General features: G+C 39.1%; 2 protein-coding genes across 2 annotated transcripts in view; one reads left to right on the top strand and one right to left on the bottom strand.

Annotated features, from left to right (window-relative positions):
- Positions 1-2,013: 2,013 nt before the first annotated feature.
- On the top strand, positions 2,014-33,127 carry SUMO1 (small ubiquitin-like modifier 1). Its single transcript, XM_006861977.1, has 5 exons — positions 2,014-2,140; positions 19,211-19,285; positions 21,499-21,576; positions 23,733-23,804; positions 33,059-33,127. The coding sequence occupies exons 1-5, from the start codon at positions 2,129-2,131 to the stop codon at positions 33,125-33,127; spliced, it is 306 nt and encodes a 101-aa protein (XP_006862039.1). The 5' UTR covers positions 2,014-2,128.
- Positions 33,128-46,005: 12,878 nt separating this feature from the next.
- The window catches only part of LOC102833384 (uncharacterized protein KIAA2012 homolog), a 218,089-nt gene continuing 204,602 nt past the window's right edge, over positions 46,006-59,492 (bottom strand). The window contains exons 21-22 of the mRNA XM_006862029.1: positions 50,484-50,703; positions 46,006-46,144 (exon numbers count right to left, since the gene is read on the bottom strand). Coding sequence (XP_006862091.1) covers positions 46,006-46,144; positions 50,484-50,703 — 359 coding nt within the window. The remainder of the gene's footprint in view (positions 46,145-50,483; positions 50,704-59,492) is intronic.

Below are 59,492 nucleotides of genomic sequence, written 5' to 3' on the forward strand. Positions count from 1 at the left end.
ACTAGTACCAAGCTGTTTTGACCACTGTAGCCACGTAATAAACTTTGAAATCAGGGAGTGAGAGGTTTCTAACCTTATTCTTCTTCTTAAGCAGTGCTTTGCTTATCCTGGGTCTTTTTCCTTTCCATATAAAGTTTGTAATTGTTTTTTCCATTTCTTTGAAGAATGTCATTGGAATCTGGGTTGGGATTGCATTATTTGTGTAAATTGCTTTGGGCAGTATTGACATTTTCATCTCAGTATTGACATTTTCACAATGTTAAGTCTTCCACTCCAGGAGCATGGTACATTCCTCTATTTCTATAGGTCTCTTTTGGTTTCTTGTAGTAGTGTTTTGCAGTTTTCTTTGTACAGGTCCTTTGGTTTTGTTTATTCCCATATATTTCATCCTTTGGGTGGCCACTGTAAATGGCATTGCTTTCCTAATGGTCTTTTTAGCACTGTCATGCTATAAGATAAGCACTGGACTACAAACCTCAGGTTGCTGGTTCAAACCACCAGCTGCTCCTGGGAAATCCTATACAGGGTCACTATGAGTCCGAATCAACTAGATGGAACTTAAAAACAACAACCAAAAGGTAGAGTCTTGGTGTGGCGCTTTAGGAAAATGCACTGGTCTGCTGCTAACTGAAGAGATTCAAAGCCAGCTGTCACTCCTTGGAAACCGTATAAAGGATCGTTTTGAGTGGGAAGCAACTCCATGGCACTTAACAATAAGCAAAAGGTGGGCAGTTGGAGATTACCAGGCGCTCTGCAGGAGAAAGTTGAAGCTTTCACCTCCCACAAAGATGTACAGTCTTGGCAAAACTTTCCAGAGTCCTGGTGTAGTGCTGCGGTCCTGGTGTGGTGCTGCAGGATAATGCATTGGACTGCAAGGTCGGTTTGAATTGCAAGGTCAGCAGTTCAAACTCACCAGCTGTACCTTGGAAATCCTTTACACAGTCACTTTGAGTTGGAACTGACTTCATGGTACTTAACAACGTGTCTGAACCGACCGCATGGCACTTAAGAACAACAAGGGAATCATATCATAGGATAAGCGCTGGACTGGTAAGCAAGGTTGAAGGTTCAAACCTACCTGCCAATCATCAGAGATCCTAGAGGGTCACTATGAGTTGGAACCTACTCAACAGCACTTAAAAACAAGGCTAATGATGGGAAGCATCTCTTCAAGTGTTTGTCAGTCTCCTGAATGTTCCCTTTTGGTGAAGTGTACTTTTGCCCAGTTTTTGATTGAATTGCTCGCTGCTTGTTGCATTTTACAGAATAAATTGTAAAGCGATAATTCTTTAACTTGGAACAATGGTATCCAAAGGTTGGAATTAGCCTCCTTGTCCATCTCGAACCGAAAACTTTCAAGGAGTGTCTTTTTCATTAGTAACTAACAAGGTTACATCTAATGGGATTGTTGTTGTTTGTTATGTTTTCCTTTTCTTTTTATAAAATCAAGGTCATTTGTTTGGCTAGAGATAAAAGTGTTGGCTTTAGGGCTGTTGTTGTTAAGCGCCATCGAGTCAATTCTGACACTTAGCGACACTGCACAGGGTTTCGAAGGAGCGTCTGGTGGGTTTGAACGGCCGACCTTGCTGTTTTAACGAAAACCTGGCCGTGAAGTGCTTATCTTACAAGGCCACACCAGGACGCACTATTATAAAGCCTTTGTGACAAGCGTGATTGTAGGAGACAAAAGAAGTTTCTGCTCTCCGCTCAGCCCGCAGAAACGCGCAAGGTGATCGAGGTGAAGCAGCCTGGATTGTCCGATCTGCTAAAACACCGGGGCCGGGAACTTTTCCGTTGAGGATGGGCTCGGGACTGAGGCGCTGGGCCATGTCCTCGGAAGCACTGGCGAGACTTGACTTCATTCACTCGTTGGACCACCGATAACAGCGCTCGCGGACCCTCCCGCCTCCGGGCTTAGTCCTGCGCCCGCTTTCCCGCCTCGCCATTCCGGCTTCACCATCCCTCCTCCCTGAGCGTAGCGGAAGTGACGAGAGGCGTTGCGGAAGTCCCTCCAGCCGTGGTGTTGTGCTGTGGGGGAAGACAGACGGATTTGTAAACCTTGGAGCGAGATTCTGCCTGGCCGAGGTCGCTGCAGTGCGGAGACCCCCGGGGTGAAGCCACCGCCACCATGTCTGACCAGGTACCGGGCCGGGAGCCGCCCCGCAGTGGTGGCGGGGCCCTAACCGGCCGGCCGGCCAGCTACTCGGCTGGAGCGGGGGATGGAGGCGCGGGGGAAGGGAACGCGGAATGGGGGAGGGGGCGGCCGTCTGGGACCCTGGCAGCGAGGGAAGGGAGCGGACGGGGCCCGGATCGGTCGGGGCCTGCTGCGGGCCGCTTGGAGCGCCCCGCCCCTCTCCGGGCTCGCCCATCGCCCCGGGTGCCTCGGCGCGTATGCTCGCCGCCTCTCTCACGCCGTCCCTCCTCTTTGGGGTCTGCCAGGTGTAGAGCTCAGCTTCTACCTCTCAGAGAGGGTCCCTGGGGAACCCGGCCGCCTCCCTCTCCTGAGGACTGATTGCAGATACAGAGCCTTAGGCCCCAGTTATGTAACGGGAGAGAATCCGTGACAGGGTGGCTCCGTGGCCCTGAAAAGCGTTGGGAGTCCACTTTTTGGATCCTGGTCTTTGGTTGGTCCCGAAGTGGATTCGGGGGTGGGGGTGAGGGCTGCTGGGAACCTAGAAAGGGCTGCCTTCTGTTCCGATGGTCACTGCTCAAGCCCGGCTGCCTCTTCTCTGGGAGTGTTTCTCCGTATGGGGTTCAGAGCTGTCGCCTCTTGGCTTGTACGTTCCCATTTCTTACTTGGGATTGGTTTAGCAACGCTACAGTTGTCACAGAGCCCTCAAAATAACCAAGAGGCAAAATAGAACAAAACCACAAGAGCAACTCCCCTCCCCCCTTCATTTGGGCATTAACCTGGCGATGACTGAGGGAAAGGATGGAAAAACTTGGTATTTGTGTAGAGCAGTTGCACAACATTTGCAGAGAGCTGTTATGACGATGTGTACATCTCAGTGTCATTATCTGGAATTTTCTTGGTATTTGGACTCAATCCCTCCTAAATTTCACCCCTTCCTTCACTCTTCTAGTTAACCATGATCATTCTGCCCCCTTAGAGATTTAAAGCCTAGGAAACCCTACACAGGGTCCCTATGAGTCGGAACCGACTCCACGGCTCATAACACCAAGAACATGAGTCGGATAATGTGTTGAGTGCCGCAAAGTCGGTTCTGACTCATAGCGGCCCAGTATAGGGTTGTGTAGGAGCAGCTGGTGGGGTTTGAACTGTTGACTTTCGGTTAGCAGTCCAGTGCTTATCTGACAGCACCACATCAGCGCTCCACCTAGTTTTTTAATTCACAAGGCTTTTGTTGGGTCTTCCGGTTTGTTTCCTCAGAGAACTTTGACTTTTTAAAAAGTAATTTTGTACCTTTTGTTTAATGAAGTTATAAAAGTTTTTCATTCATTTCTACAATGCACTTGAACTTTAAAATTTTAACACACATGTTCCTTTGGCTTTTTTACTAAGTTTTGTACCACTTGGTGGAGAGCAAGTGAGGCATTTGTGGATTTGTACTCTTGCACCAAATTTACATTTATCTTTTTAAAAATTGACCGTAATTTACATTAAGTTTGGATGGATCCCCTTGGTAATCTAGATGAATTCCCAAGTTGGTATGGGAATGGCATTATAAATATTTCCCTAGACAGTTGTTTACTTGGTTACCAGAGAGGAAAGAACAGGTGTTAAGTGCTTCATTTCATCTGCCTTTTACTCTGATGCTCAGAAGTGACTAGGAAGCATGTTGAAATTTTCTATAGTTGAGTCAAAGAGTACCATACAGAAAGAATTGTAAATGAAATTTTAGAATTTTTTGTTCCCATTTGAAGGTAGGTCATTTAAGAACAAGGAAAAACAAAGGGCCTGGAATACTAACAAGTGACTCTAGACTAGAGGGTCTTGAAATTCTTTTCCTGGGATTTGTGAGGACAAAACTATTTTTGTAACAATGATGGAACATTATTTGCCTTACATGGGTGTTCAGTGAAGTTTGTAGAAGTATGTTGTTGTTGTTAAGTGCCATTGAGTCAGTTCTGACCCAAAGTGACCCTGAACAGGGTTTCCGAGGCTGCAAATCTTTATGGGAGCAGAAAGCCTCATCTTTCTCCAGCGGAGCAGCTGGTAGTTTCGAACTGCTGACCTTGCGGTTCGCAGCCGGATTCGTAACCACTATGCTACCAGAGCTCCTTATAGGACCTATAATATAACAGATTGAAATACAGAAATAGATGTGAGAATCCAGCTGCTTCTGTTAAACCTGACAGTAAAGATATTTACAAAAGTGTAAAGCAATACCATGTTTCTCACTAATTTAGTGTAGAAAAATAGCTTTGAATAAAAATGTTAGTTGTTAAAATTGAATGGGTATATTGTTATTTTTAGATGAATTCATATTTTAAATTTTCTCAGTTTCAGTTTTAATACCTTAAATCTCAGTAGCTATAGCCAAGCTAGGAGTGGTGTGGCGCTGTGGGTTAATGCGCCAGACTGCACAGCTGTTTGAACTGCAAGGTTGGTGGTTCAAGCTCACCAGCTGCTCCTTGGAAATTTTTACAGGGTTGCTATGGGTCAGAATTGACTTGACGGCACTTTACAAAATAGACAAGCTAACATAACAGAAGCTTTGCTGTTGTTAAGTGCCTTCAAGTAGCTTTTTGGGGCTTTAAATAAATTTTTTAAGACTCTAAAAGAGTCCTGAGATCAGAAAGTTTGAAAACTGTTATTCTAGGCAATTTGACCAACATTATAGATAATATTCAGACCCAGTACAAGTATAGAGATACTGTAATTGATGAATAATTTCAGGTGAAAACACCATTAAATTTACACAAGATTACATTGCTGTGATCTCCACTGATTAATGCAAAATAGTTATTTTTGGAATTTGAATAAAACATCTTACATTTTTAACAATCCTAGCATTGTGGTGGATTTGTACACTGTTATTGAATAATCCTCTAAAACCAGTTTTAAACCTGAGGTCGGTGGATCCTAGGGGAGTTAAGGGCTGAAAAACCATTGAAATTGTATGGAGTGTTTTATAATATTTATGTATGTGTATTTTTTAGGGTAAAGGACCCATAGTTTTCATTAGGAGTACATGATCCCTCATAAAAGTGACCCTTTAAAGCCAATGACAGAAATATGAGTTTGATGTTCTTTTATATAGTCTGATATCACTTTAGCCTAATCTTACCTTGCATCAAAGTAAAGCACTCATAAAGAACTAGAAGCTTGATACCAAAATGGGGGTAAGGATAATTTGTACAAATATTTTCCCGCCATCCTTCCTTGTATTCAGGTTTAGATTGTGTTCTTTTCTGTACCCAAATCATCAAAAGCAGCTTGGACCGTATCTTTTCAGTTGAGGTCTGTCATTTGTAACAACTGGATTTGCTTCATGTTCCAACGATCTGTAATAACACAGCTCCCACATAAATTGATTGATTGAATTTCCATTTATTGTAGTCAAGAATTTGGAAACACTTGTAATTGTTTGTATTATCTGTTGCTACCTTATAACCAAAACTGATCAAACTACAGCCATTGAATGGATTCCGACTCATCTCTACTGTATAGCATAGAGGAGAACTGCCCAAAAGGGTTCCGAGGCTGTAAATCTTTTATTGTTAGGGTTAGTTTTTTTTTTTTTTTAACTTTTTATTGTGAATTGAGTGTTTTACAGAAAAGATCATCAGCTTTACATTGAACAAATTATACTCTGTTTCTTCTCAAAGATTACAGTCCCCTCCCTACAACAATAATTATCCTATTTTTTCCCTGTGGCTCCCCATTTACATCTTATATTTCACAAATTAACAGAGCTAAAATATTTAATGTACACATGGTGGTAGTGGTGGTAGGTGCTGTGGAGTTGGTTCCAACTAATAGAGATCCTGCATAGGGTTTCCTATGCTGTAACTCTTTACGGGAGCAGAAAGCCTCATTGTTCTCCTGTGGAACATCTGGTAGTTTTGAATTGCTCATCTTGAGGTTAGCAGCCTGACTTGTAACCACTGTGCTACCAGAGTTCCTTGATGTATACAAACAAAACAAAAATAGATATCATTTAAATGTTCAAAGAGCACCTTCTGAAACCAGCTTTTTGCCTGCAGGCATACACCTTACTCAGTCCATGGGCCTGGAGCCCGCAGTTGCTCTGTCTCTCCTTGCTACTGCCTCTGCTACTGTGGATGCTGTTGTCACTTTTCTAAGTAGAATTTCATGCTTCACCCATGCTCTTTCTTCTTAATGGTCCTGGGATCATAAAATCCTATCACCATCACCCCCCTCCCCTTCCATCCCCTTTTATCAGATCCATCTGGAAAAGAGGAAAACTATTCATTGGGGATTCTACCTTACCTTCCTCATTCTTAAACTAAACAAACTCATGAGAGTTTGTAAGCCAGCCACTTCATACCTTCATAGCCGCCCCCTTCCTTTGCTAATCTCTGTCTAAACTGCCTGCCCTTATCAACCCAGTACACTGAGAAAACAAGCTTGTTCCTTGATAAGAAGAATCCTTCTATTCTGGTTGGAATTTTGAGCAACTGCATCCATAAGCGAAAGTCCAGTTCATCAGATTGTAGCAATTCACACTTGCTCATAATATCAAACATCTTTCTTTTCACCTGGTCCAGTTCCGGTCAGTTAGCCCTCCAAGCTAGGTCAAATGGGTGCTAGCTGCAAGTCTGGGAGTTCATGCACACCTCCCTGCACTTTAAACCAGCTAGCTACTTCACTCTCAGCCCTAGCCCTCAGGGCTAGATTAGTGCACAGGGACTCAGGAGTTCATACATCTTCCTAGACTTCAGACCAGCCAACCCTTCCTCTTCTCTCTCTCATCTCAAGGTCAACAGATGTCAATGGAACATGGCCAAACTTGGTCCATGTCTTCATTGCTGCATTTTCCCCATTTCTGCTCACAAGTAGACCCAGGTGGTCACCAGCAAACATACAAGACTGCTTGTGAATTCCCTTTGAGTTTCAGTCCTAGAAGGGGGTTTTCCCTGATGGGCTAACTTTTTTTTTTTTTTGCCTTGATGCCTCCAAGCAAACAGCTTGCTTGATATTCAGATAGCCAAATAGTCTGGTTTTTTTTCTGCATGTCTTTCTTTCAATAAGAATCTCTGTTCCTCCAGCAGTTCTGGGTTCGTCTTCATGTCTTTTCAAGTGGGAATGTCCCAACTCAGAGGTTCTGGGTGGGGCTCCAGATTCCACCAAAGGCCCCGTACTCTACAAAGGCTTAACAAGAAGTTTGTTTTCCAACCCTGTAAATCTTTAGGGATGCAGACTCACATTTTTCTCCCCTGGAACACTGGTGAGTTTGACCTGTTGACCTTTTGGTTAGCAGTTGAGCATTTAGCCACTGTGTCACCTGGGCTCTGCTGCCTAACACCAACAAAAACATAACCCACTGCCTTTGAGTCGGTTCCAACTTATGGAGGCTCTATGTATACGACACAGTAGAACTACTCCATAGGATTTTGGAGGCTGTAAATTTTTGTGGAAGCAGACTGCCAATCTTTCCCCAACAGAGCTGCTGGTAGGTTCCAACCATTGACCTTTCAGTTACTAGCTCAGTGCTTACTTAAGTGCACCATCAGGGCTAATGCTACCTAACAAACAACCACCAAATTTAGTGTATTTAAAACAATAATAGTTTTCTATTTTGCTCATAAACCTGCAGTTTTTACAGGGCTCTCTAGATAGGACTCGTCTCTGCTCCTTGGAACCAGGGCTTCAGCTAGAAAAACACAAATGACAGGAGGCTAGAATAGCTGGTGGGGGGGCTCTTCCTGTAGTCTCAAGGTCTCCAAGTGGCCTTACTCTGTATTCTCTTCTGCATGGCATCTTTCTTCCAGATTTATGACAGTTTAGGCCAGGGAAAAAAGGGAGGGAGAGAGAGAGATCCAATAGAATTTAGTTGGAAACTGTATGACTTTTATGACTTAGTCTTTGGAAATCACTTCTGCATTTTGATGGTCAAGCAAATCACTAGTGCCAGCCCAGAATAAAGAAAAAGACACTTACAGAGTTTATTTCTCATAAGAGGAGTAACAGAGAATTTGCGGTTATTTTTAATCTACCACATTAATTATATTTCTTCTGTCAGGATAGCATTATTCTCTGTAGTGTTCTTTATAGCTCCCTGTTGTTGGTCACTCATCTTAGTAACGAACTGGTTTTCTATTAAAACTCATGTTATGTACCACTTCGAAACTACCAGCTGCTCTGCGGGAGAAAGATGAGGCTTTCTGCTCCCGTAAAGATTTACAGCCTCGGAAACCCTGTACAGGGTCGCTATGAGTCGGAACCGACTCCACGGCACGTAACAACAACAACATATAAAACAATGGAGTCCTTATGTGGCACTGTAGGATAATCACTGGACTGCTAACTACAAGATTGGCTGTTCAGACCCACTCCTTGGAAACTATACAGGGTCCCTCTGAGAACTGACTCGATGGCACTTAACAACAACAACTTAGTGATATGTACATGAAGCATTCCATTTCCTAGGAGATAAATGATGTGTACTATCCTCTCTCTGATACATAGATGAAATACTGTTAGTAGATGGTGCATATAGATTATAATAAAAATTTCCACAAAAGGTTTCACCTGAAAAACATTTAATCATATTTTGAAAACTGAATATGGTTGTCAAAAAGCAGTCATGAAGGTTAGTTTAATAGTTCAAAGTTTTAAATTAAAGCAGTTGTCAAATATGCTGTGACACCCTTTAGTTCCCATAGCACTTTGTTAGGTGGTCAAAGGCCATATAATCTCAGTTTCATTTAGTCTCTTTCTGACCAGTAAGCCTGTTGTTTTTTTTTTTTTGTTGTTGTTGTTAAACAATTTTGAGTTTCATTCCACATTTTCTCCCAGTCTTCTAATGTGATACCTTTGAGAGCAGTTGGTAGTGGTAGCTGGGCACTATTGAATTCTCCTGGTCTCAGAGCCATGGTGACTGATGTTCACATGTTCCATTGTTTCATTAGACTAGCTGATTCCACGCATCTTCAGTTTTTGTCACTCTTCTTTCTTCCACACATGGAGAAACCAGTAGTTAGTTGCACCTTCATGTGCTTTTTTTTTTTTCCATGTTTTATTGTGAATTATATGATATTTTACATGAGAGAACTTTAGTTTTACATTCATTCTACCGCATATCGTTTCATTGCCATGGTTCCAATCCCCTCCGTGCATCATCAACTGACCAAAGGGTATACCCTATAAACCCGCCCTCTATACTTCCCCCCACCCCCATTATTCAGCACACAGTCCCTCTCCCTCTCTGGATCCAAAGTCCCCAGCCGCTTCATCACTCCACGTCATCATCATCTCTGCCTCTATCTTGGGCCTTACTGCTTCTCTGGGTAGGGTCCCGCTCTCGGCTCTTCTCCATAGATGTTCCTAGAGACCTCTGCTCCTAGACTGGAGAGTTAATCACTCCCTTCCTTGCTACAAAACGTCTACCTTTACATTTCCGACCCTCACAATCTGTCCTGATAACAATCATTCACTATTTTATCACAAGAGACCCTTCTGCATTTCATTTCATCAGCTCCGCCTAGACAGATTGGATAGTACTCACTGGAGATTCTAACTTCCTCCATGCCCCCTAGCTCTAGGTTTCCTCGTAAGCCAGTCACTTCTTGCCTTTGTAGTCCGCACCCCCCCACCCCACCCCAATTTGGGTATCCAATGTCCAAGTTGCCCATCTCTGTCTACTCTGCGTGTGGAGGGGGTGGGAATGTTTCTTGCTGTATGGGTTTGTTCCCTCTTTTGGGTTACTGCATCCATAGGTGTAGGTCAAGTTCATCAAATTGTATCAGATCACTTTTTTTTTTTTCCTCTTCTTTCTTCTGGTTGAGTTCTGATCATCCATTCATCGGGGCCAGGTCACGTGGGTACCATCTGCAAGTGTGGGTGTTCTTGTGCGTGTGCCCTCTCTTCCTATCAGCTGGTAGCTTCACTTTCCACTCTAGTCCTCTCTGGCCACGCCACTGACTCTGGGCCCAGGAGTCCCCAGGTCTCCCCACACTGCTGGTCAACCAGGTCCCCATCTGGGACCACAGAAGCCCACCGAACATTGTAGGGCTTAGCTTGCCACTTCATTGCTGCTTTTACCCCACTTCCCCCTATCAGCGATGCGTGTGGTCACCAATCAGGGCACGTATTTCTCTTGAGTCTTAGTCTTGGAAGGGGGTTTGCATTAAGGGGACCTGACCACTTGCCTTGATGTTTCCTGGGCAAGCAATTTGTTTGTTCTTGTAGTAACAGTCCATCTGCCTCTATTGTTTTGTATTTTTCTTGTAGGGCTTTCTTTCAAGAAGTACTTCATGTGCTTTTAAGATCCCAGTTGCTACTAACCAAAATGGGATGTTGAACATTGTCTTTGTGTGGACTATGTATGCCAGTTGATCCTCGTGTCCCCTAAGACTATAGTCCTGAGCTCCCAAGCCCAGCAACTCATTGTCTTAAGATGTTTGGTAATATCCAAGAAGTTTTCCACATTTTGCCCCCTCTGTGCTCTGCCACATTCACAGATGTGTTCCCAGCAAAGTTACCTAGGTACAAATATCCTCTGGAAAACTCATTTATATTTGTGGGTATAATTCCACTCTCCCTCCCATACTGGCTCAGCCTGTGTATCTCTGTCAGTGTATCTACCGGTAGAACATTGTTGTTCCAGGGTTGTATATATAACACTATTTGCCTCTATCCCCTTTAACCCTTGCATTCTTTCCTGTGTCTTCATTTGTCTTCATCTTTCTTCTGCCAATATCCCTCTTCTTGTAAACTGCCCTCCCTTTTACCCAGGTAAAATGTGTCTACCCTCTAGCCTGTGGGATAAAAGCATTGGACTGCAAGATCAGTTTGAACCACAAGGCTGGTGGTTCAAATTTACCAGCAGCTTCTTGGAAACCCTATGCAGGGTCAGTATAAGTCAGAACTGACTCTACGGCCCTTAACAACAACAACCCTCTAGCCTCTCTGAGTTGGAATCAATTCATTGACACTTAAGAACAATAACCCCCAAGCCAGTGAATTACTCTCCCATCCCTCTCACTCCCGGTAACAACCAAATAATGTTTCTTTTAGCCTAAAAACATTTTATTGAGTTTTTACAATATTTATTGTTGTTAGTTCTGACTAATACAATATTTATCCTGTGTTTGTGTTATAAAAAGGTTACTTTCTGTCTGTCTGGAAGACAGACAAAAGGGTAGGAACAAAGTAAAAACTATTTATCAGTAAACAAAGTATGTCAATTTATAGCTCATGGGCTGATACTATGTCATATGTCTACAAAGGAAAGTTGGTAACATTTGTTTTTAGCTGGATACTTTTAGGTTTCTCTTTGAGGATCCCTGGTGGTGCTTTGGGATAAGCATTGGCTTGCTAACCACAAGGTTGGTGGTTTAAACCCACCAGCCTCTCTGCTCCCATAAAGATTTCGTCTCGGAAACCCTAAGTAGAGTTGTCGGGAGTTGGAATGGGCTGGATGGCAGTAGGTTTGGTTTGTGCTGTCTTTGTAAGGGAAAAGGAGAAAATGGGTATTGGATAGACAATTAACCATGTCTGGCACATCTCCAAGTCTGTCTGGATATAGTTCAGTTTGTTTTTGGCTTTGCATAGGTCCATAGTATAGACTCAAGGAGCTCTGGTAGCGTAGTGGTTAAGAATCGGGCTGCGAACCTTAAGGTCAGCGGTTCGAAACTACCAGCTGCTCTGCGGGAGAAAGATGAGGCTTTCTACTCCCGTAAAGATTTACACCCTCGGAAACCCTGTACAGGGTCACTATGGGTCGGAACCGACTCGACGGCACTTAACAACAACATAGTATAGACTCAGAGTGTAGTTTACATGATCGTTAAATTTTCAGTGATAATTTTGGGTTCCTGAGAAACTGTGCATATTTAGTGTTTTACCACAATTTTGGGGTTGAATGTAAATATACAGAAGGTCCAGTGTCTTAGAAGCATGTATGACTTAAGCCTTGGAATTATATCTATAAATCTGATCGATTGTATTCCAAGTCTTTAGTGTACAGTCTCACTCACTTTGAACATAAAGCAGCATGAAGATGGAATTGTACATGCATTTTTATGTATTTAGAACTGTGGTAAATACAATTAAGTGTAAGGGAGGTGACTTTATTGTAATTCTTGGTTTGTACCTTTTAATAATGAATGTAAGTGTTGTTGTTATTAAGTGCTGCAGAATTGGTTCTGACTCATAGTGACCTTGTACAGGGTTTCTGAGGAGCAGCTAGTAGGTTTGAACCACAGTTAGAAGTCCAGTGTGTATCCTCGTACCCAATTAATCATTGCTGAGCTTTTTACTTTAGGAAATAAAATTAAAGTGATACTTTTAAATGTATATATAATGAACTCTCATGTGCCCACCAACACCCTGCCTTTACCCCCTCATATTATTTTGAAGCTCATCTCAGACATTGTATGTATCATCATTTCATATATAAATATTTGAGTATGTATCTCTAAAACATAATAACTTTTAAACAGAACCATGATACTGTTAGTATACCTTAAAGCTTAACAAATTTGTCAATAGTATCAAATAAGAGTAAATGCATACTTTATCTGATTTTGGGTTTTCCCAGAATCCCTCCCTTCTCCATCCAGTACAAAATAACAATTCTTGTACAACTGAAGAGTCAGTGGCATATTAGGGGTAAAGTGTGAGTCTCTGACTACATGACTAAATGATCAACAAACTGATTGCTAGCATGTTGCTGAGCAGAGGTCTTTTCTTTTGACTTTGAAATGGTGCAGTAAAACCCTTTTCATGAATTTTATATATTTGTAAGTGTATAAATGTTATGTTTTCATATCTTCTCTAGTCTAGTTCTCATTCTAAATCCAGACATCATCTATTTTTAAGCTATTCCATCCATAGCTTGGAAAGTAGAGCTGATAGTGCCCGGTGTTTGCTAAATTCTATTACCAGTCTACATCTCTGGATGACACAGATCTGAAATTTAGTTGTTTCCAGTTTTCTTCTTCTATTCTGTACATATTTTCACTTTCTGCTCAGGGACTGTGCTCTCTTTCCAGCATAATTAATTAGCCCTCTCTGGGATTCTCTCATCTCTGACGACCTCCTGTCCCTGTCCCAGTCCCAGTGTTGAATGCTTTCACTGTTTTATAATCAGCGTACTGTACTGTCCTGGATTGGTTGCTTTTTATAGATAGGATGCAGAGAAAAGAAGGCATACAAAAGACTGAAATCTTTGGAGACAAATTGGCTTTTTTTTTGCCCAAGATCTTCTAATTTTCCAGGATAGTCAAAGAAAATAAGACACAGCACGTGAAAAGCTAGTATGAGACTATCAAGCAAGTGGTAATGATGATTGGGTATTCTAGTAGTTCAGAGTTGGGGGTGGATCACCAAGTTAGAGTAACTAGGAAAGTGGCAACTTATTATTGGAAATTTAAAATCTGAGTGTTCACCTGCTCTTTGAAATTGAAGTGAATTATCTTTTACTCTCAGTAGTTAATTTAAGAAGCTGAAAGGATCTTTGAGCTGTGTATCGCATACAGTAGAAATGTGAAGCATGGCTAAGAATTTGTGTTATGATATGGAAAATACCACTGTTAATTCAACCAACATTTAATAATGTCCTAGTATTTGCCTATCACTACAGAGTTGATGGAGTCCTACTGTGGCACTGTAGGATAAGCACTGGACTGCTAGCTTCGAGATCGGTAGTTCAGCCACACCAGCTGCTTTTCAGAAATCCTATGAGTTTCCACTATGAGTCAGAACCAACTCGAAGGCACCTAACACCACCAGCAATCAAGATTATATGAGGGTAAATTAAAAAAATATTGCTGCTAGAGTTCCAGTTCATATACCCATGGATTTATTCCAAACAAAATCTGTTTAAACATGTCTCTGGGATTGGTGGATGGCTACAGACAAGTTCTCTCAGTGATACTCCTGTCTTAGTCCTGTTAAACCCATCAAAAAAACCCACCCCCACTACCACTGAGTCAGTTCTGACTCATAGTGACCCTATATAGGGTTTCTGATGAGAGCAGACAATCTCATCTTTTTCCCACGGAGCAGTTGGTGGGTTTGAAGCCAGCCTTGCAGTAAGCAGTGCAGTGCTTAGCCTACCACATCACCCCAAAAAACCCACTGCCGTGGAGTCGATTCCTCCTATAGGGTTGCCAAGGTTGTAAATCCTTATGGGAACAGAAAGCGTCACCTTTATTCCATTGACATTGGGAGAATGTCATGTTTATCCTAGAGCCCCACCAGGGCTTCTTTCAGCCTGGTTTGAGTGCCTTCAAAAACAAGGGCCAGTAAGACAGTGGCTTTCTAGGGGTTCTCTCTGCCTCGCTTCAAGGCAGAGAGGTCAGCTTGGAAGGTTAGGATGACTTTTTTGGGGATTCCAAAGGGATAATTTCCCTTTTTTAAAAAAAGTTTTTATTGTGAATTATGTGACAGTTTACATGGGAGAACATTAGCTGTGCATTCATCCTATCTTATTTCATTTCATTGCAATGATTACAGTCTCCTGCACGCATCATCAAACAACCAAAGGCCTGCCCCCCGGCCATCAGCACGTAGCTCCTCTCCCTCCCTGAGTCTAAAGTCCCCAGCCGCTCCATCTCTCCACGTCATCATCTCTGCCTCCATCTCTGGTGTCACTGCTTCTGTGGATAGGATCCCACAGTTTGCTTTTCTCCCTTGATGGTTCCAGGGACCTCCATTCCGAGACTGCAAAATCAACTACTCCTTTCCTTTTGTTACAAAATGTCTGCCTTTACCTTTCCAACACTCATAGTCAGTCCTGATAGCAATTATTCACTTTTGAACCCCCAGAGTTATAATCCCATCTCCTTTCATCAGCCCCATCCAGACAGGTTGGAAACCATTCAGTGGAGATGCTACCTTCCCCATCACCCTCTGGAACTAGGTTAACTATTAGAAGCTTGTAAGCCAGTCACTTCTTAACTTTGTAGCCTCCCCATTTTGGGTAGCCAGTGTCCAAGTTGCCCATCCCTGTCGACCCTGTGTACTAAGGGGGTGGGAATGATCTTCGCTGTAAAGATTTGCTCCCTCCTTTGACCTACTGCATTAACAAGCATAGGTCAGGTTCATCAAATTGTAGCAGATGTCTCTTTTTTTCCTCCTTTTTCTTCCTCTAGTCAAGTTCCGATCGTCCAGCCACTGAAACCAGGTAAGGTGGGTACTATCTGCAAGTGTGGGTGTTCTTGTGCATCTCACCTCACTTCATATCAGCTGGGCACTTCATACTCTGCTCTGGTCCTTTGTGGCCATGTCCCTGTCCTTGGGCCCAGGAGTCTTGTCATACTGCTGGTTAACTAGGTCTCAATCCAGGTTAACAGGAGTCTATTGAATGTGGTCAGACCCAGCTCACAACTTCATCAGTTTCCCCCCCAATTCCCCTTATTGGTGACCAACCTGGTCAGCAGCAAGCCCACATGTCTGCTTGTGTATTACCCTTGAGTTCCAGTCTTGGAAGGGGGTTTGCCCTGAGGGGACCTGACCACTTGCCTTGATGGCTTCTGGGGGAATGACTTGTTTGTTCTTGTAGTAGTCGGTCAGACTGCCATTATTGCTTTTTATTTTTCCTGCTGGTCTTTCTTTCAAGAAGCATCCTTTGTTCTTCTAGCGGCTCCAGGCTGGTCTGCTTGTCCTCAAATGGAAATTTCCCACCTCAGAAGATTCTGGATGAGGTTCAGGCTTCCACCTATGGTCTTTTATGCAGTGCAAAGGCTCTGCAGGAATCCTCCTTCACTGGACAAGTTCTAGCCCCAGTTTAGGTATTCCAATCAGTTTATAAGCTGAAGACAGACTTAAAAGCTTTCTATGGTGATTTTTCTGGCTATTCCTTTCTTTCCCCCTTAAGTGTCTATTTTACAATAGTAGGTAAGGGAAACCAAGATTTAAAAGACAGCCAAGCATCTTAACATTATTTCCCTGCTTTTACCCATTCAAACCATGCCTCAATCCAAAGGGATAATTTTTGAATAAATTTTCTTGAAGGATTTAGGATGATCACAGGGGCTTATTAGAAACAACTTTTAATAAAATTGAAAGCTTCATTGTTTAAAAGGCCAGGAAAGTTGAGCCGAGGAATTATTTCCATTATGACGGTGCACCTGCTCATTCTTTGAGAGTAGCAAGTGCTGTACTCTGAGAATTTCATTGGGAAACCTTATCCCATCCACTTCACAGATTTGCCCTTGCCCTTTTAGACTTCTTTTTGTTCCCTGAACTCAGAGACCATTGAAAAGCAATGTCATTTGAATCCCTTGATGCACAGTGGCTCCATATATAAACACTGGACTGTGAACCATGAGGTTGAAGGTTTTAGACCACCAGCTTGCTCTGTGGGCTTTCTTCTCCTACAAAGATTTAAAGCCTTGGAAACCCTATACAGACTCACTGAGTCAGAAACCACTGAAACAGCAAGGATACCAAAACTGCCATTTTGATGGGATATCAATTGACAAGCACAGAATTCTTTGGGGAAGAATGGTTATTTTATTGTTAAGTGCTGTTGAATTGGTTCCGACCACTAGTGACCCTGTATAGGGTTTCTGAGGAGTGGCTGGTGACCTTGCGGTTCCAACTGACTTTGCAGTCCAGTGCACTAATCCACAGTTCCACACCAGGACTCGAAATCACTGCCAAGGCCTCTGCTGTTCCCAGCCATCACATTATTGTTGTTAAGTCCATAAAGTCTGTTCCGACTCATAGCTACCCTTGTATAGGGTTTCCAAGGAGCAATTGGTGGGTTTGGACCACTGACCCTGTGGTTTCCATTCCAGTGCTGATTCTACAGCAGCACGCTGTTGGTGGTGATTATGTTCTGTGGAGTCAGAACTGCCTCATAGCGACCCTGTACAGGGTTTCCAAGGTTGTAAATCTTTACAGGAGCAGAATGCCTTATCTTTCTCCCATGGAACAGCTGGTAGTTTCGAACACCTGACCTTAAGGTTCGCCGCCCGATTTGTAACCACTACACTACCAGAGGCACATTTGTTGTTGTTGTTAGGTGCCATCGAGTCAGTACCGACTCATAGCAACCTTACGCACAGCAGAACGAAACACTACCCGATCCTGGGCCAACCTCACTACTGTTGCCACACTTGAGTCTGTTGATGCTGCCACTTGGCCAATCCATCCAGTTGGGATCTTCCTCTTTTTCTCTGACCCACCAACTTACCAAACATGATATCCTTCTCCAGTGACTGGTCCCTCCTGACAATATATCCAAAATATGAGAGATGAGTTGGCCATCTTGGCCTCCAAGGAGCACTCTGGTTGTACTTCTTCCAAAACAGATCTGTTGATTCTTTTGACAGCCCATGACACTTTCAATATTGTCCTCCAACACCAGAACTCAAATGCATCAATTCTTCTGCGGTCTTCCTTATTCACTCTCCAGCTTTTGCATGCTTATGAGGTTATTGAAAATACCATGGTTTGAGTCAGGCGCACCTTAGTCCTCAAGCTGACATCTTTGTTCTTCAACACTTTAAAAAGGTCTTGTGCAGCAGTTTTGCCTAATGCAATACATCGTTTGATTTCTTGACTACTGCTTCTGTCCGTGTTGATAGTTGATCCAGGAAGAATGAAGTCCTTGACAACTTCAATCTTTTCTCCATTATTAAGAATGTTGTTTATTGGTCCAGTGGTGAGGATTTTTGTTTTCTTTACATTGAGATGTAAGCATACCGAAGGCTATGCTTTTTGATCTTCATCAATAAATATTTTAAGTCCTCTTCACTTTGAGCAAGCAAGGTTGCATCATCTGCATATCGCAGGTTGTTAATGAGTCTTCCTCCAATCCTGATGCCACATTTTTCTTCACAGAACCCAGCTTCTCGGATTATTTGCTCAGCATACAGGTGAAAGAATACAACCTTGTCACACACCTTTCTTAATTTTAAACCATTCAGTATTCACATGTTCTTTTCAAACAGCTGCCTCTTAGTCCAGGTACAGATTCCTCATGAGCACAATTAAGTGTTCTGGAATACTCATACTTTGCCATGTTGTCCATAGCTTGTCATGATCCACACAATAAAGCACAATAAAGTCAATAAACCACAGGTAAACATCTTTCTGATATTCTCTGTATTCAGCCAAGATCCATCGCACATCAGCAATGATATCCCTTGTTCCACGGCCTCTTCTGAATCTGGCTTGACCCTCTTGAAGTTCTCTGTCAATGTATGTTTGCAGCCATTTCTGTATTACCTTTAGTAAAACTTTACTTGCATGTGATATCAAGAGCTTGTCCGATGATTTCTAGATTCTAAGCATCTTTAATTGTTCATTCTTCTTCTTTCTTCTGTACATGGAGAGACCAATAGATGCATCTTAGGTGGCCTGTCATGAGCTTTTAAGATTGCTGTCACCACTCACCAGAGTAGGATGTAGACTATTGTCTTTGTGGACTATGTTATGCCGGGTGACTGTGGTTTCCCTGAGACTGTGGTCCAGAGCCCTCAGGCCAAGCAACTGTCTTAAGATATTTGATAATATGTAGGAAAATTTTCTCATTTTGCCCCGTGTATGCACCATCACAAAGTCCTGGTGCGGGTTAATGTACTGGACTACGAGGTCGGTTTGAACCACAAGGTTGGCGGTTCAAGCTTAACAGGTGTTCCTTGGAAACCCAATACAGGGTCACTATAAGTCAGAACTGAGTAGACGGCACTTAACAACAACAGTAACAAAAGCTCCACCACATTCATAGGTGTTTTTGCAGCAAACAGATATCCAGATATCCTCTGTCAAAAACCCTTATGTATTTGTGGGTGTACTCCCATTTTCCCTCCTGTACCCTTTCAGCCTTTATATCTGTTGTGTGGTAAAGATTGAAAATCATTTCTGCTTACATTTCTTGAAAAGAACCCCCTTTGCAGATTTCTCAAAACAAACAAACAAAAAACCCCCGGGTGTTTGGGGCAGTTAATTGATGTAGGCTTTCTTCTTCTAAATTAACTGGCTCTTTGTGTTATAACTGCTGTTTGTATTAGTTATATAATTTGTATCTTGAGGGAAAGTAATGAATATAAGTGAATAATTAAAAAAGCATGTAGGAATTTTAATTCTTAAACTTTCTTTCAGGAGGCGAAACCTTCAACTGAGGACTTGGGGGATAAGAAGGAAGGAGAATACATTAAACTCAAAGTCATTGGACAGGTGAGTTCCATTGTTTCTGTTTTTTGATGCGTTGAGTTAATTTTTTATATATGGTGTGGGTAGGGGATCCAACTTCATTCTTTTGCATGTGGTATTCAATTGTCTTAGCAAAGTTGGAAGACTTATTTCACTACTAAATTTTCTTGACATTCCTGTTACAAATCAGTTCTTAAAATGTGAAGGTTTATTGATTTATATCTGTATTCTTAATTCTGTTTTGTTTTTCACCTTATGCACCTGGACTATTTTTCTTTTTATGAATTATAGATTTCTACAGGTCCTTATATTTTCTTATTTTTCTTTTCTATTAATACATGTTTTGAGTATTTTCTTCAATCTCTTCCCTTGATACTATCATTTACTGTATAGATGTTTTGCATTTTTACTTAGTCAGGTTTATTAATCCTTTTATTTTAAATTTCTAGATGTAAAATATTTATAAAGTCAGAAAGAGTTCTGGTGGCTCATTGGCTGCTTACTGAAAGGTTGTTGGTTCTAACTCACCAAAGAAAGATATGGCATTTGGCTTCTGTGGATTACAGCCTTGAAAATTGTATGAGGGAGTTCTACTCTACCCAGTAGGGTTGCCGTGAGTTGGAATTGAAGGAGCCCTTGTTGGTGCAGTGGTTAATTATTTGACTGCTAACCAGAAGGCTGGCAGTTCAAATTTATCAGCTGCTCCAAGGAAGAAAAATGTGGCAGTCTGCTCCTGTAGAGATTTACAGCCTTGAAAATTTTATGAAGTAGTTCTACTTTGTTCTTTATGGTTAGTATAAATTAACCCATCATTGTTGACTCTGTTCTAATGCCAGGACTAGGGGGAAAGAATCTCTGTTATAAAAGAGACAATATTAAATTTAAAGAATATTAGCTCTTTAATTCCTTTGAACGTTATTTTAGTGTATGGTGTGAGATATGCTTTAGAAATTTTATCTGTTCATAAAATTATCTATGTGTAGAGAATTGGTGTTTCTTCATAGTTATAACAAAAGTTTTATAAGCATGTGCAAATGATATGTAATTATAAAGAATGACTTTGAAATTTTATTAAGTACCAATATTTTGCCTGATAGTTGGTGGATTATTTGCTTGTCTGGATAGAATAGAAGAAACTGTGGTTCCAAAATCAATTTTACTAGCTCACATTCTTACTCATTTTATTCAGCACGAGAAGCCAGAATCTGGAATGGTTTGTTATGTAGTAAAAGGTTGTTCAATCTACTGTTTATAGTATCTATTTTATTTATAAGTTTGGCCATCTTCAGTGACACTTCATTTTGGGGGTGAACATTTCATTTATTTTTAAATTGCTTTTACAGGTGTGTGATAATTCAGATTTATCCTCCTGTTATTTAAAAAACAGAATGGGTATCAAAATTGTGAACAAATGTATACTTTGAATTCAAGTCATACATATTTTTGCTTATACTGCTAATTTTAGCACCCAGGACATATTACCTTTATGTATGATTGTTGTTGTTAAGTGCTGTCGAGTTGGTTCCGACCCATAGCGACCCTGTGTAGGGTTTCCAAGGAGTGGCTGGTGCGTTTGAACTGCCGACCTTGCAGTTCTAGCCGGCTTTGCTATCTGTTGTTGTTGTTGTGAAGTGCCGTCGAGTCGGTTCCGACCCATAGCGACCCTGTACAGGGTTTCCGAGGGTGTAAATCCTTACGGGAGTAGAAAGCCTCATCTTTCTCCCGCGGAGCGGCTGGTAGTTTCGAACCGCTGACCTTAAGGTTCGCAGCCCGATTCATAACCACTACGCTACCAGAAAATATATTAATATATGTTAAAATAAATTTCTTTTGTAAATTTTGTAAAGCAATTTTAAGGATGATTTAATTTAGAGTTAATAAAACCTAGGCATACTAAAATGAGCTCTGGTAGCGTAGTGGTTAAGAATCGGGCTGCGAACCTTAAGGTCAGTGGTTCGAAACTACCAGCCGCTCCGCGGGAGAAAGATGAGGCTTTCTACTCCCGTAAGGATTTATACCCTCGGAAACCCTGTACAGGGTCGCTATGGGTCAGAACCGACTCGACGGCACTTCACAACAACAACAACAGGCATACTAAAAAGTACCTTTTTGTAAGAAAATATTACGGACAAGGTTTATAGTTCTGTTTAGACTGTATATGTAGTTAAATAATTTGGCTCAAGCAAAGCAGATAGTTTATATAAAGAAGAATACTCTTTTTTCTTTTGCCTCCTTAGGATAGCAGTGAGATACACTTTAAGGTGAAAATGACAACACATCTCAAGAAACTTAAAGAATCATACTGTCAAAGACAGGTTTGTATATTATGGTGTTAAATATAATGCTTTATTATTAGTTTTTCTTTTAAGGAAGGCTGTCAAAAGAAAAATTCCTTTGGGTATTTTCACTGTAGCAACTCAAGAAGAATGCTCTTATTTTTAATCATTCTTTTAACCCTTCTGTCCTCTAAAGTTCATTTTTAAAGATTGGATTTGTAAATATGTGGAACAGTTTGAAAAGTAACTCAGGTTTGTCAAGACAACTATATGAATGTTTCTGTCTGGATGGCTCACTAGTATATACAACAATAAAGACAATTTTTAGTGATCACTATGACATTTCCTTGTGCTTCTAATCTTACATGTTTCAGCAATATGTTGGACTTGGTGATCATAGTTTATTATCTTTATGCATATTACTGAAGGTTATTCCTGATTGAATTTTGTATTTTCACTATCAAGGGATTTCCTTTTTTCAGATCATATAGAAATCTAGTAAATTTATTGATACCAAATCCTAATGGATCTTGGCTTTCATAAACCAAATTATTAGATCAATAACTAATTTTTTTAAACTGCCATTTTAAACTTGGGCTCCGCCACTGACTTTGGGATCTTAAGCAAGTTACTTAAGCTCTATGAGTCTTGTTTTCCCCATCAGTAAAATGGGATTTTAGCTTTTATGTTAACTCACTGATATAAGGGGAACCTCTGGGTTAATGTGCTGGACTGCAAGGTCACTTTGAACCACAAGGTCTGCCATTCAAGCTTACCAGCCGCTCCTTGGAACCCTATACAGGGTCGCTATGAATCAGAACTGACTTGATGACACTTAAAAACAATATAGGATAATAGTCAAGAGTTAACTGTTTAGGAACCAGACAGGTTTGAGTTTAAATTCTTGACTATGTTCTTAAGATTTCCTATCTGTAAAATGAAGAATTGAAGATAAGGTATTGCCTACCTTTTAAGGTTGTTGTAATGAACAGTTCTGATTATATATGTAAAGTCTTTACTATAAGGTGGTGGGGGTTATGTGCTGTGGAGTCGGTTTCGACTCATAGTGACCCCGGTACAGGGTTTCTGAGGCTGTAAATCTTTACGGGAGCAGAAAGCCTCATCTTTCTCCCGCGGAACAACTGGTAGTTTTGAACTGCTGATCTTGCAGTTCACAGCCCAATTCATAACCACTGTGCTACCAGAGCTCCTTTTAATATAGGGAGGGGCTTGCAAATAGTTGGTACTCAATAAATAGCTGTTATGATAGCAATTTGCTGTCTGGTTTTGTGTTCCATGTAGCTAGTTGAAGCTTTTATATCTACTTTTTGTGCATTAAATTTTCTATTATTTCTTCTAAAGAAATTATGAGTATATATATGTTGTTGTTATGTGCCATGGAGTTGGTTCTGACTCATAGTGACCCTGTACAGGGTTTCCGAGGCTGTAAATCTTTATGGAAGCAGAAAGCCTCATCTTTCTCCTGCAGAACAGCTGGTAGTTTCGAACTGCTGACTGCGGTTCGCAGCCCGATTTGTAAATACTACGCTACCAGAGCTCCTTGAATATATATATGTTGCTAAGTGCCATCAAGTCAGTTCCAACTCTTAATGACCCTGTATAGGGTTTCCGAGGAGCAGTTGGTGAGGCTTTAACTGCCAACCTTGCAGTTCAAACTGACTTTGCAGTCCAGCACATTAACTTCATTCATAAATATATGTATATGCTTATACCTATTTACATATATAGGAGTCCTGGTGGGCTAATGCGCTGGACTGCGAAGTCGTTTGAACCACAAGGTCAGTGGTTCAAGCTCACCAGCCACTCCTTGGAAACCCTGTACAGGGTCGCTATGGGTCGGCACTGACTTGACAGCACTTAAGAACAACAAATACACACACACACATATATATATTGTTGTTGTTGTTGTTAAGTGCCGTGGAGTCGGTTCCGACTCATAGCGACCCTGTACAGGGTTTCCAAGGCTGTAAATCTTTACAGGAGCAGATTGCCTCATCTTTCTATATACGTATATATATATGAGAAATTTGAGGCATTTTGCTCCCGTGAAGATTTAAAGTCTCAGAAACCCTATACAGGATTGTTGTGAGTTACAACTAATTCCACGGCAGTTAGCAAGAATATATTTATATATATAAAATACATCTTTTTTGGTTTTGTTTTTGCTTTTTTAGGGAGTTCCAATGAATTCACTCAGGTTTCTCTTTGAAGGACAGAGAATTGCTGATAATCACACTCCAAAAGAAGTAAGTATAATTTCCTCTGTGAATCAAGAAAGTTTAAAAGTCTCAATTTACTTCACTTTAATATTAAAACTGCCCTTTTTTTAAGTTTTTTTCTGATTTAAGAAGTATTACATTTGGACAGAAAAACAGTAGGATGTGAGTACTGGAATTATGCCATATGGTGCATAGTACGTCTTTTATGGAAATGGACAAATGCTTCTCAAATTAGGCAGCTTTTTGGTGTACTTTCATAGTGATGGTGACCTTTATACTTCAATTTTGAATTTTGAGAATCTTTTAATAGTATTGTTATTGCTGTTGTTAAGTGTCATCAAATCGATTCCAAGCTCATAGTGACCTGGTATAGGATTAATAGTATCGCTTAATATAAATAAAATATATTTACTTTTGTAGTTTTTAAGTTTCTGTTTCTCTATTTCATTTCTTTACTGAATTGACTGTTTTCTTTGATTATGTATTTCCCCACTTAGAGGCATCTCAAAGTACTTCTTTAACGTGTATGTATGCTTGTTTAGATTTTGCCCATCCATATATTAAAATAGCATTTCTAGTTTTTCTGATAGTGGGAATGATATATGGTTATTATTAGCTTTTATTTTGAGAGATGTGGAAATAGTACAATATTCTCACGAATATCCTTTCTCAAGACTCACCAATAAGTAGCATTGTACTATATTTGCTTTATCCCGCTCTCTTTATACCGCACTCATACATACATATATGCGGGCTTCAAAAACTTTGTAGAAAAATTTCTTTATCTTTAGTTCAGTTTTTCCACAAACCTTTGAAGCCCATCGTTTATTATTATGGAATAATTTGAATGTAAGCTGCAGATTTCTTTTAGTATGTTATTTCTTAAAAATCAGAGTTCAGTTTTCAAATTCAGGAGATTTAACAGTGATAAAGTAGTGTTATCTAATACGTGGTCCTTAGGCAGATTGTGCCATTTGTCCCAGTAAGATCCTTTATAGTTTATTTATTTTTTTACCCAACCTAGGAATCTAATCCAGGAAGGATTATGCATTGTAAAGAGTACAGGCTTATTATTTTTTAGAACATCTTTAAGTTTGTGTGATATTTCCTCATGATTAAATAAATTCAAGTTTGTATTTTTGATAAGCATACTGCAAACACTCCTAGAAATAATAGGAGTGATCAAACTATATAAATGTCCTTTAGATACTAGCTAGTGGGAGTACTTTCAGCAACTCTGTCTATTCTTTTTGACGTATCACCATGTTTTTAAACTTATTTTGAAATAATTTTAAACTTACAGAAAACTTGAAAGAGTTGTACCAGAAATTCCTGTATACTCTTCACCAGTTAGGTGCTGTCAAGTCTGTTTTGACTCACAGTTAATCCTATGCTCAATAGAAGGAAACATCCTTACAGTTGTTATGTTTGAACTCAGGGGGTCTTCCTCTTTTTCACTGACTCCCTCCTGTCTTAATTCTTCTACAATCTTCCTTATTCATTGTTTAACTTTCACAGGCAGATGAGTTGATTGGAAATACCATGACTTGGGTCAGATGCACCCTAGTACTGACATCTCTGCTCTTTAATACTTGAAAAAGGTCTTTTGCAGCAGATTTGCCTTATGGAGTACGTCATTTCATTTCTTGACTGCTGCTTCCATGAGTGATGATAGTGGATCCAAGCAAAACGAAGTCTAACAACTTCAAACTTTTCTCCATTTATCATGATGTTATTGATTGTTCTATTCCTAAGGATTTTTGTTTTCTTTACGTTGAGGCGCAATCCATACTGAAAGCTGTGTTTTTTTATCTTCAATAAGTATTTCAAGTCCTCTTTGATTCCAGCAAACACGGTTGTGTCAGCTGCATATCACAGGTTGTTAATGAGTCTTTCTTGAATCCTGTGTATTTATCTGGTGAGGTCTACATGTATAGTTGCTTTTTATGTTGTTTAAAAGTATTTGCAGTGAATAAGTCATTGGTCCTGTAAAATTCCATCATGAGATATCTAACATTGCTTGTATTACTAAGGCCCTTTTTTCCAACTATTGATCTTTTCCTCTTTGTTTTCAGTCTTTGCATTCCAATCACCAGTTATTATCAATACATCTTGATTGCATGTTTAATTAATTTTAGGCTGAGGACGTTGGTAGAATTCTTCAATTTCATCATCACTGGCTTTAGTGGTTGGTGCATATATATGAATAATAGTGGTATTAACTTGTATTCCTTGTAGGTGTTTGGATATTATCCTATCACAAATAATATTGAACTTCAAGATTGAGCTTCAAATGTTCCTTTTGACAATGAATTCAATGTCATTCCTCTTATATTTGCGTTCAGCACTGTAATATACAGTATAATAACTGACAGTATTCTACTGTTATTCATAATGTTTTCATTTTCTGGTACTCTATTGGGCAATGTTCCCTTGCTAGTAGTCTAACTTTTTCAGTGACTAAACATTTAAAAGTAATCTGCTGCTTCTTAGTCTGTCTTAATCTGGAGGCTCCACTGAACCCTATCTACCATAGGTGTGTCAACACTTCTGGTTTTTAAAATATTGGTGGCATACCCCATCTCTGCATGATAAGGCTTTCAAGCAATGGACACATATTTTATCACAAGTTCCAAAGGGTGGTCTAAACAGAGCAATTGCAAATAAATAAGCAGTGATGACCAGGTGAAAAAAAAAAAGTCTGATCTGAAACTTCTATTTTTATATGGAGAAATTATAAAGACTTGAGCCTGCTAAGTCTGCCCACAAAGAAACCAGAAATTTGCCTTAGCCGTTTTGGACACCTGTGTGAAATCATGTTTGTTGACTGAAAAAAAGTGTGACAATAAAAGATAATTAGCTAAAACAACAACAACACAAAAAACAAACTGGTGGCATACCTACAGCAGGCACACCTTAGTCCTCGAATCTACAATTTTGTTCTTTTACACTTTAAAGGAAGGGGTCTTTTGCAGATTTGCCTAATGCAATAAACACAGCGTTTGATTTCTTGACTGCTCCTGCTGTGCGTGTTTATAGTGGATCCAAACACAATAAAACATGTGACAGTTTCAATCTTTTCTCTGTTTATCATGATGTTGTTTATTGGTCCAGTTGTGAGGGTTTTCGATTTCTCTGTATTGAGGTGCGATCTATACTGAAGGCTGTAGTCTTTTATCTTTATCGCTAAATATTTTATGTCCTATTTGCTTCTAGCAATCAGGGTTGTATCATCTGCTTATTATCACAGGTTGTTAATTAATCTTCCTCCAATCTTGATGCCAGGTTCTTCATATAATATAACTTGTCAGATTTGAAAGGAGTCCTGGTATGATGCTGTGGGTTAATGTGCTGGACTACAGGGTTTCTTTGAACTGCAAAGTTGGCAGTTCAAGCTCACCAGCTGCTCCATGGAAATCCTGTACAGGGTCGCTATGAGTCTGTACCAACTCGTCGGCACTAACCAACAACAACAATATAGATGGAATAAGTATGGTGAAAGGATACAACTGTGGCACATACCTTTTCTGTTGTTAAACCAGTCAGATCCCTTTTTCTGTTGAATGACTGCCTCTTGGTCTATGTATAGGCTCATAAACAAAATCAAGTGTTCTGGAATACTCATTCTTTGCAGCTACCATGACCTGGGTTAGGCATGTCTTACTCTTCAAAGTGACATCTTTGATCATCTTTGGTGCCATTAGTGTTTAATGCATCAAATCTGTTCTTGAGATGGCATCTAAATTCAGGTTGGATATACTTCACAGTGTTATCCATAGTTAGTTATGATCCACTCATTTGAATATCTTTGCACAGTCAATAAACAGCTTTCTGGTATTCTCTGCTTTCAGCCAAGATCCATCTGACACCATAAATGGTATGTCTAGTTCCATCCCCTTTCTAAATCTGGCTCAAATTCTTGACAAATCCTTATTGGTGTACTGCTGTAATTTTACTTGCTTGTGATATTAATGATACTGTTTAATGACTTCTACATTCCATTGGGTCACCTTTGTTTGGAATGGGCACAAATATGGATCCCAGATAGTTGTCTTCCAGAGTTCTTGGTATAAATGAATGCACACTTCCAGTACTTCATCATTTTGTTGAAAGATTTCTGTTTGTATTTTGTCAATTCCTGGAGCCTTGCTTTTTTGCAGTTTTGGAATTCTTCCATAGGTCCTTGATCAGATGCTACTTCTTGAAATGGTTGAGTATTAACTGATTCTTTTTGGTATAGCGTCTATGTGTAACCCATCGTCTTTTGATGCTTCCTACATCATTCAGTATTTTACTCCTAGAATCTTTCAGTATACAAATGGAGATTTGATTTTTTTCTTCAGTTCTTTCAACTTGGGAAATGTTGAGTGTGTTCTTCCCTTTTGGTTTTCCAACTCCAGGTCTTTGCACATTTCATTGTAATACTTGACTTTGTCTTCTTAAGCTGCCCTTTGAAATTTTCTGTCCTGCTCTCTTATCTCCTCATTTCTTTTGTTTTCTTTCACATCTCTGCTTTGGAGATCAAGTTTCAGTCTCTTCTTATATCTGTTTCCTTCTTTCCTGTTTTTTTAATGACCTTTTCCTTTTTTTCATAGATGATGTCCTTAATGTCATCCCACAACTCTTCTGTTCTGTGGTCATTAGTGTCTTATCCATCACATCTGTTCTTTAGATGGTTTCTGAATCTCTAAATTCAGGTGGGATTATGTTCAAGGTCTTATTTTGGATCTGTTTGACTTGTTTGAATTTTCTTCAGTTTCATCCTGAACTTTCATATAAGCAATTGATGGTCTGTTCCTGGCCTTGTTTTCCCTGTTGATATTGAGCTTCTCCATTGTCTCTTCCTACAGATGTGGTCAGTTTGATTCCTGTATAATCTGGTGAGGTCCATATGTATGTTGTTGAAAGGTATTTGCAATGAATTAGTCATTGATCTTACAAAATATTATTATGAGATCTTCCACATTGTTTCTATCACTAAGATCAATATTTTTCAACTATTGATCTTTCCTCTTTGTTTCCAACCTTTCCATTCCAGTCATCAGTAATTATCAATGCATCTTTATTGCATGTTTGATCAGTTTCTGACTGAAGGTAGAATTCTTTCATTTCTATACACTGGCTTCAGTTGGTTAGGGGCATAAATATAAGTAATAGTGCTATTAACCATTCATCGAAGGCGTTTGGTTATTAACTATAACATATAGCATTGTACATCAGTATGGATCGTATGGATCTTGAAATGTTCTTTTTGACAATGAGTGTGATGTCATTCCTCTTTAGTTTGTTATAACCTTCATAGTAAGCCATATGATTATTGGATTAAAAATGACCAATGTCAGTCCATTTCAGCTCACTAATGCCTATGATTCTTGGTGTGGTGCTGTAGGATCAGCACTGGATTACAAACCTCAAGGGCAGTAATTCAAACCCACCAGTTGCTCCTCAAAAACCTATATATACTGGGTTACTATGAGATGGAACCAATGTGATGGCACATAACAGCTACAACAACAACAAAGTCTGTGATAATCTGTTTTCATGTGTTCCATTTCATTTTTGATAACTTCCAATTACCTAGATTAACACTTGGAGCATTTCACATTTCATTTATTAATGGTTGTCTACAGCTGTTCCTTTTCATTTTGAGTTGTGTACCATCTGTAAATGAAGATCCCGGAAGCTTTTTTCATTCCACGTAACCAAGCTCAACTCTACTTTGTGGAGGCAGCTCGTCTCCAGTTGTATTTTGAGTGCCTTCCTAGCTGAGGGCTCATCTACAGGCACTGCTTCCTAAGGTTGCCATTCATTAGTGGTTTGCCTCTTTTTCTCCCTAGTCTGTCTTAGTCTGGAAATTGCTGAAACCTGTCTACTATAGTGACCCTGCTGGAATTTAAAATATTGGTGGTGTGGTTTCCAGCATCACAGCAACACTCAGTCCCCCACAGAGTGACAAAATGATGAATGAGTGGTGGACTATTTACATAGATTTATCTTTTTTTAAACATTTTGTTAGCTTTGCGTATTCTATTTTGTTTAGAGGAATTAGAAAGTAGATGCCTTATATCATTGCCCACTTACTCCTTAATATTTCAGTGTGTTTTTCTTTTTTTTAAGTGTTTATTGTGAATTGAGTAGTAGTTCACATGGGAGAACATCAGCTTTGCACTGAACCAGTTGTATTTTGTTTCATCACAATGACTACAGTCCCCTCCATGCACCATTGGTTAGCAGTATTAGCTTCTATTTCCTCTGTTTTTTTTTTTTTTGTGTGTGTGTGGTTTTTTTTATTTTTTATTAATGTACACAAAAACACTCAAGAGTATATAATCATTTAAACAACCATTTAAACATTTTGCAAGCCAGCCTCTTGCCCACACAGGCTTTCTCTTTCCATGAGTCTACAGTCTTCAGCTGCTCTATCTCTCTATGCCATCACCTCTGCCTCCATCTCTGGTGTCACTGCTTCTCTGGTTAGGATCCCATGCTCTTACCTCTTGCTGGTCCTAGGGTCCTGGTTCTTGGAATGGAAGATTAACTACTCCCCCCTTTTATAACCTTTACAGTTGTGACAATTGCAATTGGTCATGATAACAATTACTATTGAATCAAGAGAATCCTATCCCCATCTCCTTTCACCAGATGCATCTATACAAGATGAAAACTATTCAGTGGGGATTCTACCTTCCCCCACTTGCTCTGAAACTAAACTTCCTCTTGAAAACTTGTAAGCCATCCACTTTGTGCCTTTATAGCCCTTACTACCCCTAACAAGATGGATTGGCCAAGTGGCAGCATCGATGGACTCAAGCGTGGCAACATTAGTGATGTTGGCCCAGGATTGGGCAGTGTTTCGTTCTGCTGTGCATAAGGTCACTATGGGTCGGTACTGACTCGATGGCACCTAACAATAACAACAACCCCCATGTCTGAGTTGCCAGTCCCTATCAACCCTCCTTGATATGAAGATTTCTTCCCTCTCAGTTGGTATTTTCATCTAGTATATCTATAAGTAACAGGTTCGTCAAATTATAACAATTTACACTTGCTTCCTGTATCAGACTTATATTTCTCTAGTCGAGTTCTGATAATCAAGCCATCCAAACTAGGTCAAATGGGTACTATCTGCAAGTTTGGGCGTTCTTGTGCGTCTCTTCCCACTTCACTCTCAGCTCTAGCCCACTGTGGCTAGGTCAGTGTCCATGGGCTTAAGAGTTCCCAAGTGTTCCCTAACTAGCCCTTCTTCTTTTCTCTCTCATCTCAAGGTCGACAGGAGTGTATGGAACATTGTCAAAATCAGTCCATGTCTTCCTTGCTGCCTTGACCCCACTTCCACTCACCAGTAGACCAATGTGGTCACCAGCGAGCTTACATGCCTACTGTTGTGTTCCCTTTGAGTTTCAGTCTTGGAAGGGGGTTTATCTTGAAGGGTCTTTATTGCTTTCGTTGACGGCTCCCAGGCTTGTTCTTGTAATAACCAAATGGTCTGCTATTTTTTTTTTTTTTTTTTTAACCCCTGCTGGTTACTAGTGTATTTCCTGAAGCTTGCAGCTTTACATTCACCACAGTTAGAGGACATGTACCTTCCTAATTTGAAGGTTCCTTATAATGTTTGAATTGTATTTCTTTGAATATTTATTAGGCTATATGTGCAATTGAGTAGTGATTACAAATTAGGCCGCGAACCGCAATGTCAGCAGTTCGAAACTACCAGCTGTTCTGTGGGAGAATGATGAGGCTTTCTACTCCCGTGAAGATTTTACAGCCTCGGAAGCCCTGTACAGTCACTATGAGTCGGAACTGACTCCACGGCACATAACAACAACAACATGTACAATTAAAATTAAGTTTTAATAGTATTTTTAATTAACAGCTATTTAAAAGTTCTTATATGTACCACAATCAAGATATCCATAACATTAGAGGCAATCTGATCAATCTTCAAACTTTGAAAATCTTAACTCCATATAAGTCTGTCTATTTTTAGATTTCTTAGCATAATTTAGTTTTGTTGTTTTATCATTCTACACAGAAACATAACCTACAAAATATAAAACTTTTCTCATTAGAAAAGATTACTGATCTTAGCATTTCCTTTAAAAAATTATTTTTTATTTGTTGCTGTGATCCATCATTCAGTAGAAACCACACTAGGTTTTATTTCTCTTGCCTGTTTCAGTACTTCCAAACCCCAGCCACACAACAGAGTCACAGTGCTTCACTTTCACTAAGGGTAATGCTTGGGTATGCGTAGGATACCACTCAACCTTACATATTTTCTTATTCTCATTTTTAAAATAAAGAATGCTTATAGTTAAAGATAACACAAACTATTAAAAGACATAAATATACTTTGAATACAGCTGCATTGAACAGTGTGCTCTTTTAAGAACTCTTCATGGGTTCAAATGACAACCATAGCTTGAAAGGATAGATAAGAAATTTAGGAAGGCAGTGAGTTAACGCTAATGAAGGAACGATATGGAAAAGGAGGGTGAGAATGGTTGCACAATTTGAAGAATGTCATCTGTGCCACTGAATTGTACTTGTAGACATTTCTGAATTGGTTGGTATATGCTCTCCTTGAAAACTCTATATAGGGTCGCTATGGGTCAGAACCAACTCTATGGCACTTAACAACAACAACTATTATATTTATTAACAACAATAACAAAAATGAATGAAAAATCTGGCCTATAAAACTAAAGGTGTTGAGTAAGATTAGGTAAATGGATAACTTTTCTCCATTGGGACTAGTCACTTGATATTAAGGAAAATAATAGTTAATGCTAGAAGGAGTTGTAGGTGATAGAAGAAACCACTTAGAAACAAGTCCTTAGCAGTATTTACTTTCTAACTAAAACCACATATATTTTAAAATGAAATCTTATTTTGAAAGAAGAGATAAATGAGATTCTATCAAATAGTTAAACCTAGAAATAAAATACTTTTTAGAAAATATGCCATCAAACTATAATTTAAACTACATATTTCATTAGATTTAAAGCTTCTTTAGGGTACTTTTCAAAAGTGCTTAAGATATATATTGAATAAAGTGGGAAGTAAAACTTGCCCAGGAAATTAAGATAAATTACTTCACAGATATAAAATCAGCAGAAAGGGTGATCTTTATTCTTTAGATTAAACAGGGTTCTTAATTTTAAGAGTAACAATGAATCACTTTTATATCTTTTTGTACTTTAAAACAGTGTTACATATTTGCAGCCAATTAAAAAATAGCTTTTTTCTGTTGACTAACATATTTTTCTTTCCTCTTACAGCTGGGAATGGAGGAAGAAGATGTGATTGAAGTTTATCAGGAACAAACAGGGGGTCATTCAACAGTTTAGATATTCTTTTAAATTTTTTTTCTTTTCCCTTAATCCTTTTTTATTTTTAAAAATAGTTCTTTTGTAATGTGGTGTTCAAAATGGCATTGAAAACTGGCACCTCTCTTTAAAGCATCTGGTATTTTGAATTCTAGTGCTCAGTATTCACTATTGTTTGTTTTCATTGTGCTGATTTTTGGTGATCAAGCCTCAGCCCCCTTCATAGAGCCCTCTTCTTCTTAAAATGACCTGTGTGCACAGAGAGGTCACCTTTTCAGGACTGTGCATTTTCAGGCTTGTGGGATAAATAAGATCCACCAATGCAAGTGTTCATAATGACTTTCCAATTGGCCCTGAAGTTCTAGCATGTGATTGCTTCACTCCTGGACTATGACTTTCAGTGGGAGATGGAAGTTTTCAGAGAACTGAACTGTGGAAAAATGACCTTTCCGTACCTTGAAGCTATGTTTGAAACCTGAGGGTCTGGACCAAAAGAAGAGAAATCAGGATGGAGTCATGATGACAAATTTGAGAGTCGTGGCTAACTCCAAAGGTGGATTCACTGAAGAGACAAAGCAGTTTAAGATGAAAATAAAATCCTTGCCAGAAGTCCCAGCAAAGTTCTCAATTTCATTAGCAGTTAATAAAAATATTCATGCGGAAGTATATACTACAGAACACTGCTCTTTTTTATTTTGTTTGTACTTTTTGGCCTGGGATATGGGTTTTAAAAGGACATTGTCTGTACCAGCTTCATTAAAATAAACAAAAATATTTGTAAAAACCGTACTAATGCTCATTTTATTTTAAATTGTATAGAAAAATAAAATGCCTAAATTATTTATTTGTACATTGTACAAGTCAATTTTCCTTCAGTACTGTACAGTGCTGACGTTAATGACTTGAAGCACTGAAAGTTACTGAAGTGTTAGGATTTAGATAAGGACACGGTATCTTCTTAAATATTTAGTGTTTGGTTTTTTAAAAAAACTTGATAGACTGTTTGCTGCATATATATACAGTTACTCAAACATGTCGAATAAATGGGCACGTCAAAAATTCTTAACTGGTTTATATTGATCATTTCAGTTCCCCCTTTAACATTTTAAAGAATGTTCTTTGCTTACTCAGAATTTCGTATATTATTATTTATATTTTCATGTGATTGTTGTTGTTAAGTGCATTAAATTGGTTCTGACTCAGCAACCCTGTATAAATTTTCCAAGGAGTGGCCAGTGAGTTTGAACCCACTAACCTTGTGGTTCAAACCAACCTTATAGTCAAGTGCTTATCCTACAGTGCCACACCAAGACTCCTTCCTGTGATTATATTTTAAATATTTAAAGTTTTCTTAACATTAATATACCAGGTTAGACTGTTCTTATTTCTAATAACTTTTCCTTCTGGCTCTTTAATGAGTCACAGTTCAGTTTATCTCTGCATAAACATTCATTTTCACGTTATTCCAAATAAAATGTCATCTGACTAATGCATTTTAGAAACCATTGCAGCTTACACATACCCCACTTAAGTCAGTTGTTGAAAAACTGAGTCGGTTTAAGCTTATAGGGTTCCTGTAACTGATCCTAATTGAAAAATTGTTTGCATTGTACATATACAGTTTGAGTAAATTTGAGGTTTTAAAGTTTGACTGTATTTATTATTACTTTAAATAGTGACTAGGAATTAGGCCTATTTTCAGAAAATCTTCATGAGTTGCATATTTAAGACAGGTACAGATCTGATCTAGAAGCATATAGTTTAGTGTCTTAATTTTGTGTCTTTTAAAAAAATATCCCAATACTCGGTATTTAGACAGTGGGGCTTAGTTACTTGGAAATTAATTTTATTTATTTTGAACATTTTATTGTACCTTAGGTAAAAGTTTGCATAACAAATTAATTTTCCATTCAATAATTCATACACAAATTACTCTGTTACATGGGTTGCAATCCCTGCAATGGATAAATGCTCTCATTTCCACCCAGGAGTCCCCATTTCCACCCATTTGGCTTCCCTGCATCTTGCCCCCTCCCCTTCATCTTGGCTTTTGGGCAAACATTGCCCTTTTGATGTTAGATAGTTGATTGTTCTAAGGAGTACATTCTTGATAGTGTTTTGTTTATTTTATAGGCCAGTCTACTAATGGGTTGAAAGGTGGCCTTAAGGTGTCTTTAGTTCAGAGTTAGAATGGTGACTTAGGACAATAGTCCTGAGGGTTCTTCCAGGCTTTATTAGTTCAGTAAATCAGATCTTTTTATGAATTTAAATTATTTTCTATATTTTCACCATTTTTACTAGTACCTTTTATTATGTTCCTGGTCAAAATGGTTGGTATTGGTAGTTGGACAACATCTAGTTCTTATGGTCTCAGACCAGAGGAGACTGTGGTCTGTTAATCCTTTGGATTAAGTGCTTCTTTGAGTCCTTGCCTTTACTACTTATTTGTTCTGGGCTGGAAAAGACCAATAGTTGTATCTTAGATGGATACTTGCAATCTTTTAAGACCCTAGATGCTACTCTACAAACTAGGATGTAGACCATGAACTATGTTATGCCAGTTGACCTAGATGTCCTCTGAGACTTAGGGTCCTTATTAGCCATCAAGCCTAGTAGCTCAGCCCTGCAATGTCTAAGAAGTTTTCATCACTGTGTTCCCTTTGTGCTCTGTTATATTAAGGTAAACCAAAAAGTATTGGGACAAAGTCATAGAGACCTTTATGAAACAAAAACATCAAAATATGAAGCTATTTTTTCTTGGTCTAGTCTCCACTTAGGTCTGCACACTTCTGAAGGTGGTGTTTCTATCTAGCTCTTTCTGGAAACGTTCTATTGCTCTTTCATTTACACCACATCAAAATGGCAGTCTTAGTATCCTCGAGGGACTCATGTTCCTTTAAAATGTTCTTGCGTTTTGAGAACAAAAAACATTGAAGGGGCAAGATCAGAGTGTATTGTGGATGTGGTAAAGTTCCCAATGAAATTCTTGTTACCCTTGAAGAATGAGCAAGTGCAAAAATTCCTTGGTGCAACTTTCCTCGTCTTTTTCTTACCAAATGCAGTTTCCAGTTTTTTAATTTTTTAAATTAAATCTTTCTAATAAGCCCTCGTGAGCATCTTGTGTCCTTTGAGAAAAACCTACCAAGATTTTTCTTTGGACCTTTTGGAGTCCTAAAAAGATAGTTGTCATAATCTTTTGAAATGACCTCTCTGCCCTGTGTTAAAATGCTTAATCCATCTAAAAACTTGTTTTATGTGGGGCAACATTCCTGTAAACTTATTGCAAAGCTTCAATGGTTTGAGAAGATGTCCACTTGAGTTTTGTTTAAAATGTGACTTGAAACTTGTTCTTTTCTATCGTACAATTATTTTTTTCTGAAGACACCTTAATGAGATTAAGACAAGTATATTACTGAGAGTGGAGTCCTGGTGAGGCGCTGTGGGTTAATGCGTCAGACTGCAAAGCTGTTTGAACTGCAAGGTCTGCAGTTCAAGCTCACCAGCTGCTCCTCGGAAACCCTATACAGGGTCGCTATGGGTCAGAATTGACTCGACAGCATTTAACCACCAACAGTTACTGAGAGCAGCCATCCACTGATCGTAGCGAGAGCTTTAAACACATTTTGTTTGGAATAAACCCTAGAAGCAATACTCTTAGATTTACCTTCTTACATGATGGGGCTTCAAAATGTTTGTGAAAAAATGGTCCTTTTCCATGAACTTTTGAAGCCCCTTTGTATGAATATATGTACATACAGCACATACAAACATGTATCTTAAGTATCCCCAATTATACCTATATATGGAGACCTGATGTGCTGTGGGATAAAGCACTGAACCACAAGGTTGGTTTGAACCACAAGGTCTGTAGCTCCAACTCAGCAGGCTGCACCCTGGAAACCCTATACAGGTCGCTATGAGCCAGAATTGACTGGAAGACAGTAACAACATACCTATACATAGGAACCCTGGAGTCCTGGTATGGTGCGTAGGATAAGCACTTGACTGCAAGGTCAGTTTGAACTGCAAGGTTGGTGGTTCAAATTCACCAACCACTTCTCAGAACCCTATAGGGTCACTGAGTTGGAACCAACTCCACTGTGCTTAACAACAATAGGACCCATGGGGCTTGATGAGGCACCAGAGGATAAACTCTGGACTGCTAACTGCACGCTTGGTGGTTCAAACCCACCAGCTATTCCTTGGAAACCCTATACAGGGTCGTATGAGTTGGAACCGACTTGGCAGCACTTAATAGCAATAATAACATAGGAACCTTGGTGGTGCTGTGGTGATAATCTGGTGTTTAAATGTAATGTCCTAAATTTGGAAAAGGAGAAGAAAATAAAGTCAGTAATGGTAATTTCTTGTTCAGGAAAGTTTTCCTTGGGTATTCTTTCTTCTGTTCTTGAATTATTTGAGATGCTCCTTTATTTTCTGCTTATTGAATGAATTTGTCAAATGAATTAATGTGCAAGTAGGGTTGACAGTTTGAGAAAAAGTTTGTTGTTTTGTTGTTAGTGCTGTCGAGTTAGTTCCAACTCATAGCAACCCTGTATAGAGTTTCCAGGGAGTGGCTGACGAGTTAGAACTATCAACCTTGTGGTTCAAACCAACCTTGCAATCCAGTGCTTTATTCCACAGTGCATAAATTCATATAATGGATATTATCCAGTGTTTGGGGCCATTTTATTTCTATTTTATTTAACCTAAGACACGGAGTTAAAATAAGAATCAAATTTATGTCTGCCAGTTTGTCATACAGTGGTGGATTACATGTAGCTGTGATGCTGGAAGCTATGGCACTGGTATTTTCAATACCAGAAGTGCCTCCCATTGTGGACAGGTTTCAGCAGAGCTGACAGCCTATGAAAAAGGAGAGGCAGACTGCTTGTGAGTATTTCGTAACTGAAAACTTTATGACTAGCATTGGAACACTGTCAGATACAGTGCTTGAAGAAGAAAACGTTGTGAATAACAGCAGAACGCTGTCAGGTATAGTGCTGGAAGATGAGTCCCTCAGGTTGAAAGAAACTAAAAATATTACTGGGGAAGAGCTGCCTCTTCAAAGTAGAGTTAATCATAATAACATGAGTGGAGTAATGCTCTTGGGATCTTCATTTGCTGATGGGGTTCAATTCAAAATGAAAAACAGCTATAAATATCCATTAATAATCAGAACATGGGATGTACAAAGTATTAATCTAGGGAAATTGAAAGTTGTTAAAAATGAAATGGAATGCATAAACATCATCATCCTAGGCACTAGTGAGCTGAAATGGACTGGTATTGGCCATTTTGAATCAGATAATTATATGGTTTACTATGCTGGAAACAACAAATTGAAGAGGAATGAGGTTGCATTCATCATCAAAAAGAACATTTCAAGATCTATCCTAAGAGAAAGGAATAGCCAGAAACATCACCATAGAAAGCTTGTAAGTCCGTCTCCAGCCTATAACTGATTGGTATACCTAAACTGGGGCTAGAACTTGCCCAGTGAAGGAGACTTCCTGTGGAGCCTTTGCATTGCATAAGACCATAGGTAGAAGCCTGATCCTCATCCAGAATCTTCTGAGGAGGGAAATTTTCACTTGAAGGACAAGCAGACCAGCCTGGAGCAGCTAGAAGAACAGAAGCTACTTCTCGAAAGACCAGCAGGAAAAATCAAAGGCAACAATGGCAGTCTGATTGACTACTACAAGAACAAGCAAGTTGTTCTCCTGGGAGCCATCAAGGCAAGTGGTCAGGTCCCCTCAAGGCAAACCCCCTTCCAAGACTAAAACTCAAGGAGATTTCATGAGCAGGCATGTGGTCTTGCTGCTTTTCATGTTGGTCACCAATAAGGGGAAGTGGGGGGAAAAACAGTAGTGAAGTGCGCTAAATCCAACCACATTCAATATACTCCTGTTAACCTGGATTGAGACCTGGTTGGCCAGCAGTATGATGAGACCTGGGGACTCCTGGGCCCAGGGACAGGGACATGGCCACAGAGGATTAGCGTGGAGTGTGAACTGTCCAGCTGATATGAAGTAAAAGGAGATGCACAAGAACACTTGCAGATAGTAACCACTTGACTTGACTTCAATGGCTGGATGATCAGAACATGACTAGAGGAAGAAAGAAGAGGAAACAGAGTAATCCACTACAATTTCATGAACTTGACCTATGCTTGCGGATGCAGTAGGGCAAAGGAGGGAACAAATCTTTACAGTGAGGAACATTCCCACCACCTTGGTACACAGAGTTGACAAGGATGGGCAACTTAGAGATTGGCTACCCAAGATAGGGGTAGGGGGTGCACTACAAAGGCAAGAAGTGACTGGCTTACAAGCTTTTAATAGTGAACCTAGTTCCAGAGGGTACGGGGAAAGGTAGACTCTCCAGTGAGTGGTTTTCAACCTGTCTGGATGGGGCTGATGAAAGGTGATGGCGATGGGACTCTTGTGGTTTAATAGGGAATGAATGCTATCAGGACTGACTATGAGTGTTGGAAAAGTAAAGGTAAATGTTTTGTAACAAAAGGAGGGGAGTGGTTGATTTTGCAGTCTAGGAGTGAAGGTCCCTGGAACCATCAAGGGAGAAAAGCGAAGTGTGGGACCCTATCTAGAGAAGCAGTGACGCCAGAGATGGAGGCAGAGATGATGACTAGGAGTGATAGAGTGACTGGGGACTCTAGACCCAGAGAGGGAGAGGGGCTGTGTGCTGATGGCTGGGGTGGGGGCAGGTGTGCAGGGTGTACCCTTTGGTTGTTTGATGATGCATGCAGGGGATCGTAATCATTTCAGTGAAATAAAATACAAAAGGATGAATGTAAAGCTAATGTTCTCCCATGTAAACTATCACATAATCCACAATAAAAACTTTAAAAAACAACAACAAAACAAAAGATCTATCCTGAAGTACAATGCTGTCTGTGATAGGATAATATCCAAGGTAGACCAGTTAATACAACTATTATTCAGATTTATGCACCAACCAATAAAGTCAGTGATGATGAAATTGAAGAATTCTGTGGCACAGTAGGATAAGCACAAGGTTGGCATTTCAAACCCACCAGCTGCTCCTTGGAAACGCTATATAGGGTCACTATGAGTTGGAACCGACTCAACAACACTTAACAACAAAGTAACATATTCAGTCTGAAATTGATAAAAAATGCAATCAAGATGCATTGGTCATGACTGGTGATTGGAATGCTAAGGTTGGAAACAAAGAAGTTGTTGGAAATTATGGTCTTTGTGATAGAAATGATGCTGGAGACCTCATGATAGAATTTTGCAAGACCAATGTCTTCTTCATTGCAAATAACTTTTTTCAATAACATTAAAAAGCAATTACATACATGCACCTCACCAGATAGAATACACAGGAATTAAATTGACTACATCATTGGGAAGAAAGTGTTTGTTGTTGTTAGGTGCCATCGAGTCGGTACCAACTCATAGCGACCTCATGCACAGCAGAATGAAACACTGCCCAATCCTGGGCCAACCTCACTACTATTGCCATGCTTGAGTCCATCGATGCTCCCACCTGGCCAATCCATCTCGTTGGGGGTCTTCCTCTTTTTCTCAGACCCTTTACCTTACCAAACATGATATCCTTCTCTAGCGACTGGTCCCTCCTTACAATATGTCCGAAGTATGAGAGACAAAGTTTGGTCATCTTGGCCTCCAAGGAGCATTCTGGCTGCACTTCTTCTAAAATGGATCTATTGGTTCTTTTGGCAGCCCATGGCATTTTCAATATTCTCTAACACTATAACTCAAAAGCATCCATTCTTCTACGGTCTTCCTTATTCACTGTTCAGCTTTTGCATGCATATGAGGTTATTGAAAATACCATGGTTTGGGTCAGGTGCACCTTAGTCCTCAAGCTGATATCTTTGCTCTTCAACACTTTAAAAAGGTCTTGTGCAGAAGATTTGCCTAATGCAATACATTGTTTGATTTCTTGGCTGCTGCTTCCATGAGTGTTGATAGTTGATCCAAGAAGAATGAAGTCCTAGACAACTTCAATCTTTTCTATGTTGATAAGAATGTTGTTTATTGGTCCAGTGGTGAGGATTTTTGTTTTCTTTACATTGAGATGTAATCCATACAGAAGGCTGTGCTCTTTGATCTTCATCAGTAAATGTTTTAAGTCCTTTTTTTTTTTCACTTTCAGCAAGCAAGGTTGTATCATCTGCATATCGCAGGTGGCTAATGAGTCTTCCTCCAATCTTGATGCCATGTTTTTCTTCATATAACCCAGCTTCTTGGATTATTTGCTCAGCATACAGGTTGAATAAGTATGGTGAAAGAATACAAACTTGTTTGCACACCTTTCTTAATTTGAAACCATTCAGTGTTCCCATGTTCTGTTCAAACAACTGCCTCTTAGTCCAGGTACACATTCCTTATGAGCCCAATTAAGTGTTTCAGAATACTCATACTCTGCAATGTTGTCCATAGCTTGTCATTATCCACACAATAAAGCACAATAAAGTCAATAAAGCACAGGTAAACATCTTTCTGATATTCTCTGCTTTCAGCCAAGATCTATTGGACATCAGCAATGATATCCCTTGTTCCATGGCTTTTTCTGAATCCAGCTTGAACCTCTGGAAGTTCTCTGTCAATGTATGCTTGCAGCTGTTTCGTATTACTTTTAGTAAAACTTTACTCGCTTGGGGTATAAAAGAGATTGTCCAATGGTTTCCACATTCCATTGGGTCACCTCTCTTTGGAATGAGCACAAATAGGGATCTCTTCTAATCAGTTGGCCAGATAGCTGTCTTCCAAATTTCTTGGCAGAGATGAGTGAGTGCCTTCCTGTGCCACCTCACTTTCTTGAAAGATTTCAATTTTTATCTCATCAATTCCTGGTGCCTTGTTTTTTTTTGTTTTTTTTTTGCCAATTCCTTCAAGGCATCTTGGACTTCCTCCTTCAGTATCATTGGCTCTTGAGGAAGAGAGTGTAGGAAAGTTCAATATCAGCCAAAACAGACCAGGTACAGACTGTGGAAGAGACCATTAATTGCTCATATGCAAATTCAGGCTGAAGCTGAAGAAAATTCTAACAAGTCTACTGGAGGCAACATAATGATCTTAAGTATATCCCAGTTGAATTTAGAGACCGTCACAAGAACAGTTGTGATTCATTAGACACTAATGACCAAAGACCAGAAGAGTTGTGGGATGTCATCAAGAACATTATCGAGGAAGAAAGCAAATGGCCATTAAAAAGACAGGAAAGAAAGAGAAGACCAAAATGGATGGCAGAAGAGACTCTGAAAGTTGTTCTTGAGTGAACAGAAGCTAAAGCGAATGGAAGAAAGGAAGAGGCAAAAGAAACAGAAAATTTCAAAAAGCATCTTGAGAAGACAAAGTTAAGTATTATAATGAAATGAGTAAATATCTGGAGTTACAAAAGCCAAAAGGGAAGAACATGCTCCGCATTTTTCAAGCTGAAAGAAAAAAATTCAAGCCTCACTTTGAAATGTTGAAGGATTCTATGGGCAAATATTGAATGATGCAAAGAATATGGACAGAATATATAGAGTCACTGATACAAAAATAATTGGTTGATGTTCAACCATTTTAAGATGTAGCATATTATCAAGAACCAATAGTGCTGAAGGAAGAAGTCCAAGCAGCACTTAGAGCACTGGTGAAAAGATTCCAACAATGTACAAAATACAAATTGAAATGTTTCAACAAACTGATGCTGTATTGGAGGTGCTCACTCATCTATGCCCAGAAATTTGGAAGATAGCTACCTGAGCCATGGGTTGGAAGAGATCCATATTTGTGGTCATTTCAAAGTGAGGTGACCCAATGGAATGCAGAGATCACCAAATAATATTAAAATAATATTCAAGTAAAATTTTGCTGAAGATAATTAAAAAACAGTTGCAACAGTACATTAACAGAGAACTGCCAGAAATTCAAGCTGGATTCAGAAGAGGATGTGGAACTAGGGGTATCATTGCTGATGTAAAATGGGTTTTGACTGAAAGTAGAGAATACCAAAAAGATGTTTACTTGTGCTTTATTGACTATGGTAAGGCTGTTGACTTTGTAACTATGGCTAACATTATGAAGAATGGGAATTCCAGAACACTTAACTGTGCTCATAAGGAACCTGTACATAGAACAAGAGACAGCTGTTAGAACAGAACAAAGGGATACTAAATGGTTTAAAATCAGAAAAGGTGTGTGCCAGGTTTGTATCCTTGCACTATATTTATTCAGTCTGTATGCAGAGCAAATAATCTGTGAAACTGAATTAAATGAAGAAGAACATGGTATCAAGATTGGGGGAAGATTGATTAACAACCTGCGATATGTGGATGTTGAAAGCAAGAGGACTTGAAATACTTACTGATGAAGATCAAAGACCACAGCCATCAATATGAGTTGCACCTCAATGTAAGAAAACAAAAATCCTCATAACTGGACCAAGAAATAACATCAAGATAAATGGAGATAGATTTAAGTTGTAAAGATTTCATTTTGCTACCATCCACTGTCAACATTCATATAAGCAGCAGTCAAGAAATTAAATGATGTACTGCATTAGGCAAATGACATTCTTCATTAGGCAAATCATCTGCACAAGACCTCTTTAAAGTTTTCAAGAGCAAAGATGTCAGTTGAGGACTAAAGTACGACTGATCCAAGCCATGGTATTTTCAATAACCTCATATACATATACATGTGATATGTCAATGAAATAAGGAAGACTGTGGAAGAATTGATGCATTTAAATTATGGTATTGGCGAAGAATATTAAAAGTACCATGGACTGCCAGAAGAACAAACCAATCTGTGTTAAAAAAAATGTGTAGCCAGAATGTTCCTTGTTGTTTTGGTTAAGTACCATCGAGTTGATTCTGATTCATAGTGACCCTGTATAGGGTTTCCAAGGAGCTGTTGGTGAGCTTGAACCACTTTTCTTGTGGTTCAAACCAACCTTGCAGTCCAGTGCATTAATCCTCAGCACCACACCTGAACTTTAGAATGCTCCTTAGGTGTTAGGATAGAGAGCCTTTGACTTTCATCCTTTGAACATGTTATCAGAAGGAACCATTCACTGGAGAAAGTCATTATGATTGGTAAAGTGGAGAGTCCAGGGAAAAAGAGGAAGATCTGCCCTTCCCCCGCACAAGTGAGATGGATTGACACAGTGACAGCAGCAATGGCCTAAATGCAACAATTGTGAGGATGGTGAAGGACCAGGCAGTGTTGTGTTCTGTTGTGCACAGGGTTACTATGAGTCGGAACCAATATGATGGCACCTAATTACTATGGGTCGGAATCAACTCAACAGCACTTAACAACAACAACAATTACAACAACAAAAACTTAAGTACTATAAGTCAGTAATGTAGATCCTAAATTAAGGGTTGTAGAGGTACACCTCCTATAGAAAACAAATGCCCTTATATGCATTCGTGAGAATTTGGAGGAAATTATCTGCCAATATTAAACCTTTCAGCTATGGACTGTAGGTTCAGGCCAGTGGGAACTCAGAAAATTCAGTTTCAGATACTGCTTTAACATGTATTTGTTAAACTCATGGCAACTCTGTGCAGAGTAAAAGTACTCCATAGAGTTTTCAAGATTGTGACTTTTTTCAGATTGCCAGGTCTGTCTTCCAAGGTACCTCTAGGGGGGTTAGAATTTCTAACCTTTTAGCTAGTAGTTGAGTACTTAACAAATTGCACCATCCAGAGACTCCCAACATGCTTTTAACAAATTTGCTTAAAGCTCTTTTTCTTTCATTTATTTTATTATATGATAGATCCCTTTGTTAAAAGGGATGCTTTATTACATATTAAAGATACATTTTAAAGATAAATTGTATAATCCATTGAACCTTTCTGATAGTGTGATTTAAAATGGGAGGGAATATATTTTGTGAATGACTGGCTCTTCAAGGAGCAAACACTTTTTTTAAAAAAAATCTTTTTTTTTAAGATTTTGTTACTTTTCAAATCTCTAGAACAGTGTTGTCCAATAGCACTGTCAGTGATGACAGAAATGTTCTAAATCTGTGCTGTCCAGTACAATAAATACATGTGACTATGGAATACTTGAAATGTAGCTAGTGTGACTAAAGACTCTAAAATTTAAATGGCCACATGGCCCTTATGTGCTGTTGAGTCAATTCAGAGATAGTAGAACTGCCCCCATAGGGTTTCCTAGACTGTAATCTGTATGGAAACAGTTCATTACATCTTTTTTTGGAAAAGCAGTGCTGTGTTTGAACCAAGGTTTGCGGTATAGCCAAGCGCTTAACGATTGCACCACCAGGTCTCCTTCACACATGCCTATTGTTACCATAATGCCGAGTCTATTATTTGCAGATGTGAAAATAGTTGTACAAAGCAGATCATTTTGCTCAAATGAGTACCCAGTGATTTCACACATCCTGTTTTAAACATTAAGTTTTATATTCTCAGGATGAAATCAATCATTTTGCCTCATAAGGAGATTTGTAATAAAATTATAATTATACAGCAAGTTCCTTTTAGCTGATTCATAATTGTTTTCATTTACCTTCAACTTCAAGAATTTCCATTTACCTTCAACTCTTCAAACACTGAAATGAAATACTTTGATTATTCTAAGGTAGTGTTTCAAACTGAAATTCTGAGTTTTAGACATCTAAGTTTCTGGATTTATGTGTTCTAGAGAATATAAAGGATCTAGATGTGAAAGAGCTTTAATTGGGTTGAAGGAAGGGTTATATATACTAGAAATGGGTCTTGAAAACCAGTGTAGAGAAAATCTTAGATTGAGGTGAACCAGGTAAAATGGTACTAATTAAGTTTAGGATGAAACTTCATTATAAAAGAAAGCTACTTTTTCTGTCACCATCTCCCAACTTACTTTTAGTTCTCTTTCGCCTTAAGGCCTGGGCATTTGTAGGAACTGGAAATAAGAGTAGACCCATGGTCTAGAAATGTCTTGTGTCCAGCGCAGGCCTCTGGCTTCCTTTTGGAGCTCTTGATGGAAATGAAGATGTTCTTCCAAAGCAGCTTTTTGCCTAAGGAGACAACCCCACACACAATTCCAATATTGATTAAGTACCCTAGACAATTTTCTTATAAACTAGTAGAAGAACTTTGGATTTGAGCAGTCATCAGTTAGACTTGGGACTGTTGGTCATGCATTTTAGTGGACGATCATGAATGACTGCTCATCTAGGAACTTCACATAGGTTTAGAACATCGCTGGCCTCCTATTGGCAAAGTAAACGTAAAGCATGGCTCACAGTTCTTTAATTTGTATTGCTAGCTGGGACTTCCTTGCTTTAAAGATGAGGAAAGTCTTAGAGAAGTTGAAGTATCTGGGCCAGGGTCACACACAAGAGACTGAAGTAAACCCAGGTGCACCCTTCATTTACTTGATTTTCTGCTTTGAACTACTTGAACTAGCCTGATAAAATTGCTCAATTTTTCTTTATGTGGCTGTGTTTTCTTTTGTAGAAAGTTGGAACTCTTAATAGCTTGCTTTTGGTCTCAAGTCTTTTAAAAAACCAGCCCTACTACTGTGATACATGGAATACATAATTTTGAAATTGGATCAACACTTTCCTAATGGTTTGTTTTGTACTTCACATGAGTAACTGAAAAAAAGTCTATGGGAAGATCAACTCAAGGTTAGGTGAAAAACCTTGAAGTAGAGTTGTTTTGGCTGCTCACTCTTTCTGCCCTTCCCTCCCCCACCAAAGGGTATTATTAGCTTAGAATTGGCTTACATTGTGGAAAATATATTTCAAGGGGAAAAGTGTTTACAGTTAATTTTGGAATCTCACTATGTTCTGTGTCTTTACCTTTATTTCTTTTCAACTAAGAGAAACTTTTATTTATACTGTGTAGTAATCAATATTTAGACAGCAGTTTCATAAACATTTTGGCATTTAAATTTTTATCCATTTTTGGCATGACCTGTAGAGTAGTGTATAAAATACCCCGGGGAAGGGAAAAAAAAAAACAGTAGGGTGATATTTAGTATGATGCAAAAGAAAACAAACCCACATATTACTAAACAAAATGTGTTTCAAAAAGACATTCAAATGAGATGATATACGATGGAATGAATGTAAAACTAAAGTTCTCTCATGTAAACTACCATATAATTCACAATAAAACATTTAAAAAAAAGACATTCAAGAAGTACATTCACAATCAAGGCAAAAATTTGCTCTCTTCATGCAATGGAGTTCACAGAGCTGATCCCCTGAGTCAAGTATAAACTTAATACAGCTCAGCCCTATAGTTCATTAGCAAGTCAGCCAATGCTGTCTTTACCAAAAAATGGTATACAGAGTAGAAGGATCCAGAATACCCATTATATGAAACTTTATCTTTTGTCTTTGATAGATGACTATTTGTCTTTTACATGAACTTAAGAGGGGAAATTAATGACATAACAACTAGGTAGGGCTGTTTTAAGAAAGTTGGTTTGAACTTCAAGGTCGGTGGTTCAAACTCACCAGTCACTCCTTGGAAACCCTATACAGGGTAGCTATGAGTTGGAATCAACAGCACTTAACAACAACAACAACAATTACCACAAAGTTGCAAAGAATAAAAGGAGAAAGTAATGCCTTTAGCCTCTAATGACTTTGATTCTCTATTTCTACAACAAGGTCCTGTGAGATCTGGTCTTGGCCCAACTCTTTGATTTCATCTGAATGTATTTTTTGCCCCTGTGCACTTCATTCCCACCATACTAACTTTCTTTACTCTAACAAGCCAGTCTCATTCCTTTCTTTGGGGATATACTTACTGTTTCTCGCTAGAATATTTTTTTCTCCCAAATCTTTGTGTTGACTCCTTGTCAGTCATGTCTTACCTTAAATACCACCTCTTTTGAGAGTCTTGCTCTGATCAATCAATTTCAAACAAGCCATCTACAACTTTATCACATCTACATTTTATTTTCAACCTAGCAAGTATTGCCAGCTTAGGAAATATTTTTATTTGTTTAGATACTGTCTCCCCATTCCCATGCCTAGAATGTAAATCCATGGGAGAGACGATCTTAATCTATCTTGCTTATCTCTGATTTTTCTGTGTCTAGAACAGATTGGGTACAATGACTGAAGACCATAAGAGTTATGGAATGGCATCAATAACATCATACAAGAAGAAAGCAAAAGGTCATTAAGAAGACAAGAAATAAGGAAAAGACCAAAGTGGATGTTAGAAGAGACTCTGAAACTTGCTCTCCAATGTAGAGATGCTAAAGCAAATGGACAAAATGAAGAGATGAAAGAGCTGAATAGAGAATTTCAAAAGGCAGCTTGAGAAGACAAAATAAAATATTATAGTGAAATGTGCAAAGATCTAGAGTTAGAAACAAAAGAGAAGAACACATTCAGTGTTTCTCAAGCTGAAAGAACCAAGGAAAAATTCATACCTTGACTTGTGATATGTTGCGCTGTAAGATATGTACTGGACCACAAGGTCAATTTGACCCGCACATTTGGCAGTTCAAACTCACTAGCTGTTCCTTGGAAACCCTATGCAGGGGTCACTATGAGTTGGACAATGTCATTAATATTGCAAGTAAGTAAATTTTTCTAAAGATAGTACAAAAATGTTTGCCACCATATATTGACAGAGAACTTCCAGATGTTCAAGCTGGATTCAGAAGAGGACATGGAATGAAGGATATCATTGCTGACATCAGGTGGATCTTGGCTGAAAGCAGAGAATACCAGAAAGATGTTTACCTGTGCTTTATTGACTATGCAAAGGCTTTCAATTGTTTGGATCATGACAAGCTATGGACAACATTGCAGAGACTGAATGTTTTGGAACACTTAATTGTGCTCATCAGGCAACTGTACATAGACCAAGAGGCAGTTGTTCAAAGAGAACAAGGGAACACCGAATGGTTTAAAATTAAAAAAGGTATGTGCCAGGGTTGCATTCTTTCACCATACTTATTCAATCTGTATGCTGAACAAATAATCTAAGAAACTGGATTATATGAAGAAAAGTGTGGCTTCAGGATTGGAGAGACTTATTATACAAATGATAACTTGCTTGCTGAAAGCAAAGAGGACTTAAAATACTTACTGCTGAAGGTCAAAGACCACAGCCTTCAGTATGGGTTGCATCTCAGTGTAAAGAAAACAAAACACTCACCACTGACCAATAAACAACATCCATATAAATGGAGAAAAGATTGAAGTTGTCAAATAATCCATTTTGCTCGGATCAATTGTCACCACTCTTGGAAGCAGCAATCAAGAAATCAAATGACATATTGCATTAGGCAAATCTGGTGCATAAGACCTCTTTAAAATGTTCAAGAGCAATGTTCAGTTTGAGGACTAAGATGTGCCTGATTCATGCCATGGTGTTTTCAATAACCTTATATTCATGTGAAAGTTAGACAGTGAATAAAAAAGACCATAAAAGAATTGATGCAATAGAGTTATGGTGTTGGAGGAGAATATTAAAAGTACCATGGACTGCCAAAAGAACAAACTAATCTGTGTTGGAAGAAGTATAGCCAGAGTGCTCTTTAGAAGCCAGGATTGCCAGATTTCGGATATATTACCAGGAGTGACTAGTGCCTGTAGAAAGATATCGTGCTTGGTGAAATGGATGGTCAGCCAAAAAGAGGAAGGCCTCCAATGAGATGGATTGGTACAGTGACAGCAGCAATGGGCTCATGCACAGCAACGATTGTGAGTTGGCGCAGGACTGGGAGGTGTTTCATTCTGTTTTGTAGACGTTCTCTATGAGCCTGTACTGACTCGAGGGCACATAACAACAAAAATAGTGTTTGGTGTAAAAGAAGCATTCTGTAAATGTTTATTGAGAAAGACAATGACTTTAGGATCAGGGAGTTTTAGAGCTGGTTCTGGTTGGCACTGTCTCTAACTCACTAGTCAGCCTTCTCACAATCCCTTTCCTCTTTGGGACTCAATTTTCTCAACTGTACACAAAAAAAGTTAAAGATAGATAATCTCTAAACTCCCTTCAGGAGTCCTGGTGTGGATAAGCTATAGGATAAGCACTCAACCAGGTGGGTTTGAACTGCAAGACTGGTGGTTCAAACTCACCAGTCGCTCCTTGGAAACCCTATACAGGGTTTCTATGAGTTGGAATAGACTCAACGACACTTAACAACATCAAACTCCCTTCAAGCTTCGACATACAATGAATTTGTGAATACAAGTCCTACTATAAGCCATGAAGGAATCCTGCAATAGAATCATCATGTTTTATGTAGTTCTTCCAAGTCATGCTTTGGAAAGTGGCAACATTTCATTTGTTTAAAATCAGTGAAAGGGTGGTACAAGTAGTAGGTCACCAAGCCCTTGGAAATCTTCCTATGGCCATGCTGCCCAAATACTGTACCTGGCTAGTTCCTGGGCTTGCTTCGTGGCTTCCTCGAGAGCTAGCCTTGCTGCTTCCTCTTCCTTTTTCCTCCTCTCCTCTGCCTCCAGCCAACTCTTCTCTTCTACTTCCCGTTTCTGTCGCAGGTACTCTAGCCGCTCTTCCTCAGCCATTTCTAACAGGCGTTTTTGTTCTTCTGCTAACTGCATTTCCAACTCCTTCTGCCTTTGCTTCTCTGCCTCTGCAAAGTAGAAAAGGGGACGGGTTCAGAACAGGTCTCATTATTGGAGAAAACAGTTTTGTGATCTAACACTCAAGTCTACAGTTTCCTGGGGTCGTGAATACGAAGTCTACAGCTTATCTGCCAGTAGGCTGCCAGATCCTCTGTGGGGATTACTATAAGAGTTAGTTTACTAATTTGTTGTTGTTGTTAAGTGCCATCGAGTCAATTCTGATTTATAGCAACCCTATATAGGGTTTCTGAGAAGCAGCTGTTGGGTTTGAACTGCTGACCTTGTAATTAGCAGTCCAGTGTTGATCCTGTAGTACCACACCAGAGTTCTTTATTAAGCACCAGAAACTGTTAACACTTTGACTGCTAGCTAAAAGTTGGAGGTTTGACTCCACCTAGAGGCACCTTGGAAGAAAGTTGATTGCCAGCTAATCTAATTCTGAAAAATCAACGATTGAAAACTATGGAGCACAGAAGTTTATGTTATGGCAACTGGCTATCAAGCACCTACTATGTGCAATGCACGGTGCAATTAATAGAAAACCTTGGGGAAGAACTTCCCAGTGCCTGGTGTGATCATGGAATGGCATGCAGTTGGGTTGTTTGTGAAGGAGTGTCAGATCCAGACCTGGAGAAACTGATGGGTCTAAAGAACCAGAACCAGGAAGTAGCTCATAAAGTGTCAATTGCTTAAGTACTCATCTTTTTCTTAGATGTGCAGCTGGAGAGATTCCATAAACAACTGAAAGTTTGCCCTGAAGCTAACCAGATGTTTGTGACTCTTTCCATCTGCTGGGGAAGGAAGCAAGAAGCAGAGATGTAGCTCCAACTTGGGCAGTTTCTGCTGTTGTTCATTGGTGTGCAGAGTAGAACTGCCCCATAGGGTCTTCAAGGCGGTGACCTTTTGGAAGCAAATTGCCATGCTTATCTTCCAAGGTGCCTTTAGATTTGAACCACCAACCTTTCAGCTAGTAGAATAATAGTCAAGCGCTTACTCCAGTCAGGGACTCAAGGATAATGTTGACAAGGCAAAGGAACAGGATCCTATTTCAAGAGATTATTGAATTTCCACAAGTCAATCTTTCATATTCTGATTGTTTTATCAATTCACTATTGTGGTGCTGTAGGATAAGCACTGGATTGATAACCAAAAGGTCAGAGGTTCAACCCCCCCAGCCACTCCTTAGAAACCCTATACAGGGTTGCTTTGAGTCTTAACTGACTCAATGACACTTAACAACATTGTTAGCAGCTAGTGTAGTTCCAGTTTCTTCCCACCCCTATCCCTTGAATACAATTCACTATTGTTGTTAGGGGCTGTGGAGTCAGTTCTGACTCATAGTGACCCTACATACAACACAAAGAAAATCCTGCCCAGTTCTGAACCATTCTCATACTTCTTATGTTTGAGCTCATTGTTATAGCCACTGTGTCAATCCATCTTGTAGGGAGTCTTCCTTTTTTGCTGACACTATATTTTATCATTGCACCTTTAGTACCATTGGTTCTTACTTCTTGAAAAAGTTGAACATCAACCATTTCTTTTTAGCACAATTTCTAAGCTTCACTGCAGTCATCGGTGAAAAACAAGGCTCCAGGAATTGATGGAATACAGATTGAAATCTTTCAACAAACTGATGCAGCACAGGAGGCACTCACTCATCTATGCCAAGAAATTTGCAAGACAGCTACCTATCCATATTTGTGCACATTCCAAAGACAGGTGACCCAACAGAATGTGGAAATCATCTAACAATATCATTAATATCACATGCAAGTAAATTTTTCTGGAGATAATGCAAAGATAGTTGCAACAGTACATCCACAGGGAACTGCCAGAAATCCAAGCAAGATTCAGAAGAGGCCTTGGAAATAGGGATATCATTGCTGAAATCAGATGGATCATGGCTGAAAGCAGAAAATACCATAAAGATATTTACAAAGACATTAGATTGTGTGAGTCATGACAAGCTATGGACAACATTATGAAGAATGGGTATTCCAGATTACTTAATTGTGCTCATGAGGAACCTGTACATAGACCGAGGCAGTTGTTAGAACAGAATGAAGGGACACTGAATGGTCTAAAGTCAGGAATGGTGTGCACCAGGGTTGTATTCTTTCACCATATTTATTCAATCTGTATGCTGAGCAAATCATTTGAGAAGCTGGATACTATGAAGAAGAATGTGGCATAAGAATCAGAAGAGGACTTATTAACTACCTGTAATATGCAGATGATGAAACCCTTGCTAACTGAAAGCAAAGAGGACTTAAAATACTGATGAAGATCAAAGACAACAGTATGGCTTTTATCTGAATATAAAGAAAACAAAAACCATCACAACTAGACCAATAAATAACATCATGATAAAAGCAGAAAAGATTGAAGTTTTCCAAAACTTCATTTTGTTTGGCTCTACGGTGAACACTCACGGAAGCAGCAGTCAAGAATCTAATAGCATATTGTATTAGGCAAATCAGCAGTACAAGACCTCTTTAAAATGTTCAAGAGCAAAGATGAGACCAACCCAAGCCATGGTCTTTTCAATAGCCTCATATGCATATGAAAATTGGATAAGAATAAGGAAGACTGTAGAACAATTGATGCATTTGAGTTATAGTGTTGGAGAAGAATACTAAAAGTATTGTGGATGGCCAGAAGAACAAACAAATCTGTATTGGAAGAAGTACAGGCAGTTGTTGTTGTTGTTGTTGTTATGTGCCTTGGAGTCAGTTCTGACGCATAGCGACCCTGTACAGGGTTTCCGAGGCTGTAAATCTTTATGGGAGCAGAACGCCTCATCTTTCTCCCGTGGAACAACTGGTAGTTTCGAACTGCTGACCTTGCGGTTCGCAGCCCCATTCATAACCACTACGCTACCAGAGCTCCTTGATGTACAGGCCAAGTGCTCCTTAGAAGACTGGATGGTGAGATTTGTCTTTTATCCTTTGGGTATGTTATCACAAGGGACCAGTCACTGGAGAAGGACAATATGGTTAGTAAAATGGAGGGTCATTTTACTGAAAACAGGAAGACCCCTAATGAAATGGATTGGTACAGTGACAGCAGTGGTGGGCTCAAATGTAACAACAGTTGTGAAGTTGGTGCAGGACCAGGCACAGGCAGTGTTTTGTTCGGCTGAGCGTGAGTCAGAACTGACTTAATGACACCCAACAACCACAATGACTACCAAGCATGATGTCCTCCAAGGACTGATCTATCCTGATAACATGTCCAAAGTACATGAGATATATTTGCTTCTAAGGAGCATCTGACTGCACTTCTTCCAAAAGAGATTTATTTATTTTTCTGGGTTGGCATATTTGGTATTCTTCATAAACACCATAATTTAAAGGCATTAATTATTAGGTCTTTCTTATTCATTGTCTAAGTTTTGCATGCATATGAGGCAATAAAAATACTATGGCTGGGTCACATACATCTCAGTCTCCAAGGTGACATTTTCCCTTTGAACACCTTAAAGTGGTCTTTTCTTCACATGATTATAGAGTTTATTAGGTTCTAATTCTAGATCAGAAATGCTCGGGATACAGCACTACTCTGATCAGGAACACTGCTTCTCTACTGTGTCCCCAGGCCACACCTCAGCTTCTCAGCTTTGGCCCGTTGACCTCTGCCCTGCCTGGTCCTTTTAAATGCTCAAAGGGCACACCACCCTAAACCTCAGCTTGAAGGCACTCAACTCTAGGTTCGTGCGTTAGCAAACCTAGCTTCCCTGAAGGCATTCAACTTTACTTGCTCCATGGGCCAGGGAGCCCCACTCCTCTGCTCTGACTTTTGTGTTCTTAGTTCTCTAATGCTGCTGTTTCTCTGACACTTCACTGCACCACCATGTCTCAACACAGGCATCTTGGATTTCAAAGGATTAGCTCAACTAATGGCTTTTCATGAACAGGTCATGAAATCTCCTGTTCTTGCCTCTGAAATGGCTCACTTTATACCCTGCGTGATAGCAAAACTGACCAATTCCCACATTAGAGTCCCACACACCCTATTTGCATGCTCCCAGTCCTGGTGTGATGCTGTAGCACTGGATTGCTAACCTAAAGGTCGCGGTTCACTCCTCGGAAACCCTCTACAGGGTCAGAACTGACTTGACTGCACAACAACAACAACCCAGTAATTTGGTTGGAGTTATAAAGACTACGGCTAGAAGAACCATACCAAGTAAATTCACTTCTATGGTCAAGAGTAAGTTTCAGTCTCTTCTGACATTCATTTTGTTCTTTTCTTTTTTCTGTCTTTTTAATGATCTTTTGCTTTCTTCATGTATGACATTCTTGATGTCATATCATAATTATCTAGTCTTCAGTCATTAGTGTTTAATGCATCAAATTTACTCTTGAGATGGTCTCTAAATTCAAGGTCATACTGTGGTTCTTGTGGAGTTTTAATTTTCTTCAACTTGAGCTTGCATATGAGCAACTGATGATATATTTTGCAGTTGACCCCAGGCTTTATTTGGACTGATGATACTGATCTTCTCCATTATCTCTTTTCACAAATGTATTTGATTTGATTCCTGAGTATTTCATCTGTCAAGGTTCATATGTACAGTGGTTATTAATATCGTTGAAAAATGACATTTGCAATGAATTAGTCATTGGTTTTTCAAAATTCTATCATAGGATCTTTGGCATTGTTTCTATCACCAAGGACATATTTTCTAGCAATTGATCCTTCTTGTCTCCAACTTTCACATTCTAAACATCAGTGTCAATGTTTCTTGATTGAATGATCAATTTCAGACTGTAGAAATTGATAAAAATACTCAGTTTCTTCATTGGCTTAGTGGTTAATGAGCAAATTTGAATTAATTGTATTAATTGGTCTCCCTTGTAGACATATGAATATTATCCTAGCATTGATAATGTTGTATTCCAGAAAAGGTCTTGACCTGTTTTTTTAAGAGGTCTTTTGCAGTAGATTTCCTGACTGCTGCTTCCATGAGCATTGATTATGGATCCAAGTAAAATGAAATCCTTGACAACTTCATTCTTTTCTCTTTATTATAATGCTGTTTTTTGGCCCAGTTGTGAAGATATCTGTTTTCTTTACATTTAGTTGTATTCCATACTGAAGACTGTGTTTTGTTTTTTGTTTTTAAATCTTCATAAGCATATTCTTTAAGTCTTCTTTGCTTTCAGCAAGCAACGCTGTCATTTGCATATCACTGGATGTTAATCAACCTTCCTCCAATAATGATGCTATGCTCTTCATCATATAGTCTAGCTTCTCAGATTATTTGATCAACACACAGATTGAATAAGCATGATAAAAAGACTCAATTCTGATACACACCTTTCCTGATTTTCTATCATGCAAAATCCCGTTGTTCTGGTTGAATGACTGTCTTTAGGTCTATCTACTGTTGTTGTTGTTAAGTACTGTTGAGTCAATTTTGACTCATAGCAACCCTGTATAGGGTTTCCAAGGAGCAGCTGGTGAGCTTGAACCGCCAACCTTGCAGTTCAAATGGTTTTGCAGTCTGGAGCACTAACCCACAGCGCCACACCAGGACTCTATGTCCTGCATAATAAGCACAATTAAGTGTTCTGGAGTTTCCATTCTTATCAATGTTTTCTATAGTTTATTATGATCCACACAGTCAAATGCCTTTGCATAGCCAGTGAAACACAGGTAAACATCTTGTGCATTGATATTCCTTGTTCCACATCCTCTTCTGAATCTGGCTTGAATGTCTAATAGTTTCAGTCTATGTACTGCTGCATCCATTTTTTAATTATCCTCAGCAAAATTTTACTTGCATGTGATATGAATGACATTGTTAGATAATTTCTGCATTCTGTTGGATCACCTTTCTTTGGAATGGGCACACATACAGATCTTTTACAGTTGATTGCCAAGGTAGCTGTCCTCCAAATTTCTTGGCATAATCAAGTGAGAGTTTCCAGTGTTGAATCTGTTTGTTGAAACATCTTAACTGATATTCTGTATTCTGCCAATTCCTGGAGTCTTGATTTTTGTCAATGCCTTCAGTGCATCTTGGACTTTTTCCTTCAATAACATCAGTTCATATGCTATTTTCCTTCTTTTTTTAAGTAGTGCAGTCAGTTCACATTTTTATTCATATTTCTTCTTCCATTTCTGAACTTTTTTTTTTCAACAGTATTTGCTTCTATTTCCTCTAGTTTTTTTTTTTTTTTTTTAATGTACAGCAAAACACTCAGGAATATGCAATCATTCAAACACTCAAAAGGCACATTCTGCAAGCCTGCCCTCAGGCCACCAGCACACAGGCCATCTCCCTCCATGAGTCTAGAGTCCTCAGCCGCTCCATCTCTTTATGTCATCATCTCTGCCACCATCTCTGGCATCGCTGCTTCTCTGAATAGGGTCCCACACTCCGCTCCCGCTCTTCTCCCTTTATGGTCCCAGGGTCCTCTGCTCCTGGACTGTCATATGCTACCTTTTGAAATGTTTTGATGTCAGTCAGTTCTTTTCAGTACGGTGATTGTGTATTTCTTCCATCTTGTTTTGAAGCTTCCTGCATTGCTCAATATTGTGCCCACAGAATCTTTCAATATTGCAACTCAAGACTTGAATTGTTACTTCAGTTGCTTCAGCTTGAGAAATGCTGAGTGTGTTCTTCTCTTTTAGTTTTCTACCTCCAGGTCTTTGTACATTTCATTATAATACTTGACTTCGTCTTCTTGAGCTATCCTTTAAAATTTTCTGTTTAACTCCTTTACTTCATTGTTTCTTCCTTTTACTTTGCCTATTCTATGTTCCAGAACAAATTTCAAAGTCTTTTCTGACATCCATTTTTGTCTTTTCTTTCTTTCCTGGCTTTTTACTTTTTTCACATGTGATGTTCTTGATGTCATTCCATAACTCCTCTGGTTTTTCATCATTATTGTTCAATGTTTCAAATATGTTCTTGATATGGTCTCTAAATTCAAGTGGGATCTATTCAAGGTTGTATTTTGGCTTCATGGACTTGTTTTCATTGTCTTCAGCTCCAACTTATATTGCAATATGAACAACTGATGATGTGTTCTGCATTTCTGCTCTGGCTGATGATATTGGGATTCTCCATCAACTCTTTCCACAGATGTAGTCAATTTGATTCCTGTGAATTCTATCTGGCAAGGTTCATGTATATAATTAATTGTCGTTGAGTCAATTTAGACTCATGGTAACCCAATAAGATGCAGAACTTGCCCATACAGTCCAGCCACAATCATATCTTCTGCAGTTCCACCCATGGGCCAAGAGCCAATACCAGTTCCCATACAACCTGATCAATGATAGACAGCAGCCAAAAAACAAGTCAAACCCACCCTAAACTGAGGTGATGAATGGCAAGCGAGAATGGTGTACATGCTTTCATTCTCTAACAACACACAGGAGACAGTTGGTGAGAGTCTAAAACATATCAACATATAATCATTAATTTAATACAAATATGACAACCCCACAATGTCAAATATGATAATTTTAGCTTACATGAAGAAATAAAATAGAATGGCTCAAATAAATGACCAAGACGCAGATCCAGAGAATGTTTCAGAAAATGAGAAGGTAATAGAAATAACTATGAAAAATTCCAAAAGGATGATACTTATGTACCTTCAAAGGATTGACAGAGAGATTGAGGAAAGAAAGGAGAACACAGAAAAAAAACTCAGAAGAATTCAGGAAAATACTATAAGAACAAATAGACAAAATAAAAGCAAATTTTGAAACAATATAAAACCTGCCATTAGAATTTCAGAAGATTAATACTAAGATTTCAGAAATGAACAATACATTGAAAGAGCAAAGGAGTATATTTGAAGCAATGGAAGTCTTAGTGAACTTGAAGATAAATCTCTCAATACTTGTATGTTCGAAGAACAATCAGAAAAAATCTGAAGAAAGCCTAAGAGCTGTGTGGGACACCATGAAGAGGAATTGGAATTCCAGAACAGGAAGAGACAATAAATAGTACAGAGAAACATGTTGAAGAGTTGTTGCAATAAAACCTCCCTAACATCATAAAAGACAAGATGATAAACATATGAGAAGGTGAATGATCTCCAAACAGGATAGATACCAAAAGAACATCACCAAATAAAAACCAATAAGACTAAGCTCTAATTTCTCATCAGAAACCATGCAGGCAAAAAGGCAATGGGATAACATTTACAAAACTCTGAAAGAAAAAAAAATTGCCAACCAAGAATCATACCTAGCAAAGCTTCTCCTCATAATACACCAGTGAAATTAGGATGTTTCCAGATAAACAGAAATGGAAGGAATTTATAATGATCATACCAACTTTACAAGAAAAAATGCAAAAGGGTGTTCTTTGGACTGAGGACCAACAATAGCAGACAACAACCTAAGATTACCATACATGACAACACCACCCAGAACTCAATCCAGATATTTAAAGTATTTAAAGTAAAACATACAGAATTGAACATAGGGAACAAGAGATATCAATTTATAATGAAGTCAACTATAAAGCAAAAAGAGGTAATAAGAGTAGAAACAGAACTTCCAAATGGCAAGTAAGTCAAGCAGATTTCAAGACAAAACAGATAGGTTTTGTGTGTTTTTGTTTTTTTTTTAATTTAAGGTTTTTATTGTGGATTGAATAAAAGTTTACATGGCAGATCATCAGCTTTACATTCAACAAATCATATACCTTGTTTCATTACAATGATTATAATCCCCTACATGTACTATCAGTTAACAATATTTCTCTCTATTCACTTTAGCTCTTCTCTCTCTTTTTTAAAACACTAAGGCATATATAATAATT

The sequence above is a fragment of the Chrysochloris asiatica genome, unplaced genomic scaffold, assembly GCF_000296735.1.
Source record: "Chrysochloris asiatica unplaced genomic scaffold, ChrAsi1.0 scaffold00045, whole genome shotgun sequence".
Lineage (NCBI taxonomy): Eukaryota > Metazoa > Chordata > Mammalia > Afrosoricida > Chrysochloridae > Chrysochloris > Chrysochloris asiatica.

Coding starts and splice junctions, on each gene's coding strand:
- SUMO1 (XM_006861977.1), top strand. Junction 21,577..23,732: donor AATCATACTGTCAAAGACAG/GTTTGTATATTA, acceptor TTGCTTTTTTAG/GGAGTTCCAATGAATTCACT. Junction 23,805..33,058: donor ATAATCACACTCCAAAAGAA/GTAAGTATAATT, acceptor TTCCTCTTACAG/CTGGGAATGGAGGAAGAAGA.